Genomic DNA, 71,714 nt, shown 5'->3' on the forward strand with positions numbered 1-71,714 from the left:
CACGGATGCAGAATTCGATCCACTAACCTCAAGCCCAGATGTGCTCCTGGACACCAAGAAATCCCTGCTCCTCACATAGGGTCTGGGGCCCTCGGTGTTCATTTGGCAAATGTTTCTGAGTGCCTTCTATGTGCCAGGCCCATGCTAGGTGTTGGGCATGTGGTTGTGAACAAGAAAGATGTTGCTCCCCGACCCTCCCCCTCCCTGTGTTCCCCCAGAAGAGAAGCCTCTCCACCGCCACCATCACCTCAGCAAGCTCCCTGGCTGAGACCCAGCGTGTCAGGTCCCAGGCCAGGCCTGGCAGCAAGGACCGGCTTCCGTAAGTGTGAACTGCCATCGGGATTGTGATTTCGACCGTGGTTGTGACTACGGTTGTGATTGTGATGACGGCTCCGACGGTGATGATGGGGGTGATTATGCCTGTGGTTGCCATTAGGAGACTCCACTACTGAGGGATCTACCTGACCCTGAGCTGGATGCTTCGTATTGATACTGACTTTCCGTGCTTGTTGACTTACCATTAGTATTAATTGGTAAGTAGTAAAGTATTGTTGATGCTTGTTAACACCGAAGCTCAGTCTTTCTCTGGTGCTCATTGTCACTGTCCTGTACCTGATCTCCTGGTGCCTGGGGTAGTTTGTCATCCTCTCAAGAGGATAATGGTAACCATGGTGATGGTAGTGGCACTGGGGTAGCTGGTTCCACACGACTTTATTAAAATTAGATTTGTTCAAGCCTTTGGACACTTCAGGGTTTTTGTATAGGCCTTTTTTTTTTTACTCTGTACTCCAGATATCCATGGGAGAGATGGAAGGAAAGAAGGATGGAAATAAAGAAGGAAGGAAAGGGGGGGAGTGTCTAGCTCAAGTGTTAGAGCGCATGCTTAGCATACACACGGTCCTGGGTTCAAGCTCAGTACCTCCTCCAAAAAACAAACAAACAAACAAACCAACCTAATACCCCCCCCAAGACGGAGGGAAGGAAGGGAGGAAGAAGAGCAGCAAAGGGACAGATAATCTTACTATCCCCTTTTTTTCAGAAGAGGAAATCGATGTTCAGAGAAGTGAAATGACTTGCCCCACTGTCTGAGTTCGGGTTGTTAGAACAGGCGACCATAGACTAGCGGCCTGAGCGACAGGTGTTTATTTCTCACAGTTCTGGAGGCTGGGAAGTCCAAGGTTAAGGGGCCAGCCCATTCCGTTCCTGCTGGGAGCTCTTTAACTGGTTTGCAGACAGCTGCCTTCTTGCTGTGTCCTCACGTGATGGAGAGAGAGATCATGTCTCTCATGTCTCTTCCTTTTTAAAAAAATTTTTAAATTAAATTTAGTTGTTAAAATTTAGATGTAATTGGCATGCAACATTGCATTAATTTCATGTCTCTCTTGTAAGGACCCTAATCCTATCATAAGCGCTCTACCTTCACGACCTAATCATCTCCCAAAGGCCCCACCTCCAAATACTATCACACTGGGGATGAGGGCTTCCAATAAATTTGGGGGAGGGACATAGTCATTCAGTCCCTAGCACCCACGGCCACAGAGGTGTGAAGGTCAGGAAGGGCACATGCCTGGAGCACAGTCTGAGCCTGCTCTGCCCCGCTGCTCACCTAAGCACCTCCCGGCCAACAGGGCGAGGAACCTGGGGCCCCTGGGAGACCCCATAAGCCAGGCTCAGCCAGAGGCGAGGAGGAAGCTCCCTAGGCTGGGTCATGTCCATCCAGCCATGTGTCTAGTTTCTGGCATCATTCTGGGGGCTGGCCCGGTGGCGCTCCCTGCCTGATGTTAGCATCAGTGAGTCCCCACCCCCCCATTCCTACTTTCCTTTAATACTTTATTATAGTTGAATAATCCATGCATTTATACAATCGGTTTGGAATCAGTGGTCCATGTCTCTTTTCCTCTGTACCACCTCTTGGAATTAGCCCCCTCAGTTTTCTCCCTGTGTGACCTGTAGACCAGTAATACCTCATTTTTACTGACGTTTGCCGGAAAATAAGGTGTTCCATGTAATTGATTTTTGCAGTTAACAGAAGCATACTCCTTTGAGCACAGAAACTTCTTATGTAATTGTTTTTCACGAAAAACGTGTTTCCATCAAAATCATGATTTTTCCCCAATCTGTGTTAGCAGAATCAAATATAGCAGGTGTGACCTACATGTGGTGGAATGGGTGACCCACAGCCCAGTCCAATGGCTCCTTCTGAAGCCATCTTTAGGGACATCTGCCTCTGAGCAATTCACTCAGCCTCCCTGCCTCAGTTTGCTCACTTGGGAACAGGGGAGCAGTGGATGGACGTTCTCCCAGGGAGGCCCCCATGCCTTCCTACCTCGGCTGGGTTCTCATACAGTAATGCCCTCAGGAAGCTGGATGGTTGCAGGACCTGGGTGGTGGCTGGGACGGATTCTACTGTCAGCTGTCCCTTCTCAGTGTATCAGCGATCCCCAGTCACCCATTCCTCTGGGATGCTAATCTGCGGTTCTCTGTGACCCTGGAGAACAGAAGATGCCTGACCTCATCTTATAAACACTTCTAAGTGAAGAAGTCTGGCGTCCCTGAGGACTGAAATCCCCAGATATCGTGGTGATTCTTCTCTCAAAGGCCTAGGAGACTACTGACTTGCTTCTGGACTGTGTTCTGAATTGTAAAGGATGCTGCAACCCTGGCCTCCAGAAAAGGGGATTTACACTACCTTAATACAGACGTCAGGCACTTGGCAAGCTTCTAGGGGACGTGCTGAACTCCACATTGTGGGAGGTAAAACAGCAGGGAGATGAAGCCACAGAGCCCACGTGAAGAAGACCCAAAGGGAGACTTCAGGAACGTTTCAAAACCAGTGTTAGCACACCATCTTTCTGTTCCTTTCACTTACCCCAAGCTCGCCTTTTAAGAATTGCAAGAGTCCCTCTCAATCCTGGCATTTCTAGGATTTGGTGATGTCTTAGTTCCTGTGGTCTCTGTACCAAATTGCCACAAACTTGGTGGCTTAAAACAACGAAAGTCCATTCTTTCATCGTTCTGGAGGCCAGAAGTTCTAAATCAGGATCACCGGACTAAACTCAAGGGCTGTGCTTTCTCCAGAGGTTGGAAGGAGAATCAGCTCCTTGTCTCTTTCCGCTTCTGGTAGCTGCCAATATTCCTTGGCTTGTGGCCACATCACTCTCATCTCTGCCTCTGTCTTCACATGGTCTTCTCATCTTCCTTCTTGTCCTATCTCTCTCTGCCTCCCTCTTATACACTCATGATGGCATTGAGGGCCCACCCAGACAGTCCGTGATAATATTTCTATCTCAAGATCCTTAATCACACATGCAAAATCCCTTTTTATTTGCCATATACAGTAACATTCACAGGTTCTAGGGATTAAGACATAATCATTCCTGTGCGGGGGCAGGGGGGTGTTAAATTTTTTAGCCTACCACAGCTGGTCACATCAATTATCCATAATTTTGTGGTCTTTGATTAATTTTTAATGAATTTGTAAAGGCTTTCCTACTCTGTGCCAGGTAGTCTGTTAAAACACTAGGATTCAAAGAGAAAAGACACAGTTCCTCACTCAGAAAGCTCATGGATTAATCAGGGCAACAATATGATATTAAAAGCCACAGGAAAGGCAACTTCAAGGCCTTAGAGTACCTAGGATGCATCCCATAGAGTTCAAATTCCTTATCAAAGTCTGCAAGGTGCTGCATACTCTGGCCTTATCAACTTCTCTGACCTCCCTTCTTACCACTCCCCTTCTCACTCACCAAGCCCCCACTAAGTTGACTGCCTTCTCATTCCTTAAACAAGACAATTCTACCTCAGGACCTTTGCACTTGCTGTCTCCTCACCCTGGAATGCACGAAGCCCCGGTCTCCTCACCATATCCCCACAGCAACCTTCCTCACTTAACTCTGCTCTACTGGACCAGAGAGCCCCCAGCCCAAGTACCTTGTCTAAAATCCACCTTTACCCCTGGTATGCTCTGTCCCCTCCTCTGCTTTATTTGTGTTCCTAGTACTTATCACAATCAAGTTGCCCTTGTCTGGGCCATGACCATGCTCCAAACAAGCATTTTGAGATGTGATGGCTAGAACTTTCCAGAAGATCCTAAACTCAAATGCATCCTGTTTTCATTTCCAATTCTCTTCCTTGTTTGGCCTGAGTAGCACATTGACCTAATTTCAAGTGGATCAGAGTGGGGTTGTGGGGGAGGCTTCTGCTAGGGTGAATCTGTAAATGTAAGGAGCCATTTTTCAGTTGTCATAATGACTGGTGAGTGTGTCGGGGGTGGGACTTAGTGGCATTTAGTGGACGGGAGTCAGAGATGCTGACTGTCCAGAGGTGGGCTGGACCGTTCTTCCCAGTGAGGAATTGCCTGGCCCCAAATGCCGACAGCACCTCTGGGGGAGAAACTATCTTAAGGAAACAGTTTGTATTTGAGTCCTAAAATAGTATTTTTCAGTTGTAATCGACAACCTTTCACTCTATAAGAGTATTTCAAATGATTTCTCCCCAAATACATCACCTTCTGCTAAACCTATGTCCCACAAACCATTTGCGTCCCCTTCCTCTTGGTGTCACTCCAGTGTCACCTCTACATTTTGTAGTTTCACCGAGGGGATGCCCTCTTTCAGATTCTGTGTAAGTGTTCCGTGAACTTAGCCCCAACTCAGGGCTCAGAGGCCCCCCCATGATTTTTCCCACCCAGAAAACCGTCCTTTTATTTGCACCCTTTGTGTCTTTCCTCCAAGGCCAGCCTTCCACCCATGACAAAGCTTCCCCTGATGGTGACCCATTTTCTTTATTTAAATAGCGTTCAGGGTGGGACCTTGTCAAAAGCTTTTTGCAAATGAAAATAAATTACATCTGCTGGTTCCCCTTACCCACAGGCGTTTTTCACCCCTTCAAAGAGCTCTGGTAGATTAAAGGATTTGGCGGATTTGGGGTTTGTATGGGCTTCTCTGCCCAACTCCGGAATCCTCAGCCAAGAAGCCGGCAGTAGGGAGGGCCTGAGCTGAAGGCGCAGATAAACAACACAGAAGCGACGAATAAACCTCCAGGAACCCCCACGCTATACGCGCCTGCTCTTCCATGCTCTAAACCCTTTTCCAGAACAGTCACATCTCTTGACTTGTCAGAGGACCTGGGATCCCTGGAGCAATCTCCATGAGGCTGATCAAGTGAGCTGAGTCTCGAAGCCTTGAAATGAGAGGAGGTCCCAAATTCTTCCAGGGTGAGCGATCTGAGCATTATGAGTAATAGAAAAAAAAAAAAAAAGGAAAAAACCCAAACAATAAAAGCCCTAAACTACCATGTATTGAGCACCTACTCTGTCAACTTCTTTCCTTTCCAGTACATCTTTTTAATCACCCTAACCAGCCTACAAGGTAAGTGTGATGACCCCATGTCGCCGTGAGAAAATGGATGGGTTTTCTACTTGATGGGTGAAGCAGCTTGCCCAAGGTCACACAATTCAGTTGGAGTTGGACTCGAGGTTTGTCTAAGTTAAGTTCTCTCTGTCTCTGAAAGCAGCACAGTCACACGGACCACGCTGACCCTCTGGGAGGTCAGATGCCTGCATCAGTTTCCTCTGCTGCTACAAACTCCAGTCTATGTTGGAAGTCCTGGGAACCAATTCATCTAACGTGTGTTCTCTTAACTGAACCAGACGTGCTCAGAAGCCAGTCCAGCCAGGTCACAGCTCCAATTTCTGGTAGACTTGGATCCCTCTCCTGTCTAGAAATGGCTGAGACCCGTTTGCATCAGATAACATCTTATCCATAGGTGGTAAGAGCTTTGAACCCTGCAACCAGACCATTTTAGTTCAGATCTACTTAGTGAGACGATCTTCGGCAAGTTACCTTCCCGAGTCTCAGCTTCCTCCTCTGTAAAATGGAGCTAATAATATACCTATCTCATAAAATTCTTATCCAAATTATGAGTTAATGACTGATAAAATGCCTACAAGAGGGCTTGGCACACAGCAAGCATTATATCAATGTTTGATTTAAAAAGTTAAAAAAAAAGAAGAAGAAGAAATAAAACCCTTAGTCATGCCCAGGATGAAGGTCCCTCGGGTCATCTCATTTCTTCGAATTCCTGACTCTCTTCCCTGCAAACCATTAGCCTGTGTCCTCTGGTCCTTCCCCCCACCCCCCCATGGTGGGATGTTCCCTTCCCTGCATCCTCACCCTGTTCACTGGTGGCTCTCCTGGCCTTCAAGCTTACCCCACATACCCAGCGCCCAGGCAGGGGGAGCTGCTGTCCTCCTCAATTCCCACTGTTCCTCCCATCTTTGTTAAAACAACAGCAAGGCCCTGCTCCTTTAAGGCCGGAACCACACAACTGCTCTGTCTTCTATATCTCATCCTTGCCATCTCCACCCCATCGAGGTCACTCTTCTTTTTCTTTGAAGACACTAGCACCTGGGTCAGCATTCATCTTGGCTCCAAGCCGTGATGCTGGTACTGAGATGGACAGCCCAGCTGGCGCGTTGACCTCTCCAGTCACCTTCCCAGACTCAGCAGGCCTTGTCGTCACCCGGAGCTGTTCCACCTCTGGGACCCTCGGTGCAGGCATCCAGTTTTGGACCATGATCATCTCAGTTATTCCCATCTCATCTCTTCTTCTATCTTCCTGAACCTCTAGACCAGCTCTGTCCAACAGAACTTTCCGTGATGATGGAGATGTTCTTTATTGGAGCTATCCAAGTCAGGGGCAGCTGAGGAACTGAGCTTGAAATTCTATTTAATTTTAACTCATTCACTGAAATGGCCATGGCGACATGTGGTTGAACAGCAGGGCTCTAGAACCCTGGCCTGTTCCTTCTTCCATTGGTGGCCTGATTTCACTTCCTTCTCTCTTGAGCTTTGTCTCCACGTTCCATCACAGCAGCCACCCTCTTGCCCATGTCCCTTGGTCCCACTTCCTGGAAAAAACTATCAACTTTAGATTAATCCAACTGTTCTGCTTTCTCTAGGTCTACACAGGGGCTGCTGGGCACTGCTGGGGCTTGACTTTGCTGGGAGACATTCTTTCTCATAGATGGTCACCAACCTCTATCAGACCTTGAATTCTGTCCAGCCAGCACGTTCCCTTCTCCTTAAGGACCCAATCAAGACTTCCTGCCTTTCCAAATCTGCTCCCTTACTGTCAGCGGGTGGTGTCACTTCCTAGTGCATTGAAACAAGAGCAGCTTTCAGACCACCTGACCACCCATTTTCCGAGGCTAGTTTTATCTGTCTTCAGCATCCTCCTTCTGAGCCTTCTTGTCAACATTCAGGCTCGCTCAGATAGCCTTATCTTATAAACAACAATAGAAAATGCCAACCTCCCGTCAATCCCGTGTCACCTTCCAATCACCCCATCTCTTTCCTACCACTTGTTTTCACACCTCTCCAAAGCCATCTACACTTGCTGTCTCCACTTTCTCACCTCCCGTTCACTTTATAACCTGAGGCAGCCTGGCTTCTGTCCCCACCACTCCTCTGCCACTACCAGTCAAGGTCACCAATGACTTCCTTGTAGTTTAATCCAAAGGACTCTTTCAGATCTTATCTTGACCTTGAAGGCATGTGATACTTGCTCACCGCCCCTCCTTCCTGGAAACTTGCCTGTTGGTTTCCAGGACACCTGAGTCTCTTGGTTTTCTTCCTCCTACTCTGGCCCCTTCTAAGTTTTCTTGACACTATCTTTCTAGGGGGATCCTGGGACTTCACAGGTAAGGCTGGGTGCCAAGAAGGGCGGCTCCCCCTCCCAACGCATTCCTTGCTGGAACACCTGGGAATGCGCTTTCTCACCCAAGAGCCTCCCTGTTGTGTTTTGAATGCGTTTGTCCTGTGAATCCTGCCACTCAGAGCCTGACACGCCTTTTCGGGTGTGTATTTATCACCCCCACTTTGAGAAGCTCTCACAACACTTGGACATCTGTTTTATTCATTTGCCCCCTCAAAAGGCCGTATGCTGGAGGAAGGGACACTGACAGATTAGAGAGCATTGGGAGAGGCTGCAGAGTGGTCAGAAAAAAAGGGTCCTGTGAGAACTCATACAAAGAACTGGGAACATTTTGCCTAGGAGCGATAAAACCGAGGGGTGACACGGGGCTGATCTTCAAAAATTTGAAGAGGTAGAGCCTTGGTCGGGGCTGCTGTATGGAATCGAACCAGCTGTACAAGTGACAGGGTTTTCCCAGAATGCTGTGGACCTCCAGGCTGCAAAGTGACAGTCCTGGGCACCAGGACCTACCGCAGAAGATAAGCTTAGACCTCAGTGATCACAATAAAAGTGGGAAGTGCCCTCCCTGCCCCACATATCCTTCCTGAAGACCACTGGCCTAAGCTCAGCTGGCGAGGTGCAACCCCAGGGAGTACAGCTTCAAACTTGCTGCCACGTGAGGCCCATCAAAAGCTCTGGGACAGAAACATAGCAGCAGGAAGGCTTGAGAGCGCTGGCAATCCGGTCTTGCAGATACTCCAGGAATCAAGTCAGGTGGGCAGTGAGCAGGGTAGCCCGATGAGCCTCTTTCAGACCCATTTTTGTCAGACTGTCTTCCTGACCTGTGTTTTGGTGCGAGGCCATTAGTGTACACTGTGGGCCATCACAGACACCCTCTGAGGGGCTTAGGGATGTTGAAGATGCTTGCTTGTTACCTCACACTGTGTTCTCTTTATGAGGCCCCCCAGGAGAAATTCTTGTCTGATTTTAGTACCAAGAATAGTTGTAATTCTCTTGAGTAATAGGTCTGTTTTTATCCCATGGACGCTGGGAATTGTGTAACTGACATGGTCTCCTTTTCATTTTGGCTGCGGGAAAGCTGAGAGACAAATTTGTGGCCCACCCCCAGGAAGTGAATAGGGCATTCTAGGGGGCGCTTAACCTTGATTCCCATCTCTACTTTGTCTTCCCTCTTAGTTTCTCTTTCTTCTCTTAGTTCTCCTTGTTTTACTGTGTACAGTCAAGAACAGACAAGCAAAAACAAAAATCACCTATAATCTAATCTCACTTTCCCAAGATACCTACAAGGAACAATGTTGTCTTTTCAGGCATACTTTAAAAAATAAAAATGAGAGTATGCTATGCATAGTGTTTCTTGGAGGGGGCACAGTATTTTGTAAATGGCTTTTTTCGTTTTATATGTCATGAACCTCTTTCCATGTCATTAAATGTCCCTCTTTAAATAATTTTAAAATTCTATGAAGAGCTAGCAATTTAAAACTAACAAATAACATTTCCGCAGCCCCTTAATGTGTGCCTGGCTTTATGTATATTCACCTTTATATGAAAGTATACTCACATAGATGGATCTAAATACAATATGTATGCATACATATTATAAGCTATAATTTCTGTATGTGTTAACTCATTTAATGCTTACAATCCTGTGAGATAGAAATTATTGTCCCCCTTTAACAAATGAAGAAACTAAGGCACAGAAAGATGCAAAACTTGCCAAGGTCATACTTTGGCTCCAAAGCACGTGCTCCTAACTGCTCTGCTGGCTTTCCGTATGCCATTGGGATTTCACAGTCCACAATGGTTAAACATTTCACAGTCCACCTGGTTAAACATAAAAAAGAAACATTTATCTCCTTCCACCTCACTTTCTTATTTATGTTATTTTGCTTTGTTTTAAGTCCCCTTGTAAGTCACCCAAAATCCCCTCTGCCACAAGGCAAGTGTAGAGAGTGGTACACAGCACAAGAAGGCAAAGTTAAAGTGTTCCCCCAGGGGAGGGGATGAATCCAGGCTGCCCTGCAATGGAGAGGATTTATGTCTTTGGTCTGCGGTGAACTTCCATCCCTGGAAGAGCTGGCTTGGGTGGCCGTCTCTCAGGGAGGCTGGGGAGGGCTGTCTTCCAAAGAGAATGAGCTGGGCCAGACCAGCCCCAAGGCTCCTTCGTACATTCTCGGAGTTCATGAAAATACCAGTAAGACAAAATGAGGCACTCAATGGAGATAATGCAGCAAGTCAGCTGTTGGGCCAGAACTAGGACCCTGTGCTTTCAATCCAGGATCACTCATCTAAAAGTAACAACCGCAGTTTAGTTCCAAACTCTCAGCCCAGTGTATTCTTTCCCCAGAGTGCTTTGGCTACTGCTGCAAGATGGTCAAAAGGATGCTGTCACTGTCCTCTGTCCTTTTGTTAGTGTGGCAGAGAGGAAGGGAAGGAGAATCTGGGTGGCCCTGAGGATGCCCTATGAGACTACAGTTGGGTGGGACTATCCATTTGACAAACGGGAGGACAGGAAGGAGCCAGGTTTCTTTCTATTCCTGGATGTGATGTTTACTAGCTGGGAGATCTTGGTCAAGTTTCTTACCTCCTGAGACCTGAGTTTCCTCATCTGCAAAATAAGAGTTTAATACCTACTTGCAAAGCTGTTGTGGGCTCCCAAGAGATAGTATGGGCTACAGCACCCTTAAAAACTGAGCCAATAAGTACCTATAAGGCTGCCTCTGTATCTGGGGGCAGCTAGACAGAGGCCTGGCAGAGCCGTCCGGGAGGGGCGTTGGCCAGTGCCCAGATGCTGTCTGGCTTTTTCCCCACTTCACCCTCCAGCCCACTACAGCTCCTCCGGCAGGAAAGGGGCCGTGTTCCCAACAGAGGCCCACAGCATAGTGACAACTGTGCGGGGGTTGGGGGGCTTGGGGTGGGGAGTCAGAGCTCTTTCTCGCCGGACTCCAGGGGCTTGGGGCAGGAGGAGTAAGCCAGCAGAGGTTCCATCCTCCTCTTCCTCCAGATCCCAGGCTGTCTGCCCACGGGGCACGGCCCTGTACGCGGTGCCACCGCGGCCATCAGGCTGGGTTAGAGGAAGGCCCGACCCCAACGCGGCAAAGAAAACAAACACAGATGTGTTTGCCCGGGACCAGGAGGGAGAAAAATCTCCCACTCCCCCGCCGCCTGAGCGCTCCCCTGGGCGTGGGGCCGGCGGAAACCTGCGGGGCTCTCCTGGCAGCGCAGGGCCGGGGCGACGCGGACGGTCCCCGGCCGGCCCCTCCTCCCTCGGCGGGGTGGGCGCCGGGCCCAGCCCCCCCTCCGGGGTTTCCCCGGGCGCTTTCCTCGCTTTCTCTTTGTCTCTGCTTCTCTTTCTCGGGCGCCCGGGTTCCCACCCGATCGCGCTCCCGCTCTCTCCAGGTCCCGGGCCGCTTCCCTTTAACTTTCTTCTTTCCCGGGGTTAAAACTTTGCTCGCGAGCGGGCGGCAGCTCGCCGACGTTATTGGCCGGCGCCCCGCCCGGCGGCCCCGCCCCCCGCCCCCGCGCTCCCCTCCGCCCCCCACTCCCAGCGCGAGTGGCGGCGGCGGCCGCGGCGGCGGCGGCGGCGGAGCCTTTGGGGGCGTGCGTGCGTGTGTGAGTGCGCGCCAGCCAGCGGGAGTGTGTGTGCGCCCCGGGCGCGGGCTGGGCGGCACTCGCACGGCGGCTGAAGCGGCGGGAGCCGGGCGGTCGCGTCGTCACTCGAGAGAGAGAGGCGGCGGCGGCGGCCGGGCCGGGCCGGGCCGGGCCGGGGCTGGGGCAGCGGCGGCCGCGCCGGGCATGGAGCTGGCAAGCCCGCGCTGAGGCGGGACTCGCCTGCTAGCAGCCAGCGAGAGGCTCTCCGCCGTCCGGCGTGCGGGCTCCCCGGCCAGGGCCGGGCAAACTTTTCTTTCTCTTTTGCCGTCTCCAGAGGTAAAGTCCCGAATGCGGGCTCGCCGGCGGGGTTGCGATTCGACACAGCGGAACGGGACCCCGGGCTGCGGGGAGGAGGGGGCGCGCGCCGTGCGGGCTCGGGGGGGGGGAGGCACGAGCTCTCCTGTGTCCGAGATTTGGGATACTGGCGGGCCGGCCGCGGACAGGCAGACGGGCGCGGGCATGACCCTCGGGCGGCGTGGAGGCGGTGGTGGCGGGGAAGCCGAGTGATCGCCCGCGGTCCCGACTCGCCGCCGGCAGGGAAGAAGAGGCGCGGGCCGTACGGGCTTGGGGGGGGTCCCCGGATTTGCCTGCCCCCGGGACGCGGGGAAGCGAGGCGGGCGTTCGGCCGCGGGCTTGGTGCCGGGGAAGCGGGGCGTTTGCCCGCGCCCCCGCTCGCCGCGCCCCCGGCGGGTGGAGGGAGCGGGGCGGGCTGGCTGAGCGCGGCTCCCCTCTCTCCGCAGGCGCCTTCTGCGGCGGGCAGAACGACTCTTCGGCGCGGCGGGGCCGGGGCAGGCTGGACGCAGCATGATGCGCGCAGTGTGGGAGGCGCTGGCGGCGCTGGCGGCAGTGGCGTGCCTGGTGGGCGCGGTGCGCGGCGGGCCCGGGCTCAGCATGTTCGCCGGCCAGGCGGCGCAGCCCGACCCCTGCTCGGACGAGAACGGCCACCCGCGCCGCTGCATCCCCGACTTTGTCAACGCAGCCTTCGGCAAGGACGTGCGCGTGTCCAGCACCTGCGGCCGGCCCCCGGCGCGCTACTGCGTGGTGAGCGAGCGCGGCGAGGAGCGGCTGCGCTCCTGCCACCTCTGCAACGCGTCGGACCCCAAGAAGGCGCACCCGCCCGCCTTCCTCACCGATCTCAACAACCCACACAACCCGACGTGCTGGCAGTCGGAGAACTACCTGCAGTTCCCGCACAACGTCACGCTTACGCTGTCTCTAGGCAAGAAGTTCGAAGTGACCTACGTGAGCCTGCAGTTCTGCTCGCCACGGCCGGAGTCTATGGCCATCTATAAGTCCATGGACTACGGGCGCACGTGGGTGCCCTTTCAGTTCTATTCCATGCAGTGCCGCAAGATGTACAACCGGCCGCACCGCGCGCCCATCACCAAGCAGAACGAGCAGGAGGCCGTGTGTACTGACTCCTACACCGACATGCGCCCGCTCTCGGGAGGCCTCATCGCCTTCAGCACTCTGGACGGGCGGCCCTCGGAGCACGACTTCGACAACTCGCCCGTGCTGCAAGACTGGGTCACGGCCACCGACATCCGCGTGGCCTTCAGCCGCCTGCACACGTTCGGAGACGAGAACGAGGACGACTCGGAGGTGGCGCGCGACTCGTACTTCTACGCCGTGTCGGACCTGCAGGTAGGCGGTCGCTGCAAGTGCAACGGCCACGCGGCCCGCTGCGTGCGCGACCGCGACGACAGCCTGGTGTGCGACTGCAGGCACAACACGGCCGGTCCGGAGTGCGACCGCTGCAAGCCTTTCCACTATGACCGGCCCTGGCAGCGCGCCACCGCCCGCGAGGCCAACGAGTGCGTGGGTGAGTGGGGCGCCGCGGGGACGCGGGCGGCGGGCGGCGGGCGGGGACCGGGGCGGCGGCTCCTGAGTCTCGCGACCGCGGGTTCTCCGGAGCGCCGGTGGACTCCGCCGCTGAGGGTCGCCAGCTGCGTGGATGTGGGAATGGTGGGAGGCGCGTTCCGGGATGTCCTGGACCGAGGAGGGCAGAGAGCCGGTCCACTCGTGCGCCTGGCACTGGCCGTGGACTCTCGGGTTTGGGTCTAGGGCACGGTGCGAAGCCAAGAAGAAGCACGAGAAATGATGCGGGAGAAGGCTTTGCAGAAAATTTGCTGACGGGTCCTCCTAACCCCGGATTCAAAGGCAAAAGCTCATTGCCTTCCCCTCAGTTTGGCGGGACCCTGGGATCCACCTCCACCCCTCCCCACCCCCATTTCCTAATCTGCAGCTGAGCGCCCTGCTGGGGACCCCGGCCCGGTTCCCGGGAAGTTCCAGCTCCGCGACCACAAGTCCCTTGGGAGATGGCAAAGGGCTTTGCAGTTTGAGGCCAGTTCGGTACCCGACGAATATCATTTCTGCGTCCTCCATTTGTCTTTTATGGTTTGGAAAAAACAGTATGTATTTTCCTTTTGCACAGCGTGTTTAAGTTAACAAAAGAATGATGTGATTTAAATCAATTACTACCTACAGATTACAAAGGGAGTTCACTAATTATTTTAAACTAATTCAATCTCTATCCAAAAAAGAATACCAGATTTTTTTTTGGTTAGCGTCAAGATTTGGTGAAATTAAACAGTTCCGAATTAACTAAGGGCGCAGATTCTTATTTTAATGGGATCTCGGTGCCTGGAAGAGAAATCTGACAAAAATCAGCCCTGGTGGATACTGCTGGGTCAGAAATGAGACTTAAAAATGGGATCCATTCTGTTTTTGAATTTTAGGACTTTGCTGCTGTAGAAACTCTGAGGCATCGGTTTCTCCCCAGGAGGAAAGAACAAAAAAGGAAGGGAAAAGTAGTAAGACCCCACTCCCTTTTTCCACGATAAGGTGTACATTTCCAAACCCCACATTTCATTTTACTGAAAATTATTTGGTTTGTCACCATACCGTTTGGTGTTCATTTTTTGTGAAATACAGATACTCCCTCCCCCTGCCCCCACCCCAGGCAGCCAGTGTGAGTCTCTTCAGTTGCTTCAGCCTCTGAGGCACATTACAAAGTTCGCTGGGTCCCCACAAACACACGTTTTGAGGTCTGGTTCTGATTAATTGTGTCATGTTGTTGTCGAATAGTTTGTGCCTCATGACTGTGGATGCAGACTTTTGGAATGGAAAACATGTTTTGGAGAGCCGGATCGGCACTGAGGCCTGGTCAGGCATCTTGGTCTGCAGAGGCCCATCCCTCCTGTTGCCTGGCTGGGCCTCCATTTTTACCCTCCGAGTGTCCCACTTCTGTTCATCCCCCCTCCTTTAAGGGACAGAACTGGTTGCCAGTTTGAAGAGACTTTTCAGGATTCGGCGGCAAGATAGTGGTTATACCCAGACTTAGTGGTCTTTGGGAATAAAACTCCTTTGATCTGCTCAGTTCCTTCAGAAATGTTGGTTTTTCCCATCTCTTGTCTTTCTTCTCCCCCTTTCCTCTTTTCTTCCTTTTGTGCGTAAAAATCCTTCATTGACATTTAAAAGGCTTCCCAGGGTTTTGCTATCAGTTTTAGTTTGTCTGTGCACGTGAAGGATAACTTCTCATTGTCACTGGCAGGGCCTGATTGGAAGAAATACAAGGGAATACATTGAGGCAAATAAACTGGATATTATGGTAACATTTTACTGGCTTGAAAATTCGTCTTAGCAGCGTTGGTATTGTTCAGATACCAACCACCCCCATCTCTCCCTGTCACTTTGGATGTGGAGACGCAACCCGCAATTGTTATAACAATGGCCACGCACTTGAAATAATCTCTGTAGTTGAGGATTTTGTCTTTTGACCAAAGCACTAACTCTGTGCACAAATTGGATTGACCGGTTTATTTTTAAGCCAAATTGAGCAATCAACATATTAACTAACGTAATTAGAAGGCCTTTTTGTTCAAAAAGTTTAATTAGGCCTAATAAGTACATAATCTACATGACAAATAATCGGCTGACAATATTTTCTGGTTTTTACTGAAGTTATTTTAATTCTCAGTAGTCAAAGTATCTTTAAATCTTGCCAATTATTCAGTCATCTCATAAAAGCCAAGCCAATTCAACAATGTTAAAAGTTATTTATAGTTTCCTTTTTGAATAGATGTTCTGATACCTTGTAGATATAGCCCCGGGAATGTCAGGTTGAAGTTCCCATAAAGTCTTAATTGAAGTCTTAGTGATTTTGCCATCATTCCGCAAAAGAGAAAGTCAGCAAAGACAATTTAGAAGTGATTTACAAGTAAAGGTCGAGCTTTTTATGAAAAGGCCCTGAAGTGGAGGTATGTGAATGAATTAGTATTTGACAGGTGTTCTGAGACACTACAGGGCACTGTGCTGGGAAAAAAGCATTAATAAATCCTTCAAACACTAACTTTTGTACTATCAGCGGCTCAGATTTTTTTCCCCAACATAATCCCATCTTGTGAATTTCACACTGTTGACATATAAAGCCGGGCTACCCAGATTATTTACAGCTAAGGCAAAGTAAAGCATGTATTTTTCTTTTAAAAAATGAGTCTTGATTTAAAAAAAAAAAAGGGTTGTCATTATCACTGTGCTCTTCTCTTTGCCTTTCTAAAATGAGACATGATTTATAATAGACTAAATTGGCATCCTTCCTTTAACCCTCTCACCAGCCCCCTCGCCCCCCAAATCCTAAAACTTAAAAAAAAAATCGGTATTATTATTTGACTGAATGATTCTAGGCAGGGCCCAGGTACTTTCAGCTGACTAAGAAATGCCTGTATCCTATAGGTTTTCTTTGGTCCAGCTTTCTTTTCAGTGTTCTTTCAAGGTTGAGTTCTCTGTGGAATAAATGTGAACTTTTGTAAGGCCCAACTTTATTTTAAAGGCAATTTTGGGTTTCTTCCGGGGGTGGGGGGAACCCAAAACAATATGAAAGACAAGACCACGTATAACGTTACAGCCTCGACAGCTCTCCGTGGAATAACTGAATACTTTCTTCCGCCCATATGTACCAGCCGTGTTCACATGTTCCTATGCACATGTGCATTTATATTCATCGTGTAAAGAAGCATCCGTGCATGGTGGGGGGGTGGACATTCAAGAGAAAATGCATGAACAGTTTTAAACCACCTGGGTTGCAAGGCCCTTTTCTCTCCCCAACTCCAACCCTTCCTTTTTTTTTTGTAAAAAGAGCATCTGAAGACCATATTGTGTTTCATAAATTATTGACATCAGTTTTAATCAATGTCCCCCTGACGTCAGAGCTGTGTTAGTATTTAGTTTCTGACGAAGCATGCTGTTTAATCTTACTGTGGGGATGTCAGCATGAACCCCTGCCTGGTTTGTGACAGGGTGAGCTTATGAAAACTTGTTTTGCCACTCACTCTGAAGGCTTTGCGTGGCCCAGCTGAAACCCAAAACCCACACAAAAGACGACTCTGCAAGATGAGCGCACTGTGCTGGGCTGGCCTCCTGTGGTTATGGGTACCTGCAAGGTAATGCTCATAACTGTTTAAACATGGTTTGGAGGGGGGTTCCTCATGCTGTAAATGGCTCTGGTGCTCGGGCCCACCATCATCCCCAGTGGCAGAGGGAGGTTATATGGAAGGTGTTGCCATGAGAAATCGAACGCCCCACTAAAGACGCTTGCAAAATCAGAAGGCTAACATGATTTGCTCCTTAGTCCAGAGTCTGGTACGTTGCTGTAGATGGGTGCGTGTTTTTATCGTCATGGTAATTATTATAATTATTGTCATTACATGATTAACCCTTGAGGACTCATTTTTTGCCAAACTCATTAGTCATTTAATCATCACGACTATGGTTATAATAGGCCCTATTATTGTCCTTATTTTACAGATGAGGAAATCATAACTTAGAGACATTAAATGGTTTGCCCAAAGCCATATAGCTCGTAGGTGGTGGAGCTGGGATTCCAGCCCGACAGTATGCTTTGTTTTATTGCATCCTCTGTGTGCCTCCCCGTGGAATGGCTGGATGGGTGAATGAATGACACTTACATTTCCGTGTATAGGCAGACCTCAGAGATACTGCAGGTTCATTCCAGACCACCTGCAATAAAACAAATACACAGGAAAGCAAGTCACATGACTTTCTCGGCTTCCCAGTACCTGTAAAAGTTGTTTACATTATACTGTTGTCTAGTAAGCGTGCAATAGGGTTTTGTCTAAAAAAATGTACTTACCTTAATTTAAAAGTACTTTATTGCTAAAAAATGCTCACCATCGTCCGAACCTTCAGCAAGTTGTAGTAGTAGCATCAAAGATCACCACTCGCAAATCACCATAACACGTGTGTAATGATGAAAAAGTTTGAAATCTTGCGAAGAATTCCAACATGTGACACAGAGGCATGAAGTGAGCAAATGCTGTTGGAAAATGGCTCCGATAGACTTGCTTGGGGCAGGGTTGCCCCAGACCTTCAATTAAAAAAAAAAATGCAGCATCTACGAAACTCAGGTAAGTGAAGTACCATAAAATGAGGTCTGCCTGGATAGGAGAATAGTTGGACCAGCCCGTTAACCTCTTGCTAGAATTAGAGGTGGTTCCCTAGTTGTGTTGTATTCCACTCCGTTCTATAATGTCACATCATGTCATATAACATATTCATTATATTCAGACATACTGAAGTATGAAATTGTCTGTAAGAAGTTGTCCTCTCTTTTAGCCATCAGGCCTGGTGGAGGCTGGGAGTTTTTAGGAATGTAAGTGAAGAGGGTTTAAGTGTCTCCGCATGCACAGGTGTTGCCGATGGCCAGGTCTTCCTTGATTTCAGGGCCCATAATCTCTCAAAGCTGGTGGAACAGAACTTGTGATCAGAAGACCCTTTTAAATTAGGCCTTCTCCTTTCTCCCTAGTGCTCAGTATCCTGTTGCTTCTCCAGAACATATTGAAAAATTCTAGGAAGTGGCTCAGAAGTGTGGTTGTTAAAGAGAGGCGTTTAGTGGCATATCCTGTAGGTGCAGTGCGTGCGTCATTAGCACAGGGCCATCATTTATCTCTGTTGGCCTTTTGGCAGCTGGAGTGAGGGTCTCTGCTGGGGTCCTCATTAGCACCTGGTGGGCCAGGAAGCTGCCCCCCACTCTACCCAGAGAAGCCAGACAGAGCTGTCTCAGGGCAAACCTTCTGGGGTGTGTCTGTACATTTTCAGGTTTTGCCAAGCTCTCCTTTGGCCCTGCCCAGACTTCTCTCTGACCTCCTCCTCCTGAAAAATGAGATCCTTGGAAAAGTATTTGAGACTTTATGTCCAGAGTAAATAATGGAAAGGCAGTGGGTTGAAAGTCAGATGTTCCCTGGAAGGAATCCCCCCTCATTTTCTGCTCACAGCTGGTATCGATATTTCCTTCTTGAGATGAGTTGTGCTTTTCATTAAGTAAATTTTTTGTCTTGGGATTAAACCAACATTGTATTCTTAATAGACTTTTATGTTTACACTTCAAAAGTCCACTGGGTTGTTATTCGTGTTATCTTGATGGCTTCTACGGTGTCTGCTGTGCACACTGGCCCGACCAAAATAAATGGCTCTCTAGGGAACTGGATTATAAAACAGTCTTATCTGCTGATGCACTAGTATGGGTATTTTGTGAGCCAGTATCTTTTTTCTTCCTTTCAGAAGTGATAATCATACCTTGGGTTTCTGCAGTGCCTTTCATTAGAGGGAGACCCGAGGTCTCTGGGGGCTTTTGAAATGCTCAGGATTTAAGCCTAACACTTGCAGAGTGGCCCGCCGCACTTTGCCTGTCGTTTGGGAAGACACACGTCAGCCATTCCGCAGGCTCAGAGGACGCGGCGTCGGTTTGGGTGGCCTGGGAGTTTAGAATGTCAGCGCAAGGGGGTTGTCAGGTTACATCTTGAAGACAGACCACAAACCCCTACTAAGTGCCAGGCACTGTAGCAGGTGCTTTACACGTGCTTTGTTTCAGTTAATCAGATTGGCACAAGGAACGGAAGCCTTTTGAAACCAGATGTCCCTGCCACCAAAGGGCAGCTTTTACACAAACCAAGCTCAGTGGGGACAGGGCACATCTTGGCTTGCTCGGTGATGCTGTTGCATACGCGGAGAGCAGGAGGTGTCGGCGGCGCTTGTGCAAGGCTGATCACGTGAAAGCTGTGTCCTGTTGTCAGCAGCTCTGAGGGACGATTCTAAACAGCACTGAGATAAGTGAGCTGCCTGGGACATCCTCAGACCCAGGGCTGTTCGCCTCCATGCTGCCTGCTGTCATGGGTGCAGCACAACATGGGAAGTTCAGAATTGCATTTCTGTATCCCTGTGTACCCCAAATGTATCCCTATTGTATACTTAGAATTAGATTTTAATTTGCCTTTGAAATGCCATGTAATTTACGTGAATTTCCCCCACGTCAGAAGGCAGAGACCCATTCCAATTGTCAGTTCTTTGCCTCCGGAGATAATGCTTCCTTCCCTAGCTCCTGAGAGGACTGGGCGAGGTGTGTGTTCAACCCTGCCTGTAGCATTTTGTGCCAGGTCTGCCCTCCAACCAAGAGAAGGGACGGTGGTCATGGGATGGATGAGAAGTGAAATGCCTCTCGTCCAAGCCATTCTCTTCCAACACTTAAGCGCCTGCCCCAAGCCTCCTCTGCGGGGGATGTTTCTATCAGAGGCATCTGCTGGCGCTCAGAGAACAAGGGATGGTGTTATCCAGGGGACAGGTGCACCAGTGGTTCAGGAGCACTGCTGAGGAATGGAGGAATGTGCTCTGCCTTTGCCTGTGTCGGGGTCCTTCCCGGAGACCTCTGAGCCTTCTGCTGTCGGGGTTCGTGTATTAGCTGGAGCTAAGGCTCTAATCGTTTTGCAGTGCACTTATGCATATAAAGAAGATCCAGAAGAAAGACTTCTCTGTAGCTGTAGCAGGATTCCAGGTTATTTAAAGGGATGAGTGGCTTTTCAGAGGTCGGAGTAAATTTGTTGGGTGAAAACCTTGAAAGGCAGAAAGTAACACTAAGAGAACAGAAAGTTCACCCCATCAACTGATAACCAATGAATCCTCCCAACTCGGTCTGAAAGGAGGGGCTAGAAGTCTGTCTCTGGAGGATTCAGGCCCAGCCTAGGTAAGGTGTGCGAGGTATCAGCCCTTGGTGCAAGTGATCCAGTTTCATCTGGGGACCCATTCGTGTCCCCTCTTGGCTGATGCTATTGCTAGATTTTCCCCAGTCCTTTTCTGCCTATCGGTAAGAGAGATTATTGGTTGTCATGTCCAATTTTTTCACGTATTCTAGAGGCTCCACACCTAAATTAGACAATCCATAGGACCACAGGCACCTTTAAATGGGCTGGATTTGAATAAATGAGTCTTAGGTAACAAGGAAATGAGATTGATCTCTTTTAGTTTCCTGAACACCTATGTTGTATTACATTCCATGTTTGATGGAATGGCCCAAAGTGATGGACAGTTTCTGCTGCCTGATTCCGGTCTTCGTGGCTTCTTGGAGTGGCTGTGGAATACTTAGCAAAGGCACCACTGCTTCCCAATTCTGAAACCAGGGCAGGCATTGCTAATCAATCACAGCACTCTTTTATCCAACGTCCAGAAATGGTCTTAGTGTATTAGACTCCTTTTCAATATAATTCTCTAGGCAGCCATTACTACTTCATCAGAATTAGCCTGGGAGATGGAAACTATATGACATGGGTCCTAGAAGACCTTCCCCGGCTCCCCTAGCCTACAGACAAAGAAGTACCCTGTAAGTGGATGTTTCTGGAGCAGTCAGTGGTCAGGTGGCTCTGTTGGGTCTGGCGGGGTAAAGAGGTATGAAGTGATGCCCTCCCCGCAGGTGGGATACATTCGTCAGGGAGGGTGTGCTTGTGAGAGGTGGATACTTGTTCTGAACTGTAAACATGGGGAGCCCCCAAAGTGAGGAGCTTTTTGCTCAGCGCCCAGGACACAGGGAAGGTGCTGAGGGTCTTGAGAGGAAGCAGGTTCTGGATCTGGCTCTGGTACCAGGAAAGGATTGCTTTGGGGTCCACTTCACGTTTGCCTCCTGCATCTGCTCTGTCGTAGCTTTTGTTTTCTTCCATGTCAAGAGTGTGAGAGACCACAGTTCCCTGAAAAGAGTGGTCTCCCCGGGGCAGTCAGCTCTGAAGTTCCCGTGCAGGGTCCCCTGGACTGGGAGAAGCCCAGAGCTGCCCCAGAATGAGAAGGAAATGACCTTGGGCTCTTCCCACCCTAGAAGCCAGGCTCTCAACCCCAAACCTTGTCTGCGGGGCATCCGAGGCCCAGGACTCTGCACGGGCTAGTGCTCTGCTTACATTTGGGCCGTCGCAGAAAGGGCTGAACAATAACAGCTCCAACCCCAGCATGAAAAAGGAAACACATTGTGTTTACAGATACAGAATTTGGCCTCCAAAACATGAAAGTACCTTTGGGTTGGGCGCCCCAGGGCAGGGCTGTTGGACACCGGCCCCCCTGCTCTGCGTCCTGCGGCCAGCTTGTTTCCTCTCCCCGCAGCCAGACCGCAGAGGTGGGCAGCTTGATCTCAGCCAACTCTTTATTCCCAGACCCACCCCTGTCTCGCTCCTGGCTCAGCCCCGGGGAGAATCGCGGTGAGGAAGTGCTTGGCCTTCCCAGCTGCCATGAGGAAGGAGGCTGTGTCTCCCTCCAACCCACGGAAACCGATCGGGCTTAAACCCGGTTTGGGGCAGATTGGCCATCACGATGCCCTGACGTGCCAGGGAGGAACGGGACTGGGCGTCCTCTCTTCTTCTCACCCCGGTTTGTTGTTGGAGCCAAGGTGAGAGAGCTGTTTGTTGTTTTAAATCAAAGGTGTCTGCCGAACCGTGACTCACATTTAAGTGAAAAGCAAGTTCTGATTTTCCTGGTGCATAGAAGTGATTTAGTTCTAAAATCAAGATCAGGGAGGACAGGGTTCTCTTTGATAACGTATGAAATACCAAGATGTGTGTAGTAGGGGTTATGGTTGAGAGAACCTATCTCCAGCTTCAGACTGCCTGGGAGAAAGTGCTGGGTGTGTGTGACCTGGGGCGTGTGATTTAAGCTCTCTGTGCCTTCAGTGCCTCCGTGTCTTGGGGGCTTCGCTCAAGACTATGCTGGTCTATGGGGTAGGGTGGGGAGTGAGAGGGGCTCTTGCACTGTGCCAAGGAGGGGGCTCAGAGGAGGGGCACAGGAAGGAGACCCCAAGGCAGAGTGCTAGTGCTCTGCCTAGATTTGGGGCTGTTTCTTTTTTCTTAAAAAAGTTTTTTAAAATTGAAGAATAGTTGCTGTATATTACATAAGTTACAGGTGTATAATATAGTGATTCATGATTTGTAAAGGTTATACCCCACTCATAGTTATTATAAAAGATGGGCTATATTCCCCGTATTGTACAGCACATCCTTGTAGCTTATTTTATACCTAAGAGTTTGTACCTCTTCATCCTCTATCCCTATGTTGCCCCTTCCCCCTCCTTCTCCCCACTGGTAATCACTAGTTTGTTCTCTGTATATGTGAGTCTGCTTCTTTTTTGTTATATTCACTAGTTGGTTCTATTTTTTAGATTCCGCATGTAAGTGATATCATACAGTATTTGTCTTTCTCTGTCTGGCTTGCTTTACTTAGCATAATGCTCTCCAAGTCCATCCATGTCGCTGCAAATGGCAAAATTTCATTCTTTTTTATGGCCGAGTAGTATTCCATTGTATACATACACCGCATCTTCTTTATCCATCCATCTCTTGATGGATATTTAGCTGGCTTCCATGTCTTGGCTCTTGTGAATAGTGCTGCTGTAAACATTGGGGGTGCATGGATCTTTTTGAATTAGTGTTTTTGTGTTTTTTTGGATGTATACCCAGGAGTGGAATTGCTGGGTCACATGGAGTTCTATTTTTAGGTTTTTGAGAAACCTCCATGCTGTTTTCCACAGTGGCTGCACCAATTTACATTCCTGCCTATGGGGTATGGTGCTTTCCTTTTCTCCACCTTCTCACCAACATTTGTTACTTGTGTTCTCTTTGATGATGGTCATTCTGACAGGTGCGAGGTGACATCTCATTGTGGTTTGGATTTGCATTTCCCTGATAAGTAGCGATGTTGAGCATCTTTTCAGGTACCTGTTGGCCAGCCACATGTCCTGTTTAGAAAAATTAGACGCGGAGCTTTTTATCAGCACATGTTTCTGGGGCCCTCATTACCGCCACACTTTGTTCTAAACACTTCACGAATATTACCTCATTTAATCCTCATAACAGCCTTATGAGATGGGTTCTATTATGATTATGACTAAGTCAGTTTCTTTACTGAAGTGTAGTGTAAGTACAGAAAGGCACGCGGATGCCAAGTGCACAGCTCAAAGCCTTTTCATGATTAGATACACTTGCATAACCAGGACCCCAGAAACAGCCCTGAGCTCCCCTTCAGTCACCACACCCCCTGCCCACCATGCACTGGTTTTGACTGTTTTTGAATTTTGTGTAAATGAAATCAGATTCTGGTTGCTTTTGCTCTGTAGTCCATTTGTGGTATTTACCCCTGGGTAGCAGCAGTTTTATTCATTCTCATTTATGTATAAATTGGTCTGTCTGTTCCATTTATGGTGTCGTTTCCAGATTTTAGCATTAAAAATAACTCTGTGGGGGCCATACTTGTCCAGGTCTTTGGATGCACATTTGAATGCATTTCTGTTGGGTATGTATCTAGAAGTGAAATCTCGGGTCCTAGGGTAGGTATCCGTTCAGCTTTAGTACATCCTGGTTATACGTTGATTGTGTGCTCTGTCGAAAGCAATTGTACACATTTACATTTATTTACCGTTTTTACAGGTGAAAAAAGAGGCATGTGGAGGATACGTGCCTTGCCCAAGTCCTCACCATTAGCAATGATGGTGTTGTGGTTAGAATCTAGGTAGTGTGGCTCTGGAGTCTTCCTTTCCACCACCGTACCTGGCTGTGTCTCATCTCTAGTCTGTATAAACCCTGTCAAGGAAAACTGCTAGTACTGGGGCAGAGGTGACTTTGGGCAAGTGCCTTCACTTCTCTGGGCCTCGGTTTTCTCTTCTGTCAAATAAGAGGTTGGGTCACGAAGACCATCTTCAGCGCTGATATTCTGTGACTCAGTGGATGCACCTCCTTCCTGAAGACTTTTCCCATCTGCATCCCCCAGCCCACTCCATTCCCATCTCAACCAGACGCAGCTCTACAATGTGAACAGTGTCATTTCCCACCCCCTGCATTCCACTGGGGTTCCATCAGGAGGCTGCTCAGGCTCTGACGGGGTGACCTCTCTTGGGCCTGCCCTTCAAGACTCCTGGGAACTTCCCCACCTCTCACCCACCAGTCCTTCCACTTGCGGAGGGAGAGACATGGGACCTTGTTCCTTCTCTGCCCTCCAGCATGTTGGCTAGCCAGTCTTCTCTCTTCAATCATGCATGTTCAGCTGGATGAATGTTCACAAAGTCCACTCACCTGTGTAACTAGCTCAGTCATCAAGAAATAAGATTTCCAGATGGCCTCCTTCTGCCCTTCGTATCACCATCCCACTGTGTAGCCACCATCTTGACTTACAGTGTTCCAGTTAACTCTCTTCTCTTAAATTTTTTTCATATTCAGTTATAATCCACAAATCATGAATATTTTAGCTATTCTTTTCTAATGCTTGTACTTTTATTTTTCTTGTCTTACTGCATTGGACAGAACTTTAAAGTAATGGAATGTAGTAATGGTAAGATACCCCCTTGTGTTGCTCCTGCCTTGAGTGAGAATGCTTCTAGAGTTTCATCATTAAGTGTGTTGCCTGTTACTAGTTTCAGATAGATATTCTTTGTTGTGCTCAAAGGGATGACCTCTGTTCTTGGTTTACTGGGAGGTTTGCTCCTTTTTGTTGTTTTAAATCAAGAATATGTGGAATGTTAATCCAACAGTCAAAATGAGGATACAATATTTCTGCTTTGATTATAATATAATGAATTACATTGATTGATTTTATAAGATTTTTTAATAGCTTAATTGAAATATAATTCATGTACCATACAATTCATCAATTTAAAGCATACAATTCAATGGTTTTTAGTATGTTTATAGAGTGGTGCAACCATCATTAAAATTAATTTTTGCCACCCCCCCAAAGAAACCTCATACCCATTAGTAGTCACTTCCCATTCCCTCCCTCCTACCACCAAATCAGCCTTCGACAACAACTAATCTACTTTTGATCTCTATAGATTTGCCTCTTCTGGACATTTTATTTAAATAGAACCATATAATATGTGGCCTTTTGTGACTATTTCAGTTAGCATAATGTCCTCATGGTTTATCCATGTTATAATGTGTGACTACTTCATTCCTTTTTTGTTTTTGGTTGAGTAATATTTCATTGTATCGATAGGTCACATTTTATTTATTCATTCTTCAGGTGGTGTTTTGGATAGGAAACAATTTGGATTGTTCCCACTTATGGTTATGAGAAATAGTGCTCCTGTGAACACTGATGTACAAATTTTTGTATGTATGTGTTTTCATTTCTCTTGGGTATATAACCTAGGAGTGGAAATGCTAGGTCATGTGGCAACTCTGTATTTAACTTTTTGAGGAACTGCCCGACTGTTTACCAAAGCAGCTGTTCCATTTTACATTCCTGCCTGTGGTGTGTGAGGGTTCCAATTTTCCCACATCCTCATCAATACTTATACTCTGTCTTTTTGATTATAGCCACCCTGGTGACTGTGAAGTGGTATCTCATTGTGGTTTTGTAATTTTCTAAATTTGAACTCTCCCAGCATTCCTGGAATAAAGTTTATTTGGTTATATATTATTCTTTGCTCATATTTTATTTTTGATTTTTGTATCTGTTCAAAAGTGTAATTTGTCTGAATTTTTTTCTCTTCATATTGCCTTTTGTATCCAGGTTGTTCTAACCTTATAAAATGAAGTGAGAAGTTTCTGTTCCTTTCTATGCTGTGGAATAATTTAAGTAGCATGAGAAATAACTGTTCCTTGAAGATTTGCTAGAATTAGCCCATCTGGGCCTTGTGCCATTTTTGAAAGGAGTTATTTGATAACCATTTCAATTCCTTCCATGCTTATATGTTTATTCAGGAATTTTTCAACTGCTTTCTGAGTCAGATTTGGTAGTTTATTTTCCAAGAAAATAATGATTTACCCAGATTTTCATTTCTTAAGCATAGTTGTATATAGTAATCACTAAAAGTATTTTTAAAAAATTTCATATGTATCTGTATCACCTTTCTGATTTCTGATAGTGAGTATTTATTCTCACTCTCTCTTTGCCTAGATTTGTTTCTTTGTTTGAAATTTTTGGAAGTGATGATAATAACACCTAATAATATTCATTGAACACTCACATTGTGCCTGGTTCTGTGTGTGCTAAGTACTTTGTACCACTGTCTAATTTTTAGAATCTTTACAACTCGATGAGTTAAGTACTATTATTCCCATTTACAGGTGGTTCAGAAGTTCAGACGTTTAAATTGTCTGATGTCACGCAGCTACGAAGCCCAGAGTTACAGTTAAGGCAGGATGGCTGCTCTCAGAGCCAGAATTCCCGTCTGCTGTTTTAGTCTGCTGCTGATTTTTTAATGTTTTAAAATTGTTCCTAATTTCCTAATTTCTGTTTTATTTTAAAAAATTTCTTATTTAGGCTTTTGTGACCTCCTACTAATATTTTTAGTTGAATGCTCAGTTCAACTAATACCATTATTTTCTTACTCCTATGTAGCAGTACAACCATTTGAAGGCAATGACTTTTCCTTTCTAGAGCAGGTTTGACCACTTCCTCTTAGTTTTGATTTGTACTGCTCTCAATGTCACTGGCGTTGTAGTTTTGACAGTTTTTATTTATTTATTTTTTTGCCTCTTGAGTTGTTTATGAATTGGATTGTCATTTCCAGGGTATTCAGTCCTTAAAATATGTATTTTGTTATTGATGTCCAACTTTATTGCAACTAGTACAGTTTTGTTTTGTTTTGTTTTTGTTTTGTTTTTAAATAATCTTGTGTGTGTGTAAGATTACTTCTGTTTCTATTCCATGGGAACTGAAAGAGAACTCTGTTTTTAGGATATAGAGTTCAATAGATTAATCAAAATCAATCTTATTGATTATATTCTTCAGATACTCTGTATTTTTTCTTCTTTGGAGCAAAAGGACAATATTCGTGGGAGGCTCTTAACATACCTCTTTCAGTGTCTAACAAACTAAGTGACAAAGTCATCCAACCTGTGAAAAATTAAGAGATGTGCAAAACCATACAAGGAAAATGAACACAAAGTAAAAGTAGGGGTCACAAAATAGTATCTGAAATGTAAAGTTCAGAGCAGAATGCATTAAATAGGGCTACGCTGGTGGTTTTATACTGATATCAGAAAAAATGCACCGTGTTGTAAACTTGAATGGAAGTCCTCTGGGCCTTGGTCTCCCCGCTGGCGAAAAGGAGTTGGCAGATGATTCCTAGTCCCTTCCAGCACTCCCATTCTGAGATGATGGTTTTGGGGTTCCCTACAAAGTGGTGCCAGGAAGGAAATCAACTGTGAATAAGGATTAGAAGCAAAGAAAAGGACAGGATGATTCCGAGTTGAGACTGGAGCAGTTTGCGCTGACAGCTGGGGCTGGGTTTATTGCTTTGGCTCATTCCTGTCTTTACAGGAGCGTCTGCCTCACTGCCTCTTGGCCTGGCAAAGGAGATGTGCTGAAATAGAAGTCAGTCTGCAAGGACAAGATGGTGAGGCCACGAGAAGTCCCTGACATGGGGTGCCACCTCCTGTAGTGAAATATGACCCTGACGGCTGGGTCTGGCTCTGGAATACACCCCTCATGCCCACCCTCAGGGGCTCCCAGCTCCAAAAGAGCATTTCCATAGGCAGCTTCCTACAGGAACAGGCAGGTGCCTCAGCCCCATGCCTGCCTTGGTGTCTCCTCATTCTCTTGCCAAGGGGTGATAAATTCACCAGAGGAAAAGGGGGTGCCTGGGTTTCACAGGATACCAGAATCATGAGAAAGGCTGCAAATTAATGAGCTAAGTATCTAATTTAAGAAGTTAGAAAAAAGATTAACAGAATAAACCAGAACAAGATGGGAGTGGGACGGAGATAAAAATAAGAGCAGAAGCCAATGAACTAGAAAACAAATATTCAACAGAGGGGATCAACCAAGGCCAGAAATGGGTTGTTTGGAAAGACTAATAGAGTAAACAAATATCTGGGAAGATTGGTCAAGGAAAAAAAAGGGAAGGCACACAAATAAACAGCATTAAGAATGGAAAAGACATAACTAGAGATCTGGTAGAGACAAAAATAAGATAATACTATGAATACCTTTATGCTAATAAATTGTAAAAGTGTAGCCTCTAGCATCATGATCATACCCTTGGAGTATCTCTCATGGCCTTGTCCATAGACGATCTACATCTCAGTCTTCCACGGAACCAGAGAAGGAAACAGACAGAATGGACCTCATCAGAATTTAAAACTTGTGCTTCCAAGGACACAATCAAGAAAATGAAAAGACAACCCATAGAGTGGGAGAAAAATATTTGCAAATCAACTCTCTGAAAAGGGTCCAGAATATAAGAAGAATATAATATACAAAGAAATCTTTTCAACACAACAACAGAAAGGCAAAATAAATGGATACACAGGCAAAGGACTTGAAAAGGTGTTTCTCCAAAGAAGGTATACACGTGGCCATAAGCACATGAAAAGATGTCAACATCATTAGCCGTGGGAGGGATGTAAGTCAGTACCACTGCACACCCACTAGGATGGCTAGAATCAAAACAATGATAACGTGTTGAAAAGAATGTGGAGGAATTGGAACTCTCGTGTGTACACTGCTGGTGGGAACATAAAGTGATGTAGCCACTATAGAAAATAGTTCCCGAAAATGTTAAACATAGAGTTACCATATGACCCAGCAATTCCACTGCTAGATATATACACAAGAGAAATGAAAACTTTCATCCACACAAAAACCTATGCACAAATGTTCGTAGCAGCATTGTTCGTAATAGCCCCAAAGTAGAAACCACCCTAATATCCATCAATTGATGAATGGGTAAATAAAGTTTGGTATATCCATACAATGGAATATTATTCAGCCATATAAAGGAAAGGATACATGCTTGAACATGGGTGTACCTTGAAAACGTCATGATAATTGAAAGCCAGTCGTAGAAGACCACGTACTGTACGATTCTACTTATATGAAATGTTTAGAACAAGCAAATCCATATAGGAAGCAGACTAGTAGTTTCCAGAGATTGAGGGGAGAGGTGAATGGGGAGTGACTATTAAATGGATGTGAGGTTCTTGTTGGAGTGATGAAAATGTTCTAGAATTAGTGGTGATGGACCTTGTGAATGTACTAAAAATCGTGGAATTGTACACTTTCAAAGGTTAAATTGGTATAGAAATTATACTTTAATTATTAAAAAACTTACAGGGAGTGGGAAATACTTCAATACTATTCAAATGTGTATTTCTCAGCATTCCCCTGGCTTAATGAAGTCACGTCTCTGGGGACATGACTGAGAAATCTGCAATACTTTAGATGAAACCAGTGCAGAGAGGTTTAAGACTTACTGCCCACTTGTTCTTTTAGTAGAATTCCCAGTAATACATGTGAAAAGAGTGATGGAAATAGAAAATCACTATTTGGAAAAGAAATCCCAGTAATAGTTGTTGTAAAGAATCACCATGTCTGCTAAAGTTAGTAAATGAAAGTATGATGAGAAATGGAAGTTTTACATAGGGCCAAAACATCTCTGCACAATTTTGAAAGAAAAAATAGTACCTTTACAGTGTGGACACCAGGTAGATGTCCCCTTAACCAAGTGCTCAGAACTAAGAGAAGCAGTAATGGGACATCCAGACATCATGTGTGATGGGAGAGGCACTGAGAGGGGGACCATGTTGCTTCCGTGGGATCTCGCTAAAAATAATGACCTGAATTTCATCACGAAGAAATGTCAGATGACCCCCAACGGGAGACAGTCTACAAAATAACTGGCCGGTACTCTTCAACAGTACCAAGGTCATTAAGGACAAAGAAACACCAAGGGACTGTCATGGCCTGGAGAGGGAAAATGAGACAATGCAATGTCAGATTCTTGATCGGATCCATCCTGGACCAGAAAAGGGCATTAGTGGGATCACTGGTGAAGTTTGAATAAGGTCTTCAGATTAGATTTCAGTTTCCTGGTTTTGATCATTGTGGGTTGGGTGTGTAAGACCTTAACGTTTGGGGAAGCCGGGTAGAGGGGACACAGGAACCTTTTGCGCTGTTTTGCAACTTTTTTGTAAGTCTAAAGTTATTTCAAATTGAAAATTAACAAGGAGTTGCCATCCTAGAGAATCATGATTCCCTGTTTGAAAGCCGTTGGTGCAGCAGAAAGAATTCTGGCTTTGGAATCAGACAGGCCCCAGCTGAACACCTGGCTCCATCGCCTGCCATCTACATCTTGGGCCGCACAGCCTCAGTTCATCACCTGAGAAATGGGATTAATCACTCTGTGTCCTAGGATTGTTGGAGGGTTAAATGAAAGGATATCTACAGAATGCTAAGTACAGGGCCTGCTTTTATCAAGTGCTCAGGAAGTACCAGCCCATCCCATCAAGGTTTGGAGTTACTCTCCCACAAGTCCCTCTCTGGCCTTGGAGGGAGAGACTTGTTCCTCTGGGCTGGGCTGTTTGGACCCGGCAGGGAGCCGTCTGAGCACCCTGGCGGAGCAGCTGAGAAAAGGTGCATCACGGGAGAAGGCGGGGGTTTGACCGAGGTTGGGCTGGGGAGTGTCTGGCCTGGGGAGCTTTCTCACAGGCTCTCCTTGGCAGGCTGCTTAAAGTTGCACCAACTTCAAACAAAAAGGGTTTTCAGACACAAAGGAAGGCTCAACCTGGCCGGTGCCAGGCCTGGCTTGGCATTTGAATTCAGAAATCCAAGTCCTCGGAGCTCACAGACAGGCCAGACCATCCTGGTCACTCTGCCACTTCTCCAGGAATGCCAAGAACTTTCCGGAGAGCTCTCCTCCTGGGCTGATCCCATCCTTGACCCCGGGTCCAAATTAATTAGAGTTAAGAGCCAGTTCCCTCCAGGCACTTATTCGGCTGACAGCTGAGACCAGGCCACAGGCCCAAGGTAGCGCTCCCTCCGCTGCCGCCACTGTGGTCTCTCCCCACTCTGCGGCTCGTGGGAGGGTATGCTGGCGGGGCTTCCCTAACGGGTGATTTTTAAATGACATGAAGCAGGTCGTGTTAGCTTCCCGTCGGGTCAGGTACTTTAGGTGGTTTTTCTGGGCCTGTTTTTACATAGGCCCCTCTGTTTTCTGCCACCTGGTTCCCCCACATGACCGGAGGGACACAAGAGGATGAGCCAGAGTTAAAGGCACAATCGTAGAACATTGGAAGAACTGAGTGCATTTTAAGTGTGTCTTTCCTGTGACCTGGCATTTCTGCCTCTCTGCGTCCCCTCTAGAGAAACACACAGATGCACGAAAAGATGCTTGCAAGTGTTTGCCTCAGGTTTATCTAGATCTAAATCTATCTATCTATCTCTACTAACTTCATTATTTAATCTCTCTGTATATCTATTGCATGGATCTATTCTCCATATAATATATCCGCGTTTATGTATCTTTATGTATATATCTGTGTCTATATCTACATACACACAAAAGGAGAGACAGAGAGAACACAGCCTAAATGTCTGCCAGTAAGGAAATGGCTAAATGAACTGATCTGTTCACACCCTAGAATATAATGCTGCAGGTGAAATCATAAATGTGTGTGTGTGCCCAGGGATGGGGCTCCAGGATGCGCAGTATGGTACTGCATCACAGCAAGATCCAGCCTCATCCGTCACTGATGCTCCCCTGAGCAGAGGTACCACTTCTCTCCTCTCTAGCCCTGTCATAGCTCTGATGCGCTGTAAGCCTCAGTGACTGCTTCTGGAATAACATTGGCTTCAGGAAATTTGTGACTTAGCTGAGATTGTTGTTGTTATGTGGACTATTAATTTAACTTATTAAATGCCTGAAGGACCAGGCCCGGATTTGATTCTTTCTCAGTGCTGAACTGGACAATGCAGTTGGCAAGTAACAGCCTGTGAGCCAAATTCTGCCTATGGCCTGTTTTGTAAATAAACTCCTGTTGGAACACAGCCACGCCAGTTGTTTATGGTTATCTGTGGCTGCTTTTGGTACAACAACGGAGCCCCTGTGGCCCGCCAAGCCTCAAACAGTCATTATCTGGCCCTTTCTCAGAAAAAAAGTTTGTTGACCCTTATCCTAAACCCTTCTCCCAGACCAGCCCCATGTCTTCCAGGACCTGGGGGATAGTGAAAGGAACTGGCGATGTAACTCAGTGGGATTTGGAAGAGCTGTTTGTAAAAGTCTGGACTAATGGATGCTTTATTATAAATTAATCATTGCGAACGTCATCGCACCCCCTCGCCTCTCCAGCACACACAGCCCTGCAGCACCACCCCGTCCGGCATCAGCCTGGGCGGGCAGTGAAATGCACTGCTTCCTAAGTAGTGCCGCCCTCCCCACCACAAGCTGACTTTGACTCTCCCAAGGACAGTCCTTTGGCCGTTATCTTGTGTCCTCAGTGCCCTGCAGGATGCTGGCAGGTAGCAGGTACTTAATAAATACCCAATGGATAAATACATCAGTGAAAAGTACTGAAAAAAAATAGAGTCCTCTTCAGTGTCTTGCCCCTGGGGCAGCCTGTCGAGAGCACATTTGCCAGAAATTAAGGAGATCTGTTCACCTAAGTGAAATGACCAGCTGTATGAAGGGCAAGGACACGGGGCTCGTGCGCTTCCTGGGTGAATAAAAAGTGTTTCGCTTCCCTTCCCCGGGAGCGGATGAAGGCAGAAGCAGGCCCGGCCTGCTTTGAAGCTGCGCACCGCCTGCCCCCCAGGTCCAGGACACACGTACCATCGTGTTCTTCACGGCCGCCGTGGCGCTTGTCCCTGGGAGTGGTGGCCACCTTCTTGCTTTGGCAGGGATCCCGGTCGGGTACCTGACAGACGATTTTTTAGGCCGGGTATAGGAAATGGGTGAGAAAAGGGAATCCCATCGGGTGGTAACTAAGGGGCCGAGAGCGACCAGGAGAACCTAACAACTGGGCTAGCGTTTGGAAGGGTTTTTGTCTGATTCCTAGGCTACTTTCAGCAGCAGGGTGGTTATCTAGAACAGTGTGCCTGAGGGACGTCCCTGACAAGCGGATGTGTCCGCTTTGGGAGCAATCACTTACTCAGGCCTGTGGGAAGCCTGGAGATGCTGCAGGGTGTGCCCGCCCAGGTTTGTCCAGCCTGCCCGCGGGGAGATGGCTTCTGCTTTCTCTCTGAACTGGATTGGTGGGCTTGGGGGGGGGCGGCGAGAAAAGGATTAAGCCCCACCCTGTTTGTTCTGTAGTGGGGATGTTCGTCTCCCCTCGTGAGGAGGGTCTTTCACTGGAATGAACAAGTTTATCAAAAGGTGCCCTCGTCAGGCAGAAAGAAAGGGGGAGAGAGAGAGAGAGAAACTCTTCAGGACGAGCGTGCACGCTAAATACCTGAAATGATAGGACGGGCGGAGTCGGCGAGGGAGGAGGGGGATTCTGCCAAGCGGCAGCGGGCTGGGGAGTGGCAGGGGGCTGGGGAGTGGCGTTTCAGCCCAAGCCGCTGGCCTGGCCCCGAAGCGGCCGGTCACAGCCCCTCCACCGGGATCAGCCTCCAGCCGGGAAACACAACAAGAGCTTTGGGATGCTAATGACCCTTTAGGAATGCTAAATGGAGCATTTCGGCCTCCACAAAGGGGCAAAATGAGGAGAGAAAGAAATTTTAGTTTTGAAGTTTCCTTCGGGGAGGACCAAACAATGGGGGCTTAAATGGACAGTGTAAAAGTTTGATCTGGGTTCTGCAAAAGCAGCATCCATCGCACATGTCTTCTTGGCAGCATCTTGGCTGGGTTAAGTGAGTACCAAAGCACCTCGGCAGAGGCTGGACCCCAGTTTGCTGGGTTGGAGTCAGCCCCCTGCCGGCAAAGGGCAGCCCGTTGGGGCAGAGGACCATCAGGTGGGTGCCGTCTGATCTGAGGCCCTGGTCCCTACCTCGCTGTGTACATGCCACCAGCCACGCATTCATGCACAGGTTCATTCACTTACTCATTTTCTCATCCATTCCTTCATTCGGCTGAGAGTTAGTTGCAGGACATGCGCCACGTCCAGGCAGTCCTCACTGCTGCAGACACCACCGTGGACAAGCAGGATCTCCGCTCTCATGAAGCAGATGTTCTGTGGGGGAGGCAGACGGTAAAGAAGTCAGTGTTGGGGGATCATGGCGGGAAATGCGTGGAGGGCGGCGTTAGACAGGGAGCCAGGGAAGGTCTCCCTGAGCATGCATTTGAGCTGAGACCTGAGTGAAAGAAGGAGGCAGCCTTGCAGAGATGGGAGGTCAGACTATTCCAGGTCAAGAGAACAAGATACAGGAAGGAACTTGCTACGTGTGAGGAACAGAGAAAAGGCCAGTGGGTAGGAAGTGGGGAAGGTGGGTTGGGGGGGGTGGAGAGGCAGTGGAGAGGCAGGCAGGAGGGCCGCCATCAGGATGGGCTTTGTGGTCAGAAGTGTGAATTTTATTCTGAGGACCAAGGGAAGCTCTTGGTGGGTTTCAGTTAGGCTGTGCATGAATGCGTGGCTGACCCGTCTGGCTGCTGGTAGAGATGGGGGCAAAGGAGAAACAGGAAAGGGACTTTGACTGGACAATTGATGGCTCTGAGCCAGGGGCATCTCAGCTTGAGGTGAAGAGTGTTGGGTGGCGAGTGATGCCTGGGGCCAAGGAAGGGCATTCTCGTGGCTTGGGACACCGTCCAGAGGATGCGTGAGGCCAGCTCGCTGGGAACCTGCCTGTGGTCATGGAGTTTGAAACGGCCGAGAGTTTAACCCAGCATGCCAAGGCTCTGCTCAGAGTCCAGAAATAGGATTTCTACCCATGAGAAGCAGCTTCTTGGGGCCAGAGCCTCCAGGGCTTGAACTTGGGGCTCCAGTCATCAAGCTTTGATGGAGAATTCTTTTGCTAAAAGTGAGGAGCAGGATGATCCCACCCACGGAGGAGGCCAGCCTTTCTCTCCATCCATCTGTCTGTTCATACCTCAGCTCCTGTTTCTATCAGCCACCCCCTGTCCCCGCGGTGCACCCGCACTGGCCACTTGGAAGGGGCTTAGGTCACTTTGTGGAGCCCCAAGATGTAACTTGGACATGTTCTCTTCACTGGCCTTTATCAGTTTCAGTGATGGGGCACCGGAGAGGGAGAAGATGCTCTGCTCTCTGAGATGTGGGAATTCTCGGAACGCCCCTCTTCTCGGCTGGACCACGCTCATGAACTAGCTTAGTCCAAGTGCCCTGAGACCCTCTCTGAGGTCAGTGATGACACTTAGGCCCTTTGGGTCACTTGTGACATGAGGAAAACATGCTCCAGGCAGGTGAGCTGTGCAGAGGGTGGACGGGCCACCCAGAGAGCTGGCAGCAGGAAGGCTGTTGTGGGATCTGGGAGGGGGCAGCCTTGCCTGGGTTAGCAGCGGAGGGGATGGGAAAGAAGACATGTCGGTCTTTTGAGGAAGAACTGCTCAGATTTGGGGCCAGTCCAGGATCAAGGATGGAGTAACTGGACACAGAGCAGTTCCCTGTGGAGTGAGCTTGCTGTGTCCACCCACTGGGGGCGAGGCCAAGCCCTTCTGTGACATTATAGGCTTCGGCTTCTTGTCCCTCCTGCTGAGCAAATGTTTTTTAGCCTCAGGATTCTTTCTTTATACAAAATCTTGTGGGGAAACCTTGTAAAAGTTGAGCTGCTCTGGTTGAAGGAGGTGTTATGAAGGCGGGGTGGGAGTGCACCGTCCTCATTCCTGCCCCGTCAGCCTTGTCATCCCCCAGCTCCCAAAGGACTAAGGGACGCCAGGGGCCCTGGGGGATGCCGTTTGTAAAGACAGGCCTGGGGCCGATTTACACAACCATTTATTTTTGACCTCACCGAATTTCCCGTGTAAACAACAGGCGCTTGAGTATGTTGGCTTGAATAATTTTATCACTGAGTCCTCAGTTTGACGTGGCTGGCTGATTGTACACAGATCCCTGGCGACCCTCGAGTCTGCTTCCTTTTGCTGTCCCAGGGTTATCACAGTCTTGCTTGCTTTTTGCTCCTCCTTCTGTCTGCTTTCCAGGGGCAGTTGTGTGACCTGCCCGCCTCTCTCTGGGTGCCCCGTTCTCACTCTGCTTAACTAAGCCCCTTCCTTCACCTCCCTGCCTGTATTGATTTCTTGGGTATTTTCCATTCCATAATGCTTGGCTTGCTGTTCCTTCCTTATTTTTATAGTTCATCTGCTGACTGCAGTTTACAAAACATCTCCACAAAGCCATCAAGCAGGCGGGTAGGCGGAGTTGTTGACCAGCAGTGTAGGCTGGGGGCCAGCCTGCCACGATCGGGCTTAAGAGGCCCCGCATAAGAACATTTTCCAGAAAGTTACACACGGCCCTTTTAAGGGCAATGCTTTCCATTTCATCTTAATCATCTTGAATAACAGTCTTTCTGGAATGCATTTTATACTCATCTGCCTTCTCAAACAGAGCTCTCCAAACATAATCTAGCTTTTTCTTCATGACTCAGGTCATCTGCACGGATGTCATTTATTACTTTATGTTGAATGTAGCAGACGAGGTGTGGAGGAGGTGTCCTGGCCCAGATGGCCCCGATGGACAAGTCTGAGGAGTTGGCATTGGATGGCTAAAAAGCCTCACTTTTCCAATCCGTAAAATGGGGTAATTATACCTGTCGTACAGGATTTTTGTGGGGATCAGGGCTCCTGTGGGATACTCGACCCATAGTAGCCATTCAAAAAAAAATGAAAGAATATAATATGATAATAGTTGCTAAGGAGGCTAGATGTTTTCCATTCTGCAAACCATTCTGCTGGTTTTCCACTGTACTGTGTTGGATCTGACTTTGTGTTTTGAGCCCCAGGTATGAGGAACCTCACCCCCCACCCCCAACTAGTGTCTGTCTTTAAGAAGTTGAGGGAACGTAAGCAGGAGGGAGGCTGATGGCGTAGTGGTTTAAGAGCCCATGCTTTGAAGTCAGACTGCCTGAGTTCTAATCCTGGCTCTGCCGCTTCCTGGCCATGCGGCTTTGAGCAAGTTTCCTAATTTCCCTGCATCTCAGTTGATTCATCTGAAAAGTGGGGATAGTAATAGTACCTGCCCCACAGGGTCACTTTAAGCATGAAATTAGTTAATGCACGTAAAGTTAGCAAAACGCTTGGCGCATAGTAAGCCCTCCGTGTTATCATTCATTGTAATGCTTACCTACTATGTGGTAATGCCTACCTACTATGTGACAGGCCTGGGTAGAACATGAAGGAGTCTAAAGTGTTGTTCCTGTCCACACATACCCGTGGGGGGAAACAGAGCAGATCTAGATTAAGAAACTCATGCAGGTATCTCAAAACAATAAACAGCATTACCTTACAACCCAGCAATTCCACTACTGGGTATGTTCCCCAAAGAATTGAAAGCAGGAAATCAAACAGAATCTTAAAAACCAAAGTTTATAACATGATTCACATAAGAGCCAGAGAGGAGGAAACAACCCAGATGTCCATTAATGGATAAATGGATGAACAGTGTGGTCTGTGTATACAATGGAAAATTATTCAGCCACAAAAAAAGAATGAAGTCTTGACACATGCTACAATGTGGATGAACCACAAAAACATTCTGCTGAGTGAAAGAAACCAGACACAAAAGGTTACATATTATATGATTACATTTATGTGAAATATCTGTAGAGACAGAAGGCAGATTAGTGGTGGCCAGGGGCTAGAGGGAGGGAGAGAGGGAGGGGAAAACAGAAATTGGGTGCTTGCTGGGTGTGGGGTCTCCTTTGGGGATGATGGGCTGTTTTAGAGCTAGACAGAGGTGATGGTGTGGAACATTGTGAATGTACTGAATGCCACTGAATTGTGGACTTTAAGTGGCTCATTGTATATTCTGTGAATTTCACCTCAATTGAAAAAAAAAAAGATTCATGCAGGTGGGAAGACCCCCAAGAGTAAGTCCAAGCCACCAGAGCCACATACAGCTGAGTGATCGTGTTTCTGAGCACTGAGGGCCTGGGAGGGGAGTGGCAGGGTGGCAGAATGACATTGGTCAGAGGAAACTGGACATGCTGCAGTCAGAGAGCGTGTGTGTAAACGTCTGTGTGCATACTTATATAAAATACTAGCAGTTATGATTAGGGTAGGATATATAAGGAAAAACTCTATTTTAGTACAGAAGATGTTGTCAACTGAAAAAAAAATGCACAACCTAAAAGTTGAGAATTATATTTTATTCAGCATACTGAGGACCTAAGTCCGGGAGGCAGCCTCTCAGATAGCTCTGAGGGACTGTTCCAAAGAGGTAAGGAAGGAGCCGGGATATATAGGAGTTTTTGCAAAAAGAAAAGAAAAAACCCCCCCAAGTACTTGAAATATCAAAAGATACTGCAAATTAAAGAAAAAACAGACATCTCAAGTTAGTGAATGTAGCACTCTTCTGTGTATGGGAAAATGCATGCGTCTGGGCTCACTGAAATCACTCCTTTGGCATGCAGCTTAACTATCTAGGGCCAGCGTCCTGCTTTCCTCCAGGTCGGCCGCAGTGGCTGATGGCCACAACATCCTTTGTTTACTGATACGACAGGCGACGTGCTTCGCCCACACTGTGTTAACTGCCAGGTGCGTGGTACCAGCAGTGGGCTTTGGGACGTGTGCCGCAGACAGTGTAGGATGTCACAGTGCTCTTTGCAGAACACCAGGTTGTTCGCCTGTTCTGTCGTTAGCTAGCCAGCGTCCAAGTGGAATAGTAAGGAGCAGGCAACAAAGGTTTAGGAGAAAGTATTACGTATTGAAAGCATAAAGTTGAGAAAATTACTTTGCAGCTACTTACTCTGCCCAAGTTGCCTTAATTGAGTCATCTCAGGTGGCTTGCCTTGCCCTGGGGAAAGACTGCCAGCTCTGTTGCAGTGGGAGGGCACTCCCAGCCAAGCAGGAGAGCCCCGCGGCTCCCGGGCTGGTGGAGAAGCCCTGAGAGAAGCCCTGGGGGAGCTCAGGCTGGGTTCCCTTTCCAAGAAAACGGAGGACTTGAGTGGCACTGGGAGAGCGGGATGAGGAAGGCGGCAGATCCTAGGCAGGTGAGTACAGTGGATGATGATGGCCCAAAAGAAAGGGTGGAGCTGGCATTCTAGGCAAAATCCAGTCAGTGAGAGAGTCGGGCTAGCACCTAGGCTTGCAGTGGGAGAGCAGCCGGGGATGGAACAGAGAGGCAGCCAGATGGCGTCCAGGGTAAAGAATGCGGAACTTCCATAGGCAGCTGCTTGTCAAGTGTCAGCAGGCGTCAGGGTTACGAGGGCTGGGGCTCTCCCCCAGGGATTCAGTTAGAATTTACATTTCTAACAAGTTCCCAGGTGATACCAGTGCTGCTTGCCTGGGGCCTGCACTTGGAGAACAGTGACAGGCAGTGTGGAACCAGGACCAGTTTTCAGTAGGGGACCAGCCCGGGAACAGAGCAAATGGTGGTCACTGGCCGTGAGAGCAGTAACTCAGGTGATTTTACTCCTCAATCCATTTCCTTCCCCAGTTGATCTGTAGCCCTGGATGTTCAACCTGCCAACAGAAAAATCTTTGAGGCTGTCGTTATATTTTGATGACCACACACTTTCTTGGTATGAAGCTTCCCCAACTCCACATTAGGGGTTGTAACCTAACAAGAAATATGCTATGCCCCTTCCGGGGCTGGAGAAACAATCTCGAAACATGTTTCTGTGTCTAAAGTCTTGAGATATTCAGGTTGTTTTAGTGAGTTATCAGGACATTGGGCAGAATATGTAAAGTCAGATCCTTTCTGCAAATGCCAGGCTAAATGATTACTGAGGCAGAATGTAGGTGGACGAGTAGGAGGAGGTGGAGGAGGAGGTGGAGGAGGAGGTGGAGGACGAGGAGGTGGAGGAGGAGGAGGTGGAGGAGGAGGTGGAGGAGGAGGAGGTGGAGGAGGAGGAGGAGGTGGAAGAGGAGGTGAAGGAGGAGGAGGTGGAGGAGGAGGAGTTGGAGGAGGTGGAGGAGGAGGTGGAGGAGGAGGAGGAGGTGGAGGAGGAGGAGGAGGTGGAGGAGGAGGAGGTGGAGGAGGAGGTGGAGGAGGAGGAGGAAGTGGAGGAGGAGGTGGAGGAGGAGGAGGTGGAGGAGGAGGAGGAGGAGGTGGAGGAGGATTATTAAAATAATCCTCAACATTCTGTCTAATTTCCAAAGTAATATTTAATTAAAGCTACTTCATACGCAACTGTTAACAAAGAAAGTAATTGCTGCCAGTCTTCCAGATAGCCTGCAATGAGTTCAAGAGTTGAATTATGGAGAATTAACTGGATAAATCAAGCTGGAAGTAGATTTACCACTGGTGCAGCATTTAGCCTCTAATGAAAAGAGCCAGAAGCAGTCTTTTGATGGAATCTCAAAGTACGCTCAGTTCTTTCCTGGTTTCTAGGATCAGGAAGAACAGTACTACCTTTCTCTACCTAAAAAGGAATGTGGAGGAGTAGGAGGAGGTGGAGTAGGAGGAGGTGGAGGAGGAGGAGGTGGAGGAGGTGGAGGAGGAGGAGGTGGAGGAGGAGGAGGAGGAGGTGGAGGAGGTGGAGGAAGAGGTGGTGGATGAGGAGGAGGTGGTGGAGGAGGAAGAGTAGGATGTGGAGGAGGAGGAGGATGTGGAGGAGGAGGAGGTGGAGGTGGAGAAGGAGGTGGTGGATGAGGAGGAGGTGGTGGAGGAGGAGGAGGAGGATGTGGAGGAGGAGGAGGATGTGGAGGAGGAGGAGGTGGAGGAGGAGGAGGTGGAGGAGGTGGAGGAGGTGGAGGTGGAGAAGGAGGTGGTGGATGAGGAGGAGGTGGTGGAGGAGGAGGAGGAGGATTTGGAGGAGGAGGAGGAGGATGTGGAGGAGGAGGAGGAGGATATTGAGGAGGAGGATGTGGAGGAGTAGGAGGATGTGGAGGAGGAGGAGGATGAGGAGGAGGAGGAGGATGTGGAGGTGGAGGAGTTGGAGGTGGAGGTGGAGGAGTTGGAGGTGGAGGAGGAGGAGGTGGAGGAGGAGGTGGAGGAGGAGGAGGAGGTGGAGGAGGAGGAGGAGGTGGAGGAGGAGGAGGTGGAGGAGGTGGAGGTGGAGGAAGAGGTGGTTGATGAGGAGGAGGTGGTGGAGGAGGAAGAGGAGGATGTGGAGGAGGAGGAGGATGTGGATGAGGAGGAGGAGGATGTGAAGGAGGTGGAGGAGGTGGAGGTGGAGAAGGAGGTGGTGGATGAGGAGGAGGTGGTGGAGGAGGAGGAGCATTTGGAGGAGGAGGAAGATGTGGAGGAGGAGGAGGAGGATGTGGAGGAGGTGGAGGAGGTGGAGGTGGAGAAGGAGGTGGTGGATGAGGAGGAGGTGGTGGAGGAGGTGGAGGAGGAGGTGGTGGATGAGGAGGAGGTGGTGGATGAGGAGGAGGTGGTGGAGGAGGAGGAGGTGGTTGAGGAGGAGGAGGATGTGGAGGAGGAGGATGTGGAGGAGGAGGATTTGGAGGAGGAGGAGGATGTGGAGGAGGAGGAGGATGTGGAGGAGGAGGAGAATGTGGAGGAGGAGGAAGAGAATGTGGAGGAGGAGGAGGAGGATGTGGAGGAGGAGGAGGAGGATGTGGAGGAGGTGGAGGTGGAGGAAGTGGAGGAGGAGGAGGAGGTGGAGGAGGAGGAGGAGGTGGAGGAGGTGGAGGAGGAGGTGGTGGAGGAGGAGGAGTTGGAGGAGGTGGAGGAGGAGGAGGTGGAGGAGGAGGAGGAGGTGGAGGAGGATTATTAAAATAATCCTCAAGATTCTGTCTAATTTCCAAAGTAATATTTAATTAAAGCTACTTCATACGCAACTGTTAACAAAGAAAGTAATTGCTGCCAGTCTTCCAGATAGCCTGCAATGAGTTCAAGAGTTGAATTATGGAGAATTAACTGGATAAATCAAGCTGGAAGTAGATTTACCACTGGTGCAGCATTTAGCCTCTAATGAAAAGAGCCAGAAGCAGTCTTTTGATGGAATCTCAAAGTACGCTCAGTTCTTTCCTGGTTTCTAGGATCAGGAAGAGCAGTACTACCTTTCTCTACCTAAAAAGGAATGTGGAGGAGTAGGAGGAGGTGGAGTAGGAGGAGGTGGAGGAGGAGGAGGTGGAGGAGGAGGAGGTGGAGGAGGTGGAGGAGGTGGAGGAGGTGGAGGAGGAGGAGGAGGAGGTGGAGGAGGTGGAGGTGGAGGAAGAGGTGGTGGATGAGGAGGAGGTGGTGGAGGAGGAAGAGTAGGATGTGGAGGAGGAGGAGGATGTGGAGGAGGAGGAGGTGGAGGTGGAGAAGGAGGTGGTGGATGAGGAGGAGGAGGTGGAGGAGGAGGAGGTGGAGAAGGAGGAGGTGGAGGAGGAGGAAGAGGAGGTGGAGGTGGAGGAGGAGGAGGTGGAGGAGGAGGAGGATGTGGAGGAGGAGGAGGTGGAGGAGGAGGAGGTGGAGGAGGAGGAGGTGGAGGAGGTGGACATGCACTTACTCCAGGAAGGCTTCCAACGCCGAACATGTATTCATAACCCCTCCTGTGGAACTGTCATCAGCTTGTGAACCATATGAAAATCACTGGCCTCATTTAAGAAGACAGCTCATTTTGCTCAAAGGAAGAATGAATACCAAGATTATACTTTTTTCACCAAGTACGTGTTTGGCTCCAAAGGATTTTTAAATTATCTCCAAATATCAAATTCACCCTCAAAAATGGAACTACTTTCATCACTGTATTTCTTAAAACTATATGTCAGGCTCTGAATGCAGTTCCAGGTGGAGTTTGGAAACTATTCGATTCATGTCGACCTCATCTTTGCCCACTCCACTCTCAATGGACTATTCAAAAATAAATTTCCAAGAGAGAAGATGAGAGAATCCTTTCTGTAGCCCCATTTTTTCAATCATCTAAATCCCTCAAGGTACTTCCTCTAAAATTTGAGAAACACTTATCCCTAAATATGTAAATATGAACAATCAATCTAAATCCAGAGCTCAGCCAGGCTCTAAACATTCCGATACCACTTCTCATCTGACAGATCTCTTATACTATATGGCCCCATAGTCACTTCCTAAAATAACTCTAAAGTAACTAAAATCTATACGATATTAACATAGTACAGTTAGACTGATTACTGTTTTGCTTTCATTTAGAGATCAATCCATTCATTCAGCATGGATTTATGGAGCACCCGTTACCTACTATTCACTGATACAAAACACGACCTACAGACCTCGTGAGCACTGCACTCCTGGTGGAATGTATTCTCATTTACTAGAAGCACACCCGTGTATGAAATGACCCAAAAACGAGTCATCTTTTTGTTGTCTTCTTAATTTCACATTTCCTCTCAGAGAACTTTCCTCAGGGTCTCTTCATGTAGTTCACATACATTATAATGAGCCCTTATGCTTATTACCTTCTGCTGGAGACTAAATCTCCCCGAACAGCTCCTGACACCATCACCCTGGCACCCGAGATCCTGGAGCCCAAAGAGAGTGCAATGTAAGCAAGACAAGGCTGAACCCGAGTCCAAAGCAGGGAGTGACACGAGGTGCAGCTGGAGAGGAGAAAGGAGACCAGGGGATGCAAGACCCTTCCCGGCACACGTGAAAATGCAGAATCCATCCCAAAAGTCAAAGAAAGTAACGCATCAAAAGGTACACTTTGGAAACATGACTCTTGCTACAATGTAAAGAATGAACTAGAAACGGTAACACGAGCGGTAAAGAGACCAGATCCGAAGCTTCTGCAACAAGCTAGACAAGAGGTGGCAGTAATCTAAAGGGGAGCGGTCACCGTCAGGATGTGAAGACTCAGCAGGTTCACTAGCTAGTGAGGGAGTCCAATCAAGGGGGCAGGAAAACTGGCTAAACGCAAAGCATGAGGCCCGCCTGCCTGCGGTCCGGACAACCAGGCGGGCAGGGCTACCCGACACAGGGAGGACAGGCCGGGCCAGAACACGCCTCGAAGACGAGGAGCCGGAGGTGCCCGGAAACACGAAGGGTCACGAGGACTGGGGCGGTGAGACTGGCCAGGAAGTGTGTGAGGAGCGTCTGCCGGGAAGCGAGCAAGCCGCCGACAGCCCCACCCCAGGGCCGCGTGCGACCTGGGCCGGGCGAGCCCGGGCCTCCCCGTGTGCGAGGTGTGCGCGGCGGCCTGGTGTCGGGGGTGACGGACATGCAAACCGCTCGGCGCGGGGCGGCCGCGCTGTGAGAACCAAGCAGCAGCGGCACTGCGCCCGGGACGAAGGCGAGACGCAGGTGACGGCGAGGCAGGGAGCCTGGGGCCACCGGGAGGCCGAGACGGAGCCTCCACGCGGCGGGGCTCACCAGCCCCCCTCCCAAGAAGGAGCGGGTGGGGTCTGGAAGATGCTCTGCGGATGCGGAGGGTGAGCCTCTGCCGCTGACCCTCCCGGCGCGGGGACCAGAGAGCGAGCCGCCCCACGTGCCAGGTGACGGGGGACAGCGACCACGGGGGGAGGAGGCTCGCTCCGGGTACAGCAAGGAGGTGGAAAGAAAGTCAGTAAGAAGTGCAGGCTGTACGTGGTTTTCTCTAATAAACCATTTACTATATATATATATTTACATTTGTACACAGGCTTTACCAAAAAAAAGAGTAAAACGGTACATTAAGAGCTCAGACATCTCAGACAACGTACGTGAGTCCTGGGCTCAGAGAGCTGTGGAAGCTCTTCCTGGAGGAAGTTCCCTCTCTCTCTCTCCCTCTCTCTCAGCTTTCTTCCTTGCTGCGATGCAGGCTCGTTCCTCACGTCTAGTCTGACAAAGCGATGCCAAGAATGGCTTCCTACCATCCCTCTGATGGGGGCACCGAGGTATGGGCCACTGCTTGAACTTGTGCCTAAAAATTCTAGAGATACTGATATATTTTAATATTCATTTAAAAAGTGGTGCTTGAGAAGAAAGAGAATGGGTTGACTTGACACCACGTTTGTCTTCAGCAAGTGTTTACTGAATGCCTACCATGTGCTCCAGGTACTGTTCTGGAGACTGGGAATGAAGTTTATACTCTGGAGAAAGAGGAAATACAGTGAGCAAAATAGAAGAGATAAGTGGCTTAATGGGTGGGTGTGAAGGGTCGGCTTTCATGGGACGGCCGAGGAAGGTGGCGTCTGCACACACACTGGAAGAAGATGAGGGGGGGGAGCCACGATGAGGAAGGATGAGAAACTACTAGATTTTAAAGAGATATGATTTGACTGAAATTGTGTATTTTATATTTAAATGTTAAATAATTTTGCCCTGACTTACATGCTGACAGTAGACTGAAGTGAGGACAGGACAGAAACAGAGACCAACTGGGGAGTGACCGCAGTAAGTTACAGGGAAAATGAAAATAACTGAGCAGAGTGACAGCAGCAAATGAGGCAAGAAGTACTCCCACCCGAAGTGTATGCAGAAGGGGGCGCTGCGGGACCTGTCAGCGGTGAGACAGGACATGCGAGAGATGGGGGGTCGGGGACGTCTCCAGGAGCTTTGGCCTGGGCAGATCAAAGGAGGGACATGCCGCCAACTGTGACAGAGAGGCCTGCACACAGACAGTTTGTGGGAACATTCACAGTTCAGTTTCACATGTGCCCAGTTTGAGACACGCAAATTTGATGACAAGTAGGTGACTGGCTGCTCGCGTCTGGGATCAGGAGGTAGATCCAGTCTAAAGTAGAGAGGCCACCAGCACGCGGACCATACTCAGGATCATGAACCTGGAAGGGATCTCCAAGCAGCGCACATAGGGCAAGATGCTCTGGGCCGCAGAGCGCTCCGCTGCGAAGAGTCCAGGAGGGGAGGGAAGTCAGCAAAGGACAGACCAGTAAGCCGAGAAGGAAACAAGGCTCTCGGAAGCAGAGCAATGAACAGGTTTCAAAGAACAGAATGCGGCCGACTCTCTCAAGTGTAGCTGACGACCAAGGAAGACAAGGTCTAAGGGTGGCGCAGGGACTGAGCACAGGAGGCCCCGGGAACCGGGGCGAGAGCAGCCGCGGCGGCACGGAGGGGAGAAAGCCCCCCCCCCCGAGCACACCTAAGAGAGCGAAGGGGGAACAGGACACAGACCTACACAGCTAAGGACTCAGCAGCAAAAGGCAACAGAGAGAGAGGTGAACGGCTGGAGAAAAGAAGGACTTTGAAAGCCGTTTTCTGGTTGGGGTTTGCTCTGGTTCGCCGTTTAGATGGGAGACCTCGCAGCACACAGCGCCACGCAGAGCCCAGCGGGCGTGGGGCTGCACACGGCTCTGGTGGCCCGGGCAGGGCTGGCGCAGCTGACAGGGCAGATGAGGCCGACCGCGCGCTGCAGGTCCCGGGGAAGTCCTCGTCTGACTGCTTCCGTCTGTCGGTGAAACAGGAAGCAAGGGCACAGCAGCTGAGAGAGAGGACAGGGAGTGGGGGTTCTGAGGAGAGGGGACAGGAGACGCCGCTGGGGAGCGGGCAGCGCGGGGACCAAGGACAGGACTGCTGGCAGCGCTGAGCCTCACTGGAGGTTCAAGGGCATCAGCTCTAACTACAGCAGGTCTCTTCCCTCGGAGCAGCCGCCACTCCATCCCCCAGACCTGCAGCAATAAAGCGGCTGGATGAGGCTGTTAGGCGGAGAACGTCACCTCAACTTCTGCAGAGGCTTCTGAAAACGGAGGCTGTGCTCAATGCCATAGGACAAAACCTTGGCAAACTCAACTTAGCAAAAGAAGCAAACGACACAATGACCTTTATTTCACAAAGAAAGTAGTTCTGTAAGACGGGCTAAAGAGAGGGGGAGGTGACCCACTCAACCCAGCCGGCCCCCTGTCCGCCCCGCTCGCTCCCTGAGGCGCGCGAGCTCGGGGCGGCAGGCCGGGCCGCCGGCCAGCCTGAGGGGAGGCTCGAGTTGGAAGACTCCCAGATGAGACTCTCATCCCTTCCAAGCCGTTAAAAGGAGGAGCACCAATTCTCCTGCCTGTAGATCTGGGCTGCTTTCCCTCCTTCGCAGGGAGCCAGTGTCACACTGGGCATCTTCAAACTACAGATAATAATTATACCCTAGGTCCTGACGACTATTCCAACTAAAACTAATTCTCCCTTGAGTCGCTCCCACAAAGTCTTTACGCTGCACGCTGATTGTAATCATTTTATATTTATCTTTATGATAAAAATTGAATGTATCATAGCTCTCTTCACTCAATGACCAGAAATTAAAAACTCACAAATTGTTAGCTGTAAATATCCATTGTTTAAAATTTGTCTTATACTAAAAAGCAGACATTTTACTATTTCTGTCACCATCTTTTATACAGTTTGCATTTTAAAAAATTTAGCCAAATCCACTGTCCTACAAACTAGAGTCCAAAAGCAATGTGAATATATAGGACACAAATCCAGTCAAATAAATCCTTTCAGTACTTTCCAGGCTTCAATGAAAGGAATCAAAGAAAGAAAAAGGGAAGGAAAGGGAAGCTGATAGGAAAAAAAAAAAAACTAAGTTCAAAAGAATGACAATAATACAAAAAAATAGATACATAAATCTCACATTCTAAGGCTTAAAAAAAGGAACTCACACTGTACTAAAAATGAAACCACATATTATGCATTATGGGGTCAGAGTATTCATCTCAGAACAAGGAAAAGACAGATATGCCAAGAATACACATCACTTGTCATAACACAGGGAATTGGTCTCTGACACCTAGAAAGCTGACTTCCTCCGTTTGCTGCTTCTGTCCAGACACGCACTAGCATCTCAAAAGCAGAAGCAGTCACTCAGCTAACCATATGTTGCTGCATCACCCCGTTATTCAGGCCAGTGGTGTGGAACAAAACAAAAGCAGGCTGCCAACCCCGAGCAGAGGCTGTCCTTTGCCAGCCTTTTAAAATAATGCTACTGAGAGCAGGAACATTTTTCAGAGACTTAATAGGCAGTAACGCCTGTAAACTCTTGTCGGGTAACCTCACACCATCAGTCTGGATGCAGAGGCAGAAGACCCTCCCTCCCCCCCACACTTGCCACAGGCAGTGAGAACCTGGGGTGACACTTGCTGATTTCCACGTGGGAGCAGCGGCAGGAGGAAGAGAGGAATGGAACCACGTGAAAGAGACGCAGAACCACGTGTGTGATTTTGACATTTATGCCGCGTGGTAGCCCGTGGGTCCCAGGGAACCAGGACTCTCATTTTCGCCTCCTACTGCCACTCTGACCTTCCCTGATCGGTGAGTCAGTAGGAGGCAGAAATTACAGTGCTCATTCTTTTTTTCCTTTGAAATTTAGGGCTGTTCAAAACCAAACATTTCAAAATCATAAGACAAACTCCCTAATCTGAGAGCTGCTTCTTTCACTGTCTTCACTGGAGACAACGAATATGAAACAAGAGTATCCATGCATGTCTGTAAAAATAGCACTAAGATAATGTTTGTATCTAACAGAAAGAAGCTGCCTACTATAACCTTGACAAATTTATGATCGTAGCACAAAATATAAATGGTAGATTTAAAAAAAAATCATCTTGAAATTAAAATACTGGCCTTACTCTAAGCTAACAGGTGTCTCTTCCAAACACAGTACAGAGAATTCAGAAAGGCATAACAAAGCAACTGAAAGTGCAATTAAGTAAAGGGATAATTTAAACACGTTCACGTGAAGAAGCGCTGGTTGGTTTCAATCGCACAACCGTGCTGAGCCCCGGCTCCACGCGCAGAGCTGCGGGACCACGGGGCAGCCGCGGTAGGGCACAGCCCGAATCCTTACGGAGAGTTTGACCCAACAGGAAAGATAAGGACAATGTCCATATGAAATGACCCCAAGACCTCAGAAACAGCAGAAGAGACATACGAAGAATGTATCATCAAGTTTCCAAGAAAAAAATACTACGTCCACAAAATCGGAAAAACCTTCAGAGTGGAGGTGGCATTTTAGATGCTCCTTGAAGGATGGGCAGGATTTCAAACATTGGAGAGGGAGGTGAAGGGTGAAAAACGAATAAAGTACAGAGGCAGAAAAGATAGTTTACTCTGTAGGCAGTATTTCCCGAGCTGCGCTTCACAGACACTGATTCGAGAGAAGCCAACAGATGTGCTCTAAAAAAGGGTGCTGTAGTCAAATTAGTTTGGAAAACACCACACCCTGCAAGGGCCCCCGGAACCTCCCAGCGCACAGTAATACAGCGGAGGCTCTGAGGGCCGCTGCAACAGGGCAGCTGTTCGACCCGAGGCCCCACACTTCTCTGCTCCAGAGCTCATGTGAAAGAACACCTATGGATTCCTCATTGCCAGAATCACTACCAAGCAAATCTGGGCCAAGGCTCGCAGAGCAACTCTGAGACACCGCGGAGGCCGCACAGCCGCGGGCATGAGGAACCACGAGACCGAGGTGCCGCCCCGCACGTGGCGGGGACGGCATTTCGGACACGCCACGTGTCTGGACTCCGTGGCAAGCATCCACGGTGCGCACTGGAGGGGCAATTTCAATTACAATCAATTTCAACAGTGCGTGTACACATTCCTTTAACTGCGTTTTATGTTGCAGAAAACAAGCAACTCCAGAACAGGAGAAACACACCCCTAGTCAGAGGGAGCGAGCAAAGGGGCAGTACCGGAAGGCGTCCCGGCGAAAGCGGAGGCGGGCACGAAACACGCAGGCACTGCCCCCGTTTCTGTTTTCCTCCCTAAGCCTGATGTCAACTCTCAGTCTACAGGTCATCCACTTCAAGTTACAGCTACAGCTGCCCTTTTTTCCATGTCTGTCCATATTTCTAAAACAGTATTTGAAAATATAAACAACGCAGATTTAAACTTGTAAGTGCATAATTAGCACTTCCAGCTACCTCATTTCCTAAAGGAACTGTGAATGCACTACTTCCTCCTTCACTGTATCTCTGTTTCTCTGCGCACACACACGCGTGCACACACACACACTTTCTCTCTCTCTCATGGCGGCAGCATCAGAACCAATTACCTGTGGCTGGAACTGAGGTACAGGTGGCCCCTGCATTCCTTGTGATTGCTCATCCATTGTCTAATGCAACAGGAACTTCAGAACTCTGCAAAAAATGTAAAGTTGAAATGTAAATAATGCAATCATTAACAATCTGAGTTGCTCATCATACACCTGATATTTGTGAATGTTAATTTCACCTAATCTTTCAAAAGTGCCCAGTAAGACATCCCATACTTTTATCTGCCATCTGCTAAATCCAAGCTCTGTTTGGCTAATACAAATATTCACTGTCCCAACTAATCCTTCTCAATAGTAGCATTTTACGCTTAGAAAATCCTGCTTCATGAGATGAAATTCTCCCTTCTCCGTTATGTCTTACAGAGCACAAAAGCTTCCCCTCACCCTCCTCAGTACAAGATGAGCATCGCTGTGGTCAGCTTCATGTAATCACGGCCAGTGCTTCACATTCCTAAAATGCACCTCTTCTTTATATTCTGAAAGTGTTAGTACTTCTGTTCTTTATGTCCAACTACAATGCTTCCTGTGATTTCTTAGGTTTAAACTTAAAAGGTCGGTCCTCATATGAGTGTTTACTCTTTTTTGCACACTCTGTTTGTAATTATAAAACACCATCCATTAATTCAGCAAACACAGTAGGCTGAAGCCAGTCATGTGCCAAGTACTGCACAAAGCTCACAGACCGAACTACAAAGGAAACAAATGCCAAGTATCTCTAGGCTCTTCCTAAGAGTAATTTTATAACTAAAATCTTGTGGGTTAAAAAGTTAGGGTCCACTTAAACAGGATCAACAGATGGAGAAACTAAAACACATCTTCACTTCATCATACTCTTTAAAAAGCAGTAAAAATACTCTAGACATGGGTCATGTGTATTACAAACATTTTCTTCTATCCTATGACTTGTCTTTCTTTAAAAAATCTTCCCAATGCCGTCTTTTAATTAACTTATGAACAGAGATTCATAAATGGCCTACTTAATCAATCTTTCTCTTTATGATTAATGATTTGGGGTACTCTTTAAGAATTATTTCCTTTACCCTAAATTCTCGTGTTATCTTCTAATGTAAGCTTTACTGTTTTTGCCTTTCATATTTAGATCTGCAATTGACCTGGAATTAAATGTTTGTCTTTATGGTGAAGTCAATATTTAGTTTCTTTTTCCATATATGCCTATCCAGTAGCCTTCAGATCACATGATGAAAAGATGACCCTTTACCCCACACCCCACTGCAGCACTGCTCTATCATCCTTGTCATATACATCAAACAACTGCACAGACATACACTAAATTAACTGGTGTATAGCGCAGCTTTGCTATGGACATACATTTAATCATATCTGATATTAATATAAATTTTAGAACCATCCTGTTTCTACTTTTTTTTAAAAGCCTATTGGGATCCTGATTAGGATTACATCAACTCTATAGATCAATATGGGAAGAACTGACATTTTAATACTGGGTTTTCAAATCCAGGACACAGGATATCTCATTTATTTCAGGTTTAACTTCTTTCAATAATGGTTTTCAGTTTCAGTACTCATCTTTCACATTTGTTTCCAAGTTATTTCCTAAGTATATTACATTTTTTATACTATTATAAATAGTGGGTGCTTTTTATTTCCATTTTATTATAGTGTACAGAAACACAACTAATTTCTATATATTGGCCCTTTATCTTGCAAGTGTGCTAAACTCACTTATTAGGTCAAGCAGATTTCTTACAGATTCTTGCCTTACTGCAATGGCTAGAACCTCCAGCACAATGAACAGAAGTAGAGACACCCTCTTTTTGTTCTTACCTCAGGAGAAGAGTATTCAGTCATTTACTATTACATTTAATGTAAGATGCACGTTTTCCCCATATGCCCTAATTTATCAGGCTGAAAGATTTTATAAAGATGTTAGATTCTTACTTTGCTGAAAGATTTTATAAAGATGTTAGATTTTTGTCAAATGCTGCTTCTGTATATGAGCTGACCATATATTTTTTACTTTGTTAAAATGTTGAATTTTGAACATTCACTTTGGTGAATGTTAAGCCAGTATTCATTTCTGGGATGAACCCCACTTAGTCATGATACATAATCATATTTGTACATTGTTGGATTCATTTTGTTTTAATTAATTGAAGTATAGTTGATTTACAATGTTAATTGCTGGTGCACAGCACAGTGATTCTGTTGTACATATATATATATGTATTCCTTTTCATATTTTTTTCTTTATGGGTTAGTATAAGGTATTGAATATAATTCCCAGTAGGACCTTGTTGTTTATCTATTTTATATATAGTAGTGTGTATCTGCTAATCCCAACCTCCCAATTTACCCCTCCCCACTTCTTTTCCCCCCAGTAACCATAAGTTTGTTTTCTATGTCTGTGAGTCTATTTCTATTTTGTAAATAAACTCATTCGTCTTTTTTTTTTTTTTTTAGATTCCACATATGAGTGATATCATATGGTATTTTTCTTTCTCTTTCTGGCTTATTCCACTTAGTACGACAATCTCCAGCATTTATCGTTTATGGACTTTTTAATGATGGCCATTCTGACTGGTGTGAGGTGATACCTCATTGTAGTTTTGATTTGCACTGTTCTGGTAGTTAGTGATATTGCGCATTTTCATCTGCTATTAGCCATTTGTATGTCTTCACTGGAGAAATGTTTGCATTTTTTCATTGGGGTGTTTGCCTTTTTGTTACTGAGTTGTATGAGCTGTTTGTATATTCTGGAAATGAAGTCCTTCTCAGTTGCATCGTTTGCAAATGTTTTTCTCCCATTCTGTACGTTGCCTTTTTGTTTTGTTTATAGTTTCCTTTGCTATGCAAAAGCTTATAAATTTAATTAGGTCTTATTTTTTAATTTTTGCTTTTATTTCCATTTTATTTATATAGTGTTGGATTTGGAGAGGGAGGAGAGGCAAGGAGAAAGAGAATCCCAGTAATGAATTAGAATACCTTTCAGTGTGAAATATAAATCATTAGCATCAACACTTCACCTCTAGTGTCCCTCAGACAGTTTTCACAAGACACTCCATGAAAAAAAGGGCTTCCTGGTCAAAGACCTCTGTGGAGTACTACTTGCTGTATCAGTCTCTCTCAGAAAGTCATGGTCAACATCAACAAACTAAAGCACTGAAGCAGCCCAGCAGTTTTTTTAAAAAAAACTTTACTTACATCTAACTCATTTAATCACAAAATGCTTTCTTTGTATAACAGATTTTAATATCCCCCAGCCTGACTACCCTAAGAAGCGACTATGAGAAGCCGTGTGCTGGGTTACAGCAAGGAGGGCTCCACCATGCCTGCTGATATGAGATAACGTCTAAGCAGATAAAACAATGAAGAAAAGAAGCCAAAGTTTAAGAAAAAAGAAAAGGAAACATAAAAATCAAAGAAATCTTAGAAGTGATTTAATCTAACGATCCGCCTGACAGGAAAGCCCCTTCTACAGCGTCCCAGACAGAGGTCAAAGGCCCCCTGCTCAGAAGACACAGGTCTGTGCGACTCCCTCACTGTGCATGCAAGCTTAGTAACACAATGAACAAAAAGAAATTTGTCTTTACATAATATCTAACATGACTCCTTTTGTCACCGGAGTCTTAATGCTTTTACAGAATGTTTGTATACTGATTTAAAACCATTATTTATCATATTTCTAAAGGTCAAAGATATTTATATGTAATATTTTCCCACTAATCACCTCATAAATAAAATTAAAACACATTTTAATATATAAATATGTTAACTATGCATTCAGTCTTCCAGATCATAAACTCCACGTTGCAGGGACCTACCTGTGTCATCCACAGCTGCACCCCCAGGGCTTAGGTCAATGCTTGGCACAAAATGGGTGCTGAGCGAATATTTATTTAATGAACGAATGCATGTATCTCTGTCATAAAAGCATCAAATAATTACTGCTACAGTTTAGTAAGCCTAAAGTCAATCATGAGTACAATTATGATCAAATTAAATAAATTTGGCACCCAATCTTCAATCCATAAAGGCTTCCCAAAGATGGAGCTGCCCGAATTGGCTTTTAAATAAGAAAGACACACTCACAAGGTCCAGAAGAGGCAAGGAGGAGAGGGAATCTGGGAAAAGGAAGGAACACACTGAAATACTCAAAAGCGGAGCTCAACATCTTATAAGTAATTTAAAATTGAAGCTGGCATGCGGTGAGAGAGAGGACGTGGGGAGTTAATTTGAGAAGGTTAGGCTAACAACACAGGCAGGTGTCAGCTCATGAAAAAACTTTTATGATATTTGCTTATGCAGTTGGTATCAAAGAGCTTATGTTGGGTTTCAAGCAGCTAAGACAGAAGTTCACTATTTTTCAAATACAACCTTTCCTGCCATGTGACAGAGGAGAGGTGCTCACAGCCACAAGCAAGACCAGTCAAGAAGCTACTGCAACAGTCCGGACAAGAGATGACAATCCTCCCCCACCCTCCCCGGGCCTCTACTTGACCTCAACCAGCTTTCAGCACAACCGTCTCCCCTTCTAGAAGTTCCCCTGGCCTTTCTCCCACACTGCAGCCACTTTTTCTATTGAACGTGTAAGCTGGAGTGCTCTAAGACATGTTTCTTCACTTTTTTTAAAAAACCTTCGTTCTCTTAAATTATCCCATTTGGTCCCAGGACTTTGATCACTAGCCATATATGATTCCTCTCAAACTTACCACTCCACTAGAGGCACCTGTTCTGAGCTCTGAGCCACAAACACCAATATCCAAATGACCACCTGATGTCTTCAGAATTCTTCAATAGAAGACTCCATCTCCCATTCCTCCAAAAAAATTAAAAAAAAAAAAACAACTTCTCCTCTAATCATTTTTATCTCATTACATGTATCTCCATCTACTCAGTTGGTCCAGCCCAAAATTCCCATTTTGGGGTCTCAGGATCTCTTTATCTGAGAACCCCAAAGCCCTTTTGTTCAGTGGGTCCTGGCTATCAATATTTCCCATATTAGAAATTAAAACTGAGAAACACATACTAATTCACTTACAAATAACAGCAATTTACTTTAACAGCAAGCTATTTCCTGCTACTCATTACAATAACTTTTTTAAAGTATTCTCAGCAAAGGAACAAGTTAAAAATGGAAATCCAAGTATAAAATAATAAAACTGCAGCACTGAAAAAGAAGTAGTAGAAGATCTAATTCTAGTTTAAAACTAGTCCTGCAGTTTCATTCATAAAGCAGAGGGTTCTGTCTTAATTTTATAAACAGTCTTAAAGGCACAAAGAAATGGACATCAGGAATAAATACAAAACATGTTGAGTATCACTGATTAAGAAACACAAATCTAAGCAACAAAGAAATATTACATAACTGATAGCCTTTCAAAATGACACATACTTTTAAATTATATGCAACGCTTATGATATGTATTAATAACCTTTCTAGAAAGCAATGTGACAATGAACAATAATAATTATTCATACACTTTTACTCACGACTCTTAATCCCACAACTCCATCCTATAGAAATAAATCAGTGACTGAATGTTGGATTACATACAAGAATGTATATTAAAAACCATTTATCATAAAGGAAAACTAGAAACAACATAAAGGTCCAACAATATAAAAATGTCTAAATAAATTACAGTAAGTACACAAAATGGAACACTAGACTGACCCAATGTTTATTAAAAATTTTAATGATATTTAAAGATGTACCCAGTATAATGTGAAGTGAAAAAGGCAAGATGCAGAGACAAACTTCCATGTTATATGTACTCAAAGGACACTGCTCTTATCTTATCCCTGTCGGTTAGATAATTGTGTCGTTGTTTGTTTAAGGTAACTATCTTGCCAAAGTATCAGCCAAATAAGGGTAGGAAATTATCTGTTTTATACATCACTGCACTCCCACAGTGCCTGGCACAGAGTTAAACATACAACAAACACATAGTCACCTATGATTGTAATATGAATTCATCATATACTAAATCAAAAACAGCAAGTTGCATAATAGAATAAAAATGTCTTAACACATCAGTTTTTAAGAAAAGCACATTTGTATACATGTATGGGAATTAAAAATAGTATGGGCAGCCTCTGCTTCCATAATGGCAAAGAATAATTCAGACCAATCCTCTCCTCCAAGGACAATTAATAACACAAAAGAAATATTTTTCACTCTGCTTTAATGCAACACAGAGATATGGAAATATCAAAGACTTAAAGCACCAGTATCTGAGGAAGGAGGGAAGCCTAGGAGAAGTGGCTCTAACGTCCAGGCCTCTTTTTCCACGAAGTGTGGCACTGGCTGCGAGGGCACAGCCACGATGCTGAGAGGCTATACAGTACTGTCACCTGCTTGGGGCGAGAGACACAAACTACAGTCCACAGCTCCACAAAGGGTTGTGGTGAACACCCTCACAATTTCCGTTAAGACCTTGAAAGCCTCAGCCCTGGTTGACAAATCTCAGCATTAAATCATTTGAAATCTTGAAACTGGATTGAGGTCATCTCTGATAGCTAACATCCCAAGCTCCTGGCAAAAACAAGTAAAAATACATTCTGAAGAAAGAGAACAGCTTCGGCTTCAAATTATTTCTACATGCAATTCTGCACATATCATCTCCAGCACATAATAAAAAACTAGACACTCTAGCAAATAAGGACACATGAACAAAAATCAGCAGAGGGAACAGACAGAATAAAAATGCTCTCAGACAGAAGGCTAAAGACGCAGGAAGGAATCATAAAAAAAGGCAACAGGGCCATTCAAATATATAAGAGATAAAACTGATTGTAAAATTAAAAATGAATCTACAGTTGAACACACGAAAACCAATATACAAGGAGAAGGGTAAATGGAATTAAAGCCGTTTAAGGCTCCTATTGAACGTCTGGGAAAAGAAAAAGTACAAACTAGCGCGCTCTTTGTTTTTCTAGTCTACGTTATCTTTTATAAAATTCATTCAGCACTTCTTACGGTAAATTTTATATACAGAAAAATTGCCATTATTCCTGTGCAATTTCTATACATTTTGACAAATTTAGCCTTGTAACTACCACCAGTTCCATCGGCCCATACCATGCCCCGTGTCCCATTATAGTCAAGTCCTCCCCCAATGCCTGGCAATCCCGCTCTGCCCTTTGTCCCGTTAGTTCCCTCTCCAGGAGATGATACAAACGGAGCCGCACAGACTGCAGCCTTCTAAGCGTGGCCTCCTTCACGCATCAGGGCGCACCTGAGACTCACCCATGTTGCCGCGTGCAGCGTGTTCACTGACGCGCCATCCTCCAGCTGAGGGACATCTGCGTTGCTTCCACTTAGGACTACTACAAATAAGGCCACTACAAACACCTGCACACAGGCTCACACCTCAGTTTCACCTCGCATGGGTATGTAGGAATGGGACTGCTCGGGTCATGTTAGATTTTAATAAGCGAAGGATGCATTTAAAATAGAAGGTCTTCGTTTGCTACGATAAGAAATGAGAAAGCGAAAAGCACCTCAAGCCATCCCACTTCTCATACTTGCTCCTTGTGGTCTCAGGTTCTCCGCCCTCACTCTGTTTACTCTAATAAGGTCATCACAAAGGAATGGATATCATCTATGCCTACAGGATTTGAATTTTTGTTAAGCCCCTAGTTCAGAAATTAGTAAACCTTTCAATTTTGTGGAAAGACAGACATTACCATCCTCTGGCTGTTCAATGAACTAGAATTGTCTGAAACAAAACAGATAACCAGATGCTGAAAAAAATGCAAGTGCCATATTTTCACTGGACAGTTAAGTCCTCCATGAGGACAGCTGTTTAGGAATCCCTACTCCGATTCCTATAAAATGCATATAGTTCCTGACTAGGCAACAGGGGTGGAAAAGCGAAAGAAGTAGAATACAGATGACCAGAGAAATATTTAAGCTGTTAAATATAAACGTTTTGATAAAAAATAATTTATGTGGAATTTTTGCAAGAGACTGCAGTGAGGAAAAGTTCACAGCACTTGGCAAAGATCTTTCTTTGAACTAAACCTTTTTAGAGCCGTTGCTGTACTTCAGACATGTTCCCTAAAACGTCTGCAAGAACACAGGCAAGTGTCCACGGAAACACCATTCTAAGGTTGCTCAATGTTACAGCATCATCACTGAAAAGTAACAAAATAAAGGTTGATATAATCAGGACCAATGTTTTTATTATGGCTCTTGCTGACATCTGCTGGCTCGGTTTTACCTTCCTCCTTAACATACATCGACCTGTAAGATGTAAGCATCTTAGACACCAAAGGTTGTAGCACATGAAGGGACCAACGATGCAAATACTAAATGAGCACATGTCAGCCAACTGATCACTTCCCGAAATCGGTGCTGTGGCTTCACTGTAACTCGCTTCCCAGGGAATCAATTAATACAAACTGTCTGTGATCTAAGGTTCTCATTCTGTATTATTATTTAACTCTGAGACTAAAGTTACACTTTTTTAACTTAAACTGCAAAAGCCATGTTATTAGAACTCAAAAGTGCCAAAAAGCGGATGTCTTTAAAAATATTACGTGGGGTAATTTTCTGGTTTGTTGTAGCAAACCGAAAATTCTACACTTGAAAACTAAGATAGTAACACATGTCCCTTCCTAGGCCCTCACACCGCCACACCGCCCCTCTCCGCCCGACGCCAGCGCAAAGGGGCGCGCGGCGGGGCGGCACTTGCTTCTTCCTAGAAACGGCACTGCTTCGTGTTCCCCACAGTAAACTTTTTTCCCCAGTGTTTCATAAGAAAAAGAAATGCGACAGTGAGCTGCTGTTCTGCTTGTCTTTTTCCTCACTTGCACTCCTTCCCTAGTTCGGAAACCTAACAAGAAACCGCCCGCCCAGCGCCGGCCGCAGGCGGAGGGGCAGCGCGAAGCGGCGCGCCGCCGTCACCTCCTCTCTGCGCCCCAGCACGCTTCTCCCACAGCGAACAGCTGTTCAGACCCAAGAAGGAGTTCTTTCCTAACACGTCCCCCTGAACAAAGTGAGCCCTGAGAGCACCTTGCGAGTCAGCGGTTCTCGGCCTGGGTGACCCCGCCCGGACTCGGGGCGCAGGTCCGGGGCGGGGCCCACCGCTCCCCACTGCAGGACACGCGCACCACGCGGCACACGGGGCAGGCCGGGGCGCGCTCGGGGCGCAGCAGCAGCGGTTCAGCCTGCTCCCCGCGTGGCTCGTGTGTCCGGGGGCATCGCCGTCACCGCGGCGCAGTGACGGGCGCTCCGGCCACGGCCAGCAGGCCTGCCCCTCGGGCCGCCCGCGAACGGCGCTGCCCCAGACACAGGCCGAGACCCGAGGGCAGCAGCCCGCGCCCAGCACCTGAGTCTCAGCGGGACCCTGACGGGTGACCCGGAGGGAGGGGGAGGGGCCGCTGCAGCCGGAGCCCCAGGCTCTCCTGAGGAATTTGCTACCATGTTGTTGTTGTTGTTGTTGTTGTTGTTATTATTATTATTGAGAGAGAGAAAATTAGAAGGAACACATCTCTCAGCACACACAGAAGTCTCCCCTGAATACCTCCCCACTCCTTGTTTAAACCAGACCTGAAGTCATCCATTCGTTTCGAATCCATATATAATCTGATTGACTCCCTAAATTACAGTGTTTGGGATAGTTATTTCAGACAATATCTATAAATGAAACATTTGAGTTTGATTTTTAAAATAACAACATATGGGTCTAAGCTACTGAATTTGGTCAAGCACTGCAGTCAAGCATCCTATGACCTGCCAGCTGAGGGGGTGCCAGCCGAGCAAGGTCTCAGCACAGCGACAGCAAGTGCTAATAAGGTGCTCTCAACTCCAGGGCCCTCTACCGTGTCATCAAAGTACAAACACTACTACTTGCCCGGAAAGGATTTTTGAAAAGAATTTTATAGGAAGAAAACGGGAAGGGAGGAAGAGGAGGAGGGAGGGAAACCAAGGGGAGTCCCATGAGTTCAACCTTAGTCACTTTCTGGCCGCAGATTAAAGGAATGCCTCTCTCCGAGCTGTCATGCCCAGCAGCCTGCTTTGGGCACGGGGGTGCGGTTCATTCTTCCCTATTTCTGCCCCACTACTCCTGCCACAGGACTGTCCTGATGAGGAAGTGTCTTCATAAGCATGATGGTCCTCACCTCCTCCTGACAGTCCCCAGTCACCAAACTGGGCTGTTATCTGGGGACTGAACCCAGGACAGTGTGCATGCTAAACACATGCTCTACCCCTGAGCTTACACCCTCCCTTCCGACCCCCTTGATATATCACTGCTTTTGAGACAGAGAAAATCCTTTCCAGAAGCCCCCTAAAGAGCTGGGTTCTGTTCCCATGTCCACAATACGAGAGGCTGAAAGTGAACATCTGATATTGTCAGTCTCAACAATGGGAGATGGGCCCTGCCAGCTGTAAAAAAAAAAAAAAAAATTAATACCCTGAAACCTCAATTAAATATTAGGGCTGGGAGACCAGAAAAGGATATTCTCATGCCCTGTGATGACATCAGAACATCAGAGCCCAACAGGAAGAAGGAGGACCCCTCTTCTTTCCTGGTGAGGACAGGACTCAGCCAGTGAAAAGCCATGGACACTGTTTACTGTAGCCTTCCCCACTTCCTTTTCTTCTCTGCAAAAGCCTTCTCTTTCCCTTGCCCTGCGGGGACCTGCACATGGCTCACATGGTTCCAGACCCCAAATTGCAGTCCTCTGCTGATCCTGAGTAAACCCATCTTTACTGGAGAAATATCTCGCCATCTATTTGTTTTAGGTCAACACAGCAGAGAAGAGGTGGGTATGGGTGGGAAATAATCACCAAGCAGGCAATCAATGGCGTCTGCTGGAGCTAGATAGCCAGACACTCTTCCCTGCCCAAGGGAACTCAGGCTTTCTCTGGATATTTTGTACAATAAACACTCAGGTATGAGTTGACTAAGGGTGGACAGTGGTAGAAGTGATGTTCTTTCCACAGTGATATACAGGGACCTGAGTGGTAGTCCCTTCATCCCTTTGTGACCTGAAGTATCAGGTTTAATTGAAGAGTTGTCCTTTCCTCAGACAAGGATACAATTTTGCCATCAAGGGCACTTGATACATTGGTCCCTTTTCCATCTCAATAAAGGGCTAAGACAGAGACCAACCAGATAAGTTGGGAGCTTACGGCAGGGAGAGGTTATTCCTCAGACTTTGTTCAGCCTCAGAGACTAGACTTCAGATCCCCAACTGCCCAGGAGGGTTTAGGAAAAATAATAGATGAATTCAGGAGGATAGAAACAGTTATTTTCAAGCATGTTTCTTAACATGGAATACCTTCTTCAAATAGAAGTTTACAGAGAAGCTCAATATATAAAATATATTTCAGCTGAGCTATTCTGGTTGGAACAGGGTTGGCTGGGAGACCCAGGCCTCATGTGTTTACCCTATTCGTTTGCAGGGTCCTTAGCGACTCAGCCACCCAGGTGTTCAGAGACCACCGGGTTCAGCGTTCATTGGTGACAATGCTATTTCCAACCCAGCTCCATCATGTTGACATCTGATTTTAAGTATGAGGAAGGAGACTGGAACCTCTCTAAAGCAGCAGGGAGCCCACAGGCCAGCTCTCAAGGTCCTGCAGACCTGTGGGCAGCCTCCTTCTCTGTGATTTCTTCGGAATTCTACAGGGCTCCCTGATGGAGAGGGCTCCCTGTGTTCAGTGAGACCGCCATGTTTCCCCCAGGCATTGAATCAGTCGCAGACCCTGATACTGACTTCAGGGTACAGAAGATTTCTTGGCCTTTTGGTACAAAGCTTCTAGAACCTACATGGTTCAGTTTTCCTACAATGCCCCCAAGGTATACAGAGGGAACCAGCCTTCTCCATAGCATTGCTTAGGATCACAGGCAAGCATTCAGATCCTTGCAACATCTGAATGTGTATTCAGATCATAGTCTGGCACAAATCTGGTTGTGTGCCAATGTAGGCCAGTGGCCAAAAGTAAAACCCTACACCTGCCACACTGATTTTCAACCTGTCTTTGCATCTTTCTAGCTGTACAAACTTGGATCAATTGCTTCTCTACTTTAGTTTCATTATATATAAAAAAGGAACAATCGTATTCCCATCTTAGGACTGTCATGAGTTTCAAATGAGGTAATGTGTTTAAAAACACCTGTTCTGGTGTCTACTCTCACTAAGCTCCCCTATTGCTGCTGGGGTAGCATCTGGCAGGTGTGCCTTCAACCCCGTCAGATACTTTGAGTTCCCAGCTGAATCACTGTCACCATTTTTACTATTAACATTACCTTCAACCACTTGACCCTTCTTTCAAAAACATGATCATTGCTGAAAAAGCCTCAACCATCCCGTGAGGCAGGGCCCGGCCAGTTAGAACGTCCTGTAGTAACCTCGTCACCACTTCCAGCTGAGTATCACAAGTCGAGGGAGAACAGAAAGAAACTGGGTGGGATCTCATGCATGCCTAGGTACTCTGTTATCTTGGCACAGGCGTGGGCAAAGCAGCTGAGAAGTACACAGTGAGACGGACAGGAAAGGCCACAGCAGGAAGAAGGATGTGCTGTGAAAAAACAAAACAAAACAAAGTAAAACAATGACCTTCTGGCTATCTAAAGCCCCAGCCTGAACACTAAATGACTGGGGACACAAAGGCAATTTACGTTTCTCATAAAATCCAAACCTGGAGGGATAACGGTATTATAGTTACAATGGAGTTGGATGCTTAAGTAGTTAAGGGTGAAAATCTCTCCCAGACTTCTGGTCCCAATCCCAGATCTGCTAAAATAGACTCTTAATAATGGGACCTGAGCATCCACGTTTTTCACAAGCCCTTCAGGTGATTCTGTTTAGCACACTCGGTGGTTGATTAGGGGGACCCATGGTACCTACTCCAAACCCGCATGCTTGGTTATGTGCCCTCCCAATGTGGTGTAGAAGTTCAGAGGCACAGGATTTCTTTTGATTTTGAATAATGATTATCATGTGGGCAGCATTTCGTAGTAACTGAAGGAACTCCAGTTTGGGAGTCTGAGACCTCAAGTCTGATCATCAATTTCTTTCAATTTCCCATGGGAATTTGGACTAATCATGTAACTGCTGTTTCTCAGAGATAACGATTGCTCCTTATCCTACTTTATAATCCTCACAAAGTGTTTGTGTAATCTCAGGGGCAACCAGGATTATCTCTTGTATGCAATGTTACAGAATTTCTTCTAATCTTAGATTTTTCTATGCTTCTCAATTTCTTTAGGCAAATTATAGGCTGTCACGTTTTACTTATCCTGAGCTTGACTTCACACAATCACAGTTAAAACACCAGAAAGGAAAAGCACATTTATATATCCACACACATGCAAACATACACTCTGTGTGTGTGTGTGTGTTTCTCTCTCTCTGACATACACACCTTTAATTAAACAGCAGACCACATTGCACTAAGTCTCAAGAAACAGGCCATGGCAGTAATCTTAGATCCTTATTCAGAGCTGATTTGCTCTTACTTTACATGTAATTCTAACAGAACTTGGGGATCTGACTCCCAAGACTCATGGAGAATAAAAGCAGCAAACAGAACAAAAATGAGATAAAATGGGTAGATATGCTGACAGCATCAAAATCTGAGCATTGAATGTTCAACAGTTCAACAGCAAGCAGAAAAAGAAGAAAGAAAATGATTATCACAGAGCAATCCAGAGCCACTGAGTCTGGGGACATATTACCCTTTGTGCCTCTGTGGACCCCAGCAATACTGTGCTACAGCACAGTCTGATCCCTTCTGTTTTGAGGGTGACCCCGCATCATCAAGGAGGCTAAATTAAGTTCTGTGTTTTCTGTTTATGAACTATGGACATTGGGTCCTCTAGCTAAGAAAGGTTTATATCTAAAATGACAAAGAACCTTCAGACGAGCATTGATTTCTGAGAATCATTAGAATCGTAGTTTTAGAATTGAAAGGCACCCCAAGTACAATAAAATTATAACAGATTAAGTAGCTCTCAGACAATGACCTGCTCCGTTGAGCTGACCGACCTGATGTGACCTTCTGCTACTCATGCATTGAAGCTGGTCACCCAGACAGAGGAAGTCTTTTTGCCATCTCAGTGTTAGATAAATCTTAGGATCTTCTCCAAAAGCATAGAGAAGGAAGTTAGAGGTAAAGGAGAGAATTTATAAATTGCAACACAATAGCACATGTTCAAACAGCCTTCTTATTTCTTCCCTGTAAGTACCTGGTATTCTCCACCGCATTGACAGCATCCTGTCCGGATTCTATCTGCTCCACCCTGTCCCGCCTCACCGGCCCAAATCTCTCTCTCTTCTTCAGTCTAGCAGCGCCACCTCCTCCAGGAAGCTGTCTGGAGCCTTCAGCTGAAACTGATCTCGCCTTCCCTGAATTTCCGTGGGATGTTACTGCTCTCTCTCATGGTACATTTCAATCTCTACATTACATTACAGGGTTTTTTTTTTTTTTAATTATGGCATCTTCCTCTAAAGAATCTGTAAATTGCTCAAGGACAGAATCTAGACTTGATTCATATCTGTGTCTTCAACAGCACCTGTCGTGCTGTCTCACGTATAATAGGTGTTTGATAAAAACCTATTGAATAAGTAAATGAATGAATCAAGCCAGTCAGAAATCTATCCTTTGCACTTGTCAATGCTCCCTGGTTGACACACAGAAATAGGAATTCTAAGGGAAACACGAATTTATAGAGAAAGGCATTAATATAGAAAATATGTGCTCTGATTCCTTTCCCCTTAGGAGAGTAACAACAGTCCCTCTTCTTAAAAAGTGGGTCTGAAGACTGGTGGCTTCTCTCAAATGAAGAGAAAGTCATTGAACATCATGATGTGGCTTTGCACTTACTGTATCTTCAAAGCACATTTGCTTGACACTCTGTGGTTCGTTGGTTGTCTGACAAAAGCAGTCTAATGACACCTGATTCTTGCATAACAAATTTGGAGTTTTCAAAATACTTTAATATATGCAATTGCTCTTGGCTGTCATAACAAAGTATGATGGCAGGTAGGACAGTAGTTAGTAGCCTGGATTTTCAGGTGAAGATTCTGAAACTCAGTGACCCAGTATAAATTCCATGTGAGAAGTGTCAGAACGAGGGCCATTTTTGCCCCCTCTCGGTCTGGTGCTCAAGCCAGTAGAACACACAGAAATAACGAATTCAGACCTTTCTTGTTTGGTTCAGTCCCAGCGTCCTTTTGCGTCTTTGAATACCTCCAGTAAGCCCTGACCTTATCACCCATTTTACGTTTCCTAACTTGTATTGCCAGTTTTTTGTTTTGTTTTGTTTTGTTTTTAAATACGGAGATAATGTGATGGTTAATATGATATGTCAACTTGGCTAGGCCATGGTACCCAGATGTTTAGTCAAACATCAGTCTAGATATTGCTGTCACGGTATGTATTTTTTAGATGAGATTATCATTTAAATCAGTTGGCCTTGGGTAAAGCGTATATTACCTTTCTTAACGTGCGTGGGATTTACCCAGTCAATTGAAGGCCATAAGAAAAGAAGACAGAGGTTCCCCGAAGAAGAGGAGGTCTTGACTCCAGAAGCCTTGGCCTTGAGCTTCAGCGTCAGCTGTTCTCTGGGTCTCCAGTCAGCCTGCCTGCCCTGCAGATTTTAAACTTGCTGGGCCCACAGTGGTATGAGCAAACTTCTTAGAATAAATCTCTCTCTTTCTCTCTCTCTCTCTATCCACACACATCCTACTGGTTCTGGTTCTGTTTCTCTGGAGAACCCTGACTACTGTGGACAATTCCTAATTTGTGAGGATAATTTGTTTTATAAATGCATTTAAATTAAAGGAAGACCCAATGAATTCAGCATGGTACCAGACTTTCAAAAAGGAAGTAGAAATCTTCCCACCGAAAAACAGCAAACAAAAAACTTCAAAAAACCAAAACAAAAAAACAAAATAGAAACTGTAGACCTCACTGGAAACAACTAGGGTTTCAACTCCTTACTCTGAAAATTGACCATTAAAGGGAAAGAGACAAGTGTTTATTCAGCCCTTACTATCCTAGAGAGTAAGTCCTAATTGATAAGGATCATTTTTCTCTACAAAAGGATTCCAGTCAATAAATTTGGAAGGAATAGTGTAATTAGACCTATTTTCTAGCTTCTAATGCAACCATTCATTCATGGATGAAACCATGAAATGGTTGAATGAATGGATGAGAAACTTTACAATGACTCAGTCATGTGGACACCACATGAATCCACTTGTCAATGTGTGTATTACTGAAAGCAGGGCACCCAGACACTGTGTACCTCCCTACACGAGGCAACATACAGCACCCAGAACCATCTATGAAGGATTCTTGCCAAAAAAGAAGTTGAACGTGAATCAAGCCTTTAACCAACTTCAACATATAGGAAATGCAGCAGCTGGAAGAACAAATTTGAAACAAGCGAACAATGAAACAAGTGAGCGAACTCCAAGTGGGTAGGGAGAATAAGAATGAAAGGGGTGTTTGTTATTCATAATTGTGCTGAGACCAGAGGCCCACTGGGACTGCACCACGCAAAATGAGAAGAATGCTTATCATAAGAATCTGAGTTTGCTGATTGCAGTAGCTTGACCTGATTTTGCTCACCTATTTCCTTCTTCTTGGCATTTAGTCAACATTCAAAATCCGTCTCCTGAGTCAGGCCAGACACTAGTCCTTTGTCTGCTGAGTCTGCAGTAGACACTGAAAAAACTTGCCCACTGGATCCTTGGAACCTGGAAGCATTGCATCTCCTCGGGCTCCCAGCCAGAGGTAGCCCCGCGCCAGTCTGTTGGCGTGGAGGCTGCAGGTGAAATGCTCTCCCAAAGGCCTTTTGCCTTTCTTTTAAATACTTGTAAAGGTAATAGATAGTCATTGTAGAAAAAATTGAAGACTGTAACTAAGTGAAAAAGAAGAAAGTTTTTGCAATTGCCCAGGGTTCAATACTGTTAATATTCAAGTGCATGTATAGAAATGTTTATGCCAGTTATAAAACTCTGGGTTTTGAAGTGAAAAAAAAAAGTGAATGAAGGGCCACAAATAGCAAAATATCCTTCTTTCTTATGGGTGAATTTTATTGCATTACATATATGTGCTGCATCTTCTTTATCCATTCATCTACTGATGTGCGCTTAGGATGCTTCCATATCTTGGCAATTATAAAGGATGTTGCTGTTAAAAGTGGGGTGTATGTATCTTTTTGAATTAATTTTTATTTTGTGCTTGGCTTTATTCCTTTGATAACTATGTAAGTTTAAAAAGCTAAAGCTCTAAATGGTCCTAGAAACAATGAACAGTACATATATGTAAATTTTTTTAAATGTGCAGTATATTGTGTATATAGATTTACATGCAATACATTGTATATGTGCAGTCAAATTGTAACAATTCTACCTAATAAAAGTGAAAAATGAAACAAAAAAACAAAAACAAAATTAAAGGAAAAACTAAAAAAAAGAAATTCAAGTGCATGTTCTTTTAAACAGACATATGTACATTATACTTTTTGTACCATAATGGAATCATATTGTAGATGCTACTTGGAAATTTGCCTTTTTTCACTTAATATTATATCATTAACATACTACCACATTAATGAATTCACTTGTACCATGAATGTATACTATTCCATTGTAAAGATGTACCATAAGTTATTAAACTACTCCTGTTTTTGAACATTTAGCTTGTTGCCAACATTTTGCTCTTTATTCATCTTTGTGCGTATTTCTTATATACTCATTCAATTTTTTCCATAGAAGACATTTCTGAAATTGGAACTACTGGGTCAAAATGTTTTCAAATTTTAAAGGCCTTTTGGCATATATGTGTGTGTGTATATATATATATATATATATATATATATATATATATATATATATATCCATATCTGGTCAAATTGCTTTGTAAGTAACTTGTACAAATGTACATGCCCAGCAGCATCATGTGAACACTCATCATCCACATCGTCAACATCATCACCACCACCATCAGCAGCAGCAGCAGCAGCATCATAACAGCTAATGTTTATTGAGCTCTGAGTATGTGCCTGGCAGAGCATTCTAAGCATTTTATTCATAGCAACTCATTTAATTGCCACAATTCCTCTCTGGTGGATACTATAATTATTCAAAATGTATGATGGGGAAACCAGTTATATATGATTGTATTTTAAAAATAGAAGTAGGTGAGTGAAAAAAGGAAAAAAAAACTACCCTTCAATAAATTTTTTTTAAAAGTTATTTCCCCGTCTTAAAATTCCACTCTATTGAGCAGCCACTGTTAAGTTTGTGTGTACTTGTCTAGTGTGTTCTATGCATACAAAAATATGTGTGTGAATGCACTTTGTTTTTTAAAGACAGAAGAGATCATACTATATATATCACCAAACGCCACTGCAATCAGCAGTTTTCTTCCACTGCTATATCATGGCCATCTTTCCATAACAGTTCATGCAAGTTTACCTCACTCCCCTTTACAGTTGCATGACATTCCATTATTTGTACGAATGCGCCATATTGGCTCAGGTCTCTCTCACCTCCCCAACCAGGCTGCAAATTCTGTAAATCTCTAGCACCATTCTTTGTCACTTCGCAAGGTCTGAGCTCATAGACAATGAACACTGAATGGAAAAACTTGTTTTCTGTAGAGTGAATATTTTCCCTGAAAATCCAGGTATATACAATGGAACTGCCTGTTGGAGAAATGCCATCCTAAGCAAGTTATGAATCTCTAAGCTTTAGTTAATGCCTTTAACAACTGGCTGCAGTTAGTTGCACATTTTTGTAGGCGTTGTAACTCCTTTGAAGTTTACCAAGCAGTTGCATCATTCCAAGCATCTCAAGTAGTTTGGAAAATCACTAGAAGTTACTCGAGAGACCTGGGTTCTGGTTATTGATCATGCTGACTGTGACCCTGAGCAGGGCACCTTTCCTTTCTGCTTCTCTTCACTGCTGCATTAGGGGTTGGGACGGGGGTCATGAGGACCCTATCTAGCTATGAGATCCTATGAATTTACAAGCCAGGGCAGAATCCACCTCTGTGAGCTCTGCATCAGGATGGGCATGACGGCTCATGTTCCCCGAAGAAATCATTTTAACTCTTGGCATGGACGCTTGACATTTTTTAAGATGGAAAAATACAGAAAGGAGAGCATGTCATCTAGTCTTAGTGCATGAAAGAGAAGTGAGCCCCATTTGCTGTAAGGTCCCCCAGAAGCAGAGCAGGAGAAAACCAGCCAATGTTATTCATCCTCTCCTACTTCAAGCACCTTCCAAACAGCTTTGCAACAATGATTTGAAATGCTCTGTTATGAGGGTGCAGGGAAACACTAGGTAGGGTCGTATATAAATTCACTTATTTATTTAGAAAGTGAAAAAAGGTACCAACTGATACATACACTATGATTAATAATATGAAAAATAGATATAAAAGTGGCAGAAAATGCAACAAAATAGTTTAATGATTATCTCTGGGTTATGGGTGATTTCTATTTTCTTCTCTGTACTTTGCTCAAAGTTTCCCTAATAAATAGACATCCCTTTTATAGTCAGAGAAATACAATCAGAAAAACACAAATACTAGTAAAACATCAAAAATACAATTACATTACATTAAAAAATAAAACAATTACATTAAATGCGACTAGGGATCACTAAGTTAAAATCTTTCTTTAACTTTAACTTTACCTCATTCTTTTCCATTTCTGTAAACAGGTATTAATTTTAGAAGGAAAAACAACCCCGCTTAGGGCAGTTGCCTACCCCAAGTTCATTCTCTCCCTTTTCCTTTCTCTCCTTTTCCCCTGAATTTGGTGGGGAAAGTGTCAGTGTACCCTGAAAAAAAATCTGCATCTTCCAGGCTTCCTGGCAGATGGAGGTAGACATTTGGTTTAGTTCCAGCCAATGAAATACAGGTAGGTGTTGTTGAGTGGGCCTCTCAACTGACTTGAGTGCCACGTGCCGGTATGCCCTTCCCTTCTAATTCCTCTCCCTGCCTGGAACTCAGATGTGAGGTCTGGTACTGCAGTGGCCATCTGGTAATGAGGAGACAATTTCAGAGCTAGAAATCATTACATTAAAGCTAGTGGGGCAGAAATAAAGGTCACCTGGGACCTTGGGGGCATCTTGGAGCCACTGGACCACGCTGAACTATCTCCCTGCCAACTTCAAGCCGTAGGAGAGATAATAAAGTCCCCGTCATGTTTAAGCCACTGTGTCTTCTGTCTTTGTTGGTCATAGCTGAGCGCAATTTCCAAGTAATACATCCACTTAAAAAAAAAAAAAAGCTTTTAAACTCCTAATCACTCTGACCATCTTAAAACAAGGTTTTAGGAGGAAGGGAATTGAAATTCACTTAGGATGAAAATAAAAAGCAATGTTCTACTGAAAATTAAGGATTGTCTCTGAGGCTCCAATAGATCTAATCTGTTTCACATTGTCAATGTTCCACTCTTGGTGGTAAGTTCATTATTTTTACATCTGGGGACAATAAGTTTGTTACTACATCCTGGCAACGAGGAAATCAATGCAGGGCCATATGCCTAATTGGAGACCATTTGTCACGGTGTATGCTCCTTCCAGAGAATGCAAAACAGACCTTGACAACGTGAGGATAGTTACTCGAAATGTCAGATGGAAAAACATGTTAGAATATGGGGTGTGTGCACGCATCCTGTGAGAGAAAAGGACCCAGCCCTCCGTTCATGCTTCCTCTGCAGCTCCCTGGTCAACAGCAATGCCACAACCCAAGGCACGTTTTCAGGACAAATCCTCCTGCTTCATTCTAAAAGGCCAGGGGAGAAGAAAGGAGAGAGGCAGGGTCAAAAACGCCAGAGCTGGAAGGACCTTGGAAGGTTGTTCATTAACTTCCATGCTTTCTTCCTCTAGGTGAGCAAGTGAGGCTTCGTGCCTCCCAGGAAATTAGTGACTGTTAGAATTGGAACCCAGGACAGCAGCAGAGTCTCACGGCACAGAGGGACGTGGCAGTACCAAGTCGGGGAGGGACCTGCAGCCATTCTCCTGGTGGTTCTGTACAGGCATCTCCATGGAGGAAGAAGCAAAGAGGGAAAGAGGAAGTTGGGTGACTTTGGGGGCCCTGGGGCCAGGATGGGTAGAGAGGTGGGAGGACTTGCCTCTATTGCCCCTGTTTCCCAGCCCCCCTCTTCATTGTGCCTGTGAGGTGACAGCCCTGGTGTCACCCAGGCTGCTTCATCCATCTGCAGATGACCTGCTGCATGTTCCTCGTCTTCCATGTCTGGAGACATCAAAGCAGCCCAGCCGCCCCCCTCCTGTGTCTGGGGAAGTCTGTTAGGATACAAGATAGTAATAACTATTCTACAATTGAAATAAAAAGTCCTCTTTTTTCCAACAGGACGAAGATTTCCTAATGCATTCAGTCCTTTACTGGGTCCTATGGGGACTGA

At 46.3% G+C, this 71,714-nt stretch overlaps 1 protein-coding gene across 3 annotated transcripts; it reads left to right on the forward strand.

The window, feature by feature from the left end:
* Nucleotides 1-11,274: 11,274 nt before the first annotated feature.
* Nucleotides 11,275-53,841, forward strand: LOC140694451 (netrin-1-like). 3 transcript variants are annotated; one of them, XM_072957703.1, is made up of 3 exons: nucleotides 11,275-11,640; nucleotides 12,105-13,186; nucleotides 53,551-53,841. In XM_072957703.1, exons 2-3 carry the CDS (start codon nucleotides 12,169-12,171, stop codon nucleotides 53,592-53,594), a joined length of 1,062 nt encoding a protein of 353 aa, XP_072813804.1. In that variant the 5' UTR covers nucleotides 11,275-11,640; nucleotides 12,105-12,168; the 3' UTR covers nucleotides 53,595-53,841. The 3 variants fall into 3 exon arrangements, with proteins under 3 accessions (XP_072813804.1, XP_072813801.1, XP_072813803.1); XM_072957700.1 differs by lacking the exon at nucleotides 53,551-53,841 and adding an exon at nucleotides 13,610-13,844; XM_072957702.1 differs by lacking the exon at nucleotides 53,551-53,841 and adding an exon at nucleotides 13,610-13,844 and having other exon boundaries at nucleotides 11,275-11,325.
* Nucleotides 53,842-71,714: the final 17,873 nt, after the last annotated feature.

The sequence above is a fragment of the Vicugna pacos genome, unplaced genomic scaffold (genome assembly GCF_048564905.1).
Source record: "Vicugna pacos unplaced genomic scaffold, VicPac4 scaffold_21, whole genome shotgun sequence".
In the NCBI taxonomy this organism is placed as follows: domain Eukaryota; kingdom Metazoa; phylum Chordata; class Mammalia; order Artiodactyla; family Camelidae; genus Vicugna; species Vicugna pacos.

Excerpts from the sequence above, each read along its gene's own strand:
- LOC140694451 (XM_072957700.1), top strand. The coding sequence starts at position 12,169 with ATGATGCGCGCAGTGTGGGAGGCGCTGGCGGCGCTGGCGGCAGTGGCG. Across the intron at positions 13,187-13,609 it reads CGAGGCCAACGAGTGCGTGG|CTGAGCGCCCTGCTGGGGAC; the intron begins GTGAGTGGGGCG and ends CCTAATCTGCAG.